The 72,089-nt window shown below is 38.8% G+C and overlaps 1 protein-coding gene and 1 pseudogene across 1 annotated transcript; one reads left to right on the forward strand and one right to left on the reverse strand.

Moving 5' to 3' along the window:
• Positions 1 to 2,842: 2,842 nt before the first annotated feature.
• On the forward strand, positions 2,843 to 5,863 carry LOC104226868 (uncharacterized). Its single transcript, XM_070156165.1, has 4 exons — positions 2,843 to 3,134; positions 3,942 to 4,039; positions 4,815 to 4,957; positions 5,602 to 5,863. The coding sequence occupies exons 1-3, from the start codon at positions 3,011 to 3,013 to the stop codon at positions 4,884 to 4,886; spliced, it is 294 nt and encodes a 97-aa protein (XP_070012266.1). The 5' UTR covers positions 2,843 to 3,010; the 3' UTR covers positions 4,887 to 4,957; positions 5,602 to 5,863.
• Positions 5,864 to 17,420: 11,557 nt separating this feature from the next.
• LOC104244942 (uncharacterized) lies at positions 17,421 to 25,860 on the reverse strand (annotated as a pseudogene).
• Between the last annotated feature and the right edge of the window lie 46,229 nt (positions 25,861 to 72,089).

Below are 72,089 nucleotides of genomic sequence, written 5' to 3' on the forward strand. Positions count from 1 at the left end.
GCAGAAATGCACCGCGGCCGCATGGCTTCCAGCGCGGACCGCACGGAAATGCACCGCGGCTGTGCTGAGGGGGGGAAGAAGTGGGCTCTCTGAACCCACCCAGCGCGGACCGCACTGATTTGGTGTGCGCCCGCGCTGGTCGACCTGGCTACCGACCCTCTGAACCCCCACCACGCAGATCACACAGAAATGCACTACGGCCCCGTGGCTGCCAGTGCGGACCGCGCGGAAGCAGCCGCGGCCGCGCTGGTCCTGCAACACCTGAACCTGCATTTTTTTAAGTCTAAGACCTCCCGGACCCCACTCAAAACTCACCCGAGCCCTCGGGGCTCCAAACCAAACATACATATGGTCTTAAAAACATCTTACGGTCTCATTTGTGCGATCAAATCGCCAAAATAACATCATATACATAGAATCAAGCCTCAAAACACATGATTTTCTTTCAACTTTCATAAAACTCCAATTCCCCATTTTAAGTCCGAAACACGTCATATGATGTCCGTTTTTAGCCAAACTTTACAGATAGTGCTTAAAACATATTTAAGACTCGTACCGGGCATCGGAACCCAAATACGAGCCTGATACCACAGTTTTCTGATCAACTTCCTTCTTCATTTTCCTTAATTAATTTCAGAAAACAATTTCACACAAAATTTTATTTCTCGGGCTTGGGACCTTGGAATTTAATTCCGGGCACACGCCCAAGTCCCATATCTTTCTACAGACCTTCCGGGACCGTCGAATCACAGGTCCGGGTCTGTTTACCCAAAATATTGACTGAAGTCAATATTATGCATGTTAATATCAAAATCCATCAAATTTTTCACATAATTCACATATTCTAACATAAAAACTTTCCGGCTACGCGCCCGAACTGCGCATGCAAATTGAGGCAATCTAAAAGCGAGGTTTTCAAGGCCTCGGAAGCGCGGAACAAGGAAGAACTACGGTGATGACCCTTTGGGTCGTCACATCAACTCTGAAAGCCCATCTTTGTGTGTCATGGTGTTAATCAAAATATACACCGCACATCAATAATAATAAGATGGAATTATTTGGTTTCTAACCCTGAACCACTTCTGAGGGGAGAAAATAATATACTTTCGTATATAACGTATATCAAACTGATATATACATATATATATATATAACTTTGTTCTTATAAGCAATTGTTTAGTTATTAAGTGGAGGCACTCAATAAATTATTTTGCTAAACCAACTTTGATGTAAACCAACTTATCAAGATGAACTATCTTGAATAAAAAATCTGAAAATTATGCTCTAAATCAAATTATTGAGAAAGTTACCTTGCAAGCACCGGCCAGGTTGCGGGTTAATAATAATCGCACATGTAACCATATCATAGATGCATCTTATGTGATATACATGGCAGGTGAACGGGCCCATATTCACCTTTGATATTTCCAGAATTCATGGGATTCAATCCCAACTTTAGTTGGTCAATTAATTAATGATAACAAGCAATATAAGAGAATTCGTAAAGAACTTTCTAGTTCTTTAATATTTACCCATGTGAATTCTCTATTATTTTTGCATATCATACTTAAATTGATATGGCTAACCCAACTGAATAAATTATCAATATTGATAAAGTTCAGATTTACACCATGACATGTGCAATTATCAATAAACTCCAAGTTTATTATGATATGAGTTTTTATATCAATAAATATCCACTTTAGTGTAGTGTTCTTTTATTTATGTAGTACAAACTGGAGAATAAAGCGGGTAGCTTTTCACATATATATTATCCCGCTACAAGTTGTAGTAATAGAAGATATTAAATCTTTCCTTGATTTATAGTCTCAATATAATCAACCGCTTTCGCGTGTACTTTGGAAACTGAATAAGTTTCTTTGAGACTTACTACAACACAATAAATTGACATGATAATCAATTGTACTCCACCAAAATAGTAATAATTGGCTCTTCCAGAGCTCTCAATTAATTTTGTATTACCACAGATTCATCAACATCCATGTGATGAATAATCTCTTTTAAAGAAAAAGTTATACCATTGTGGTCATGGTCAAAGTGCTCAAGATCAACAAGTCTCAAGTCTGGGACATATTCCAACACTCAGAGTCAAAGAAACAACAAAGGGAACAGAATTAGTTCCCTTGCTGACTGTACTAGTTAAGTCCCCACAACTGTAAAATCGCTGCAACTATTCCTCTGCACACACGCAATAGTGCAGCAGTCACTTTATGGGGAATGCCCTTGTACCAAACATGCTTGCATCACTCAAGTGATGTCACTTTTTTTATAAAAAAAGGAACTAAGGCAACTTTTAAGTGCAGGGAAAGAAAAAGGCTAATGAACTTCTTTCCAGGCGATACAATACAAAGGGCGAAGCTCGAGTAGGTTACTTTGAGTGACCTTCACGGTGGGTGTTCCGGTGTTAATCGGACTATCTCAGCATATGGGAATTCGCTAGAGGATGGATTTTACTCATAGAAGGCGAACGCTAATTTGATGTGATGACAAGAACTAACCAAAGAAATCAGGATTAATCCCACTTTTTGTCCCTTCCTTTCTTAGGTTTTCTAGATAGAAAGAAGGTGGTAGGTCCCAGAACGCTAAAAGGTGGGGGACTAGAGTTGTCACGATAGATAAATCAAAAAGATATGTCAGCCTTGAGATTAGTAAACACACACCACGAATAAAATTATAAACTCATCAAAGAGAAATCTTAATAATGAACATAGATATTAAAGTGTGCACCTAAAAAAAAAGATAGATATTACATGAAGCATTAATTATTTATTTATTTTTCAACCAAACATTAATTAAAGAAAGAAATATTTTCGTTTGCTAAATCGAATCTAAAAAGGACAGGGAAGGTACTATTTATATCTTTGATCTCTCTCCGGAATCAAATCACAATACAATTCCGAAAATCGTTTCCCCAACCCTTTGCCGGAAATCCCCAATTTAGCTACCGGAAATTCCCAAATTTAGCTACCGAAAAACCCTAATTGGCGCAATGGTAGACGTGCCTTCAACGTTTAGGAGCACCGAAATTGAGCGCAAAGCTGAGCCCGAGAAGAAAGTTGTACGTCGTGTGCTTCAAATCTGGAAAGAACCTACTCGTGCAGAGTGGCGACCAGGTAACCTTAATTTCCTAATAAATTATACTAGAGGGAGACAGACACGATAATGATTGTCTTGATGCTAGAGTGGGGAGCAAAGTAGGCCTAATATTTTGACATTCTGCACCCAGATTGTTTTGTGTCACAAATACATTTTAGGCAAGCAGTGGTAATTTTTGAACTCGTTGCTTGTGTATTCATCTAGGGATAAATAGCTTTGGCCCCTTATTGCTAGTATTAGTTTATTTTGTTAAAACTAGGTCTATTCAATTTGTGGAGCACAAGCACTAATAACATTGATTGTCTCTTTTTCCCATACTATCCTTAATGCAATTATCCTATCCCCACCTCGTTTTATCTATCTCATAGTACTATAATTTATAACCCGTGTTAGCTATCTCTCTTGTCTGCATAATAGATGCTTGAATAGAAAATAGATCTACTATAGGAATTTATGTTAGTTAAGATATGGGAAGTTTTATGCCTTCTCTTTCTAAATGCATTTAATTCTTTTAGTGCTTTGTCCAGAGTTGTTTAGAAATGTGCAGGAGACAAACTCTGCTAAGTAATCTATCAAATCTTACATGTTTGAGTAATATCCTTTTGGCTGCTAAGATGTTTAAGTATTATGCTTTATTGCCCCCTTTTCATGAATTATGGTTTACAGTGATTGTATCCACTGTTGGTTCTCTAGTCACTTCCTTCCGTGATGGCTTTTTGTACCTGTTTCCCGTGGTTATTCACTTATTTGTGCCTGTGCTGTTAGAATTGGTGCAAATCCTAGTCCAGTGGAATAACTAAGTTACTGTTTGGGTGGTGTCACAGATAATTATCGTCTATTATGTGGTAATCTTGGGAATGAGGTGAATGATGATGTCCTATCAAAAGCCTTTTCAAGGTTTCCAACCTTTAATATGGCTCAGGTATGTTCTCATTTTACTTTTCCAATAGTTTTACATTTTATGTTTTGATTGGCATATATGAGAATGGGTATTTCTGGTCATGAAGGGAGATATTTTTTGTCCCCTTGAAGTTTAATTCTTTTCTTACATCATATTTCTACATCCTGAACATTCATGAATCTTCAGAAAGCTAAAAATCCTTCTAAAGACATCTATTGATAGTCTGGGTACATCTATAGTGTACGCATGCATCTAGTTTTGAGAGAGACTTCTCCTGAATGATCAAAATTAAAGAGAACATATTAGTAGTGTCATCGTAGGATCAAAAATTGTATTCCTCAGGTTGTATGTTTGTATGCTTGCGCGCACGTGTGTGTGTGTTCTTTTCTTGTTTTTTGGGGTGGGGGTACACTGCAGACATGCATGTTGACTTAGTTCTGTATGTTACTGTTTATTTGCATAAACTGATGAAATAAGCCAATGAAAAGGGTGTGAGATATTGCCAATTTTTGGATGTCTAAAGCATTGAGCATCTAATTGAGAAGATTGTAATGGTGGTGATACCTTACCTCTTCATTGGAACATAGTCTACTGGTAATTTGTTTATTACCCGAAATTGCATAATGTGTTATGTAGAAGTGTAGCTTAGTTACCTGATAAACAAAGAAGTGTAGCTTAGTTATATTTCAAGATCCATCATGCTGATGTTATTAGACCTGAAAAGAAAGAATAGAAAAAAAGTATTTTATATTCACCTTGCTCTCTTCAAACTTTATTGTATAATTGTATGTTGTAGCTTACAAGTTTCAGTAACAAAGGGCTTCTACAATTCATGTTGATGGGTTGTGAGAAACAAGCGGACCGGTAAGACCATGGGATATGGATTTGTGAGTTTTTCCAACCCCTTAGACCAGGCTGCAGCACTTGAAGAAATGAATGGTAAGTTATCTGTTAATCAAGTATTATGAATGTTGAGTCTCTTATTGTGCTTAAGGTACTGCAGCATATTAAATGACAGAACTTGATCCTTCTCAAAGAAAAAAAAAATGACAGAACCTGATGTAGTGGGTCTGTCACAGTTACATGATCAGCTTTAACCTCCTTGAAGACCCATCACTCATAAATAATTGGGGGGGGGGGGGTAGCTTTCAGTTGGATCTAACAGTTCCCTTGATATTCTCTCTGGTTGATGCCACTTTGATGTCTTTATATCAAATGATTCGGGTTGATATAAAGAGTGCCCACTATTAGGCCACTTGGTTTTGTATTTGAACGTGTAATCCCTGTCCCCTCCCCCTCCCCTCTCCACGAAAAAGAAGGAATAGTGAAGGAAACAAGTAACAGAACTCTGTACTGAAAATAACATTTACGATTGCTTTTGAAGTCAGTAAGTATAGAAAAAATCAGTAAGAAAAGAACATCAACCAATCTTGTATGCGTGAATTTCATAAACCTGGTTTCTTGTGGGGTTCGCAAAGTGGGGGGAGTACATGAATGTCTGAAATGGAAGTAGTTTTAGTTATTGAATCGGTGTAATGTTATACCCAGATGCCTAATGATGTGGTGATTCTTGCTCTTTTCAGGGAAGCATGTTGGAAACCGGTCGATTATACTTCGCAAGAGTGAGTAGCAGAGCTTGGATTGGTGGATGGGAAGAAACTAGTTGTTGTTTTGGAAACATGGATTCTACAAGATATCTCAAGTTACATACTTTCATTAGTTGGTGGTCCCTTTGCTCTGTATAGTTTTGTTGTTTGCTAAATTTGAGTAAACTTGGAAAGATTGTAGGCTTGCCTTATTTTGTGCATTGGTTTGCGTTGAATGGAGCTAAACCTTTTCAAACGACCTTCTCTCATTCTCTTCCATGTGCACTACTTGCATTTTGTGTCTAATTTGATCATTTTTAAACTTCTATGGTTAGACTTCTATATTAAGATTCTTTCTATGAACATATTTTATAGTTCCTGATTTGTTGTTTCGGTCCACTTAGCTTAATGTGACGTACTCTTAATACGGAGTAAGTTGTAGTTTCCCGAATGCTCTCCAATAAGAGTCTTTGAAATTGAAATTAGGGGTTAAATTCCCTAAATATATTGATACAGTCAACGAAAAAACCTTTTTAAAACTTCATGAAGCACAATACATTAAGCTTAAAAATTCATTGAGAGAAACTTGAAACGCCAATATTCACCATATGAATATGTTCAAGTCATTCTAATATGAAAAGGTTTCTTCCCAATCTCAATTACTGCTAAGCACAGGTTCCAGGAAGTGCAAAGAGCCACACGAAAATGTCTAATACAAAAACAAATATTGTAGCACGTGAATTACAGCATAATATTTAAACATTGTATATCACTATTTTGATGGATTATTTCTATATTATAATGGTATAATATTATTAAAAAAATACTATTCAATATTTCTAGTCAAAATCATCAACAAGGATAACATACAACATCTTTTAGTTAGAGGGAGGCAAAAACAATGTGCAGATTTCTGACGAACAAAACCAACACACGAGTAAATTTGTTAATTTAGGAACTAGGAAGAAGCCGCTCAAGGAAATTGAGCTAATTATATTCAAACACGTAGTAACTGCTTAATTATAAAATAGAATAGTTGATGAAGGATTTTGTACAAAAAGGATGAAAAGAGATGGATTTTAGAGTAAATGATTCAAGAATGAGAAGATTGAAGGAAGCAGAAGAATCTGTCCACGAATTATAAACGTGGAGCCGGTTTTGAGGCTCAAAAATGAAGAATTTTGGTTAGTCATTGAAGCGTAGAAGTGTATTGGAAAAAAACTGAATTTGTATTAAAAATGATGTGGCATGACACGTGGATTAGTTGAATGGTCAAAGAACAACAATTGACTAAGAGGCACGGTGAAAACAGCCACGGGAAGAAGAATTTAAATAAGCACGAGACGACGTATAGATACGAGTCTCGTACCAATTTAAATTATTTACAGCCAACGGATTAGAAGGCATTGAAAGCAAGGATCAGATGACAGAAAGGAGTCCAAATTCATTATTAAATGTCTGATACGTTATAAAGTTGGTATTTAATAGGAATGATTGTATAACGGCCTATTTAATGTCATTTATTGCTCATGATTATATCATTAAAGCTGAGGCTTTATTCCTTTACCTAGAATGATATATAAAAGGAAGAAGTATCATCATTTGTAAGGACACGGAATACTATTGAGAATTCATTGAAATACTTATCTATTTACCTTCTACCATTGTTCTCAAAAGTATTTTATTTTTTGTCTCCTGATTATCAGTAACCCGAATTTCTCTTTTAGCTTTGACCAAGGACTCAGATTTTTGGTTAAACAAATTAGTTCCGTTACCGGGAATCTGATAATCTTTCCTTTTAAGCTATATCTTATCTATTATCGCCACCATGTCAAACAATAACGCCGACAACAACAGTAACAACACATTGGGAAACCATGAGAATCAAATACATCAAAATCAAGATATCGTGGTTTCCTCTCCTTTAAATTCACCACGTCAATCTCGTGAAGGCACTCCTGTTACTGAATCCCGTGATGATCAACAAGAGCAATCTGAACATTTTGAAGGAGTTACAATTGAAGCTTTGCAAAAGCTAATCGATGTACAAGTCGGCAAAGCTCTTCAGGCACTTGTTAGTCGATTGCCTGCTGCGCCACCTACACCGACTCCTAATAATAATACATTGGAGAACCCCCGTTCTGGTCTTGATAATTCTGGAAACGGAGCAACCCCCAGTGAACCACAAGAAGGGGGACCAGGTAATTTAAATAATTCATATTTGCAAAATTTAGTACTAACCTTGCAGAAACAGCTGAAGGAACAAAATGAGCGAATAGAACAAATCCCTGGAGTTCCACCTGTAATAAAAGGAGTAGACATGGACAAATACTCACAACAGCCATGGAAGCCTAGTGCTGCTCCCCTTCCAATTCCGAAAAAATTCAAAATGCCTGACATCCCGAAATATGATGGTACTACAGACCCACGTGACCACGTGACTGCATTTACAACAGGCGTAAAAGGCAACGACTTGACCAAACAAGAAATTGAATCAGTATTGGTCAAGAAATTTGGAGAAACACTCACCAAGGGTGCATTAACCTGGTATTCTCTTTTATCTGAAAATTCTATTAATTCTTTTGCTGAGCTTGCAGATTCTTTTATTAAAGCACATTCGGGAGCACAAAAAGTTGAGAAAAGGATGGAAGATATTTTCAAAATCAAACAAGGGGATTCGGAGTTGCTTAGAAACTTCGTTGATAGATTCCAACGTGAAAGAATGACTCTACCTCGTGTGCCAGACAATTGGGCTGCTATAGCTTTTGCAAGTAATTTAAATGACAAAAGTTCTGAAGCCACGAGATGACTCAAAGAAAGTCTTAGAGAATTTCCTGCAACTACATGGAATGATGTTTACAACAGGTATAGCACGAAGCTGCGAATCGAAGAAGATACTATACCTAAGCTCCATCATGAAGAAAGGGGCGGTACCCGAAGGTCAGATTCCGAAAAAAGATCAGGTAAAAATAGGTACGATCCATATATGGGACCCGCAGGAAAGGACCCACGGTCGAGGCAAGATAACCAGCAATACGATCAAAAGTCAAGGAACCGGGATTCTGGCTCTTCTTCAAAGTTCAGGAATGATCGGAATAGACAGGAATCACGTGATGATAACAGGAATTTAAAGGCACGATTTGGTGGATATAATTTTAACATCTCTACCTCCGAGCTCGTAGCTGTTTTAAGAAGCATGGGAGATAAGGTACGGTGGCCGAAAGAAATGCGGTCAAATCCAAGTAGACACAATCCGGATCATTGGTGCGAATTTCACAACGATCACGGGCACAAAACTTCAGAATGCAGATTCCTGCAAAGTGAAGTAGATCATTTATTGAAGCAAGGATACCTCACTGAGTTATTTAGTGAGAAAGGAAAACAAGCTTATATGAAAAACAGACAAGAACCACCACAACCTCCTTCACCCAAGAGGACAGTGAATGTCATAAGCGGGGGAGAAGATATTCATGGCATAACTTACACAGCTTCCAACAAGGTTTCTAAGGTAACGATTACACACGGGAAACGGGTGCGGCAGGTCCTTGACAATGAAAGCATTTCGTTCGATGACGCAGATAACGAAGGAGTGACAACTCCACATAATGATGCACTGGTAATATCTTTACTTGTATATGATACTAATGTAAAGCGAGTTTTGATTGATCCAGGAAGTTCTGTAAATATTATATTACTAAGGGTACTGCGGGAAATGCAAGCTGAAGACAAAATGTTACCCAAGGCGCACACCTTGTCAGGCTTCGACAATTCAAGCGTAGTAACAAAAGGTGAGGTAATACTAACAACTTTTGCTATGGGTGTTGTGAAAGAAACTAAATTTCAGGTAGTTGATATGGAAATGGCCTACAATATGATCATGGGAAGGCCATGGATACACGATATGGATGCTGTCCCATCAACCCTGCATCAGGTTATCAAATTTCCATCACCATGGGGAATTTGTCAAATTCGTGGGGATCAGCAGATGGCCAGAAATGTCAACGTTGTAACAAGTACGAGCGCCGTAAATAAAGCAAAATAGCAATTACAGGAAACAGTTGAAAGTAAAAAAGATCAAACTTCAACTGAACAAGAGAAAACAGATTTGGACTCAAGGCCTGACACAATTCAAGAACCTGAAGAGAATGAAAGCATCAAAACGACGATTGAAGAGCTTGATGCAGTGACGTTATTTGATCAACAGCCTGAACGGAAGGTTTATATCGGGGCTAATTTAGACACGAACATGCGAGGTATGATAATCGAATTTTTAAAAGCTAACTTAGATTGCTTTGCTTGGTCCCACGCTGATATGACAGGGATACCACCAAATGTGATGACTCACAAACTCAACGAGGACCCTTCTTTCACACCAATAAAGCAAAAGAAACGGAAACAAGGTGCTTTCAAGAACCAGGTGATTCAGGATGAAGTCCAAAAATTATTAAAAATCGGATCAATCCGTGAGGTAAAATATCCAACTTGGTTAGCTAATACGGTGGTTGTACCCAAGAAAAATGGTAAGTGGCGTGTTTGTGTAGATTATACTGATTTAAATAAAGCATGTCCAAAAGATTCCTTTCCCTTACCACATATAGATCAACTAATTGATGCGACCGCAGGTCATGAACTTTTAAGTTTTTTAGATGCATACTCAGGATATAATCAAATCAAAATGGATCCTGGTGATGAAGAAAAAACTTCTTTCATCACAGACAGGGGGACTTATTGTTATAAAGTAATGCCCTTTGGTCTCAAAAATGCTGGGGCAACCTATCAAAGGTTGGTCACCAAAATGTTCCAAGAACATTTAGGGAAAACAATGGAGGTATATATAGACGATATGCTCGTCAAAACCCAGCAATCTCATGATCATATTTCTCATCTATCTATTACTTTTGAAATTTTGCGAAAATTTAATATGAAACTCAACCCAGAAAAATGTGCATTTGGAGTTGCATCAGGTAAGTTTTTGGGTTTTCTTGTTTCTAACCGTGGTATTGAAGTGAATCCTTCTCAGATCAAAGCAATAGAAGAAATCCCGGATATCCTTACTAATAAAAAGGAAGTACAACGATTAACGGGAAGAATTGCAGCTTTGGGGAGATTTATTTCCAAATCCTCAGAAAGGTGTTTTAAGTTTTTCTCTGCACTTAAAAAGCAAGATCATTTTGAATGGAATGAAGATTGTCAGCAAGCCCTTAGAAATTTGAAAACTTATTTGTCAAAACCACCGTTGTTGGCAAAACCGAAGGTAGGGGAAAAACTTCTCATTTATCTGGCCGTATCTGAAGTCGCGGTAAGTGCTGTTTTAGTCTGCGAGGACCAAGGTAAACAATCTCCTATTTATTACGTAAGTAAGTCCTTATTGGAAGCTGAGACATGATACCCACAGTTAGAAAAATTAGCATTAGCTTTGGTCATGGCATCTAGAAAGTTAAGACCTTATTTTCAATGTCATCCCATTGTTGTAGTTACTGCTTTTCCGCTTCGAAATATTTTGCATAAACATGAACTTTCAGGAAGATTAGCAAAATGGGCTATAGAACTAAGTGAATATGAAGTTATTTATCAACCCAGGACCGCTATAAAGTCTCAAGTACTAGCTGATTTCGTGGCTGATTTTAGCCAGGGGATGCATTTAGAAGCAGAAAAAGAATTATTAGTTTTTAATGGTGCGAACCCGGGGACTTGGGTTTTATACACTGACGGTTCATCTAATGTAAAAGGGGCAGGCTTAGGAATAGTCCTCGTACCACCTGCGGGTGAGACCATTAGACAGGCTATAAAATGTCATTCTATAACTAACAATGAAGCAGAATATGAAGCTGTAATTGCAGGTTTAGAATTGGCACGAGAACTCGGCATAACACAGATTATAATCAAGAGTGATTCTCAACTCGTGGTTAATCAGATGCTGGGGACTTACACAGCCAGAGAGTCACGAATGCAAGAATACCTCGCAAAGGTACGGGAGTTAGTAAAGCAATTCCAAACTTGGAAAGTAGTGCAAGTCCCAAGAGATGAGAATGCAGAGGCAGATGCTTTAGCAAACCTTGCATCCGCAGCAGACGTGGCAAACAATACAGATGCTTCAGTCATACATCTATTTCATTCCGTTCTTGAACCTAACAAAAACGAGGTAAATTTTAATCATCTAACATGGGATTGGAGAAATGAAATTGTTGCCTTTTTACAGCACGAAACCGTGCCTAATGACAAAGGAAAGGCTTACGCGCTTCGCAAAAAAGCTGCACGATATTGTTTATATCAAGGTAATCTTTATCGAAAAATGTTCGGCGGACCACTAGCAAGGTGTCTCGGCCCTTCTCAAACCGAATATGTCATGAGAGAAGTACATGAAGGACATTGTGGGAATCACGCAGGAGGACGGTCACTGGTAAGAACGTTAATTCGCACAGGATATTATTGGCCTAAGATGGAAGAAGAGGCAACCAGTTTCGTGTCCAAATGTGATAAATGTCAAAGGTACGGCAATAATATGCACAGACCAGCTGAGTTACTACATACTGTTTTAGCCCCTTGGCCCTTTATGAAATGGGGAATGGATATCGTAGGTCCACTTCCACAAGCAAAAGGTCAGGTAAAATTTCTACTCGTACTTACAGATTATTTCACTAAATGGGTAGAAGCAGGGGCATTTAAACAGGTACGAGAAAAAGAAGTTAAAGACTTCATATGGCGAAATATAATATGCCGCTTTGGAGTACCAAAGGAGATCGTATGTGACAATGGACCACAATTCATTGGAGCACAAGTTACAGAATTTCTTCAAAGTTGGCAGATCAAAAGAATAACATCTACGCCATATCATCCAGTGGGGAATGGACAAGCGGAATCAACTAACAAAGTTATTATCAATAACTTGAAAAGGAGGTTACAAGATTCAAAAGGTAATTGGCCTGAGGTGTTACCCGGAGTACTATGGGCTTATCGTACAACGACCAAAACAGGCACTGGAGAAACACCATTTTCGATGGTTTATGGTACGGAAGCCTTAATACCAGTTGAAATAGGTGAGCCAAGCACACGGTACGATCAGGCAACGGAGGAATCCAATAATGAAGAGATGCGGGTTAGCCTAGATTTACTTGAAGGAAGAAGAGAAGCTGCTTTGATAAGGATGGCAGCACAAAAGCAAGTAATAGAACGATATTACAACAGGAAAGCACGCCTCAGATTTTTCAAAATTGGGGACTTTGTGCTTAAAAAGGTTTTCCAATCTACAAAAGCTGTTAACTCAGGAAAGCTAAGTCCAACATGGGAAGGACCATACAAAGTTCGTGGCATTGCGGGAAAAGGAGCATACCAGTTGGAAACAATGGATGGTAAAGTTTTACCCTCACATTGGAATGTTGTCCACTTAAAAAGATATTACTTTTAAGAAAGTACCTACGGTCAGGTATCATCATGTAAAAATTCTTCTCTTGGTTTATTAATATTTTACTAACGATTTTAGATGCTAGGCTAAATATCCTAACTCGTGCCAAATGATGAGTCACAACCTGCAAGGCAAAATGGAGTATGCTTAAATTCCTAGCCCAGGGTTACAATTAATCTGATGGAAATACACACGAGTTAGGCAGTCTTCATCTATAATCACACCGTCGAGTCCCGTATATCTTTCTGTTTCAGGAAAAGGGCCAAAGTAAAAGAAATAAACAAGTGCTCGAGGCTTCATACTTCACCGCTCAAACACTTGGGGGACTACATATTATACACAGATAGGTGCAAAGAAACAGATACGAGTATCGAATAAAAATCGGCCACAAAGAAGCAAGTGTTGAGAAGAAGTTACGAAGTCTTCAGCATTCATGAGAACAACAGAGTCATCTCTCAAACTCATAAACAAAGTCACCTCTCAAACCCTTCTTAACATATAAAGATAGGGTCATGACTATGTACTGAAACAGGTTATAAAAAAAACCTTGTTTAGTTTATGTTATTTACAAATCTGTTACAAGAAAAACAGTTACGAGAAAAGTTGTAGATGTATTGTAATACATGTAACAGTCAAACACTTGTTAAAAGTTTATGAATGAAAACTTGCCAAAGTTGTTTCATACAAAACGTGTGTTTTCCTATTACTTTCATCGTATTTTAACACCATTATGAAGTTGAGACGTCTTCTTCATTAAGTGTCGATAAAATAAAAGGGCCCTCTTTTATAAGCCTCATGTCAATAAGTCATGGGAAGAATCATAAAGCATTTTCAAAGGATAAAAATGCTAAACTATTCTATAAGTCCTAAATAAGTAAAGAAAAGGCAAGAGTAGAACACATTGAAGTACTAATAAAACTTCTTGATATAATTAAAAAGACTAAGTAGAAACTTAGTCAATAAAAGTTTATACAAGTGCCCCATTATGATAACTGGGGACTTTTACCAAAAAATCCTTTAAAAAAAACTAAGGGATAAAACTCCTTGAAGAAGAACCAGAGGAACCGCCTCGCGTAGATTCTAACCCTGTTCGAGGCCTACTTCCTCCGCCTCTTCTGTGTCTAATAGGGGCGTTGGGGAACTGATCTAGAATTGGAACTTTTTTACGGTTAGGGTTTGAAGAAGACATTGTCAAGAAGAAGGTATGTGTCGAAGATTAGTGAAGAAGACAAAGGAAGACAAAGTTATGTGTAAAATGGGAACCGTCAACTTTTTAAGTATAATGATGAAAAGCCTATAATAAAGGCAGCTATCACTTCGTAAATAGTGAGAATGAAGAAGTCTCGAAGAAGGGTATGAATAGCGGAATCAATTATAAAATGACACATGGACAGAACATTAAATGGAAAAGACTGCTGAGACGTTAGTACTGTCATGAGCATTAATTGTGGCAAAAGTTCTTTTTACATGAAGATCCACTTCCCAATTATTTAATTGATAAAAAAAATGGAAAGTGGGGGGACTATCTGTATTGGAAAAAAACTGAATTTGTATGAAAAATGATGTGGCATGACACGTGGATTAGTTGAATGGTCAAAGAACAGCAATTGACTAAGAGGCACGGTGAAAACAGCCACGGGAAGAAGAATTTAAATAAGCACGAGACGACGTATAGATACGAGTCTCGTACCAATTTAAATTATTTACAGCCAACGGATTAGAAGGCATTGAAAGCAAGGATCAGATGACAGAAAGGAGTCCAAATTCATTATTAAATGTCTGATACGTTATAAAGTTGGTATTTAATAGGAATGATTGTATAACGGCCTATTTAATGTCATTTATTGCTCATGATTATATCATTAAAGCTGAGGCTTTATTCCTTTACCTAGAATGATCTATAAAAGGAAGAAGTATCATCATTTGTAAAGACACGGAGTACTATTGAGAATTCATTGAAATACTTATCTATTTACCTTCTACCATTGTTCTCAAAAGTATTTTATTTTTTGTCTCCTGATTATCAGTAACCCGAATTTCTCTTTTAGCTTTGACCAAGGACTCAGATTTTTGGTTAAACAAGAAGACTGAACAAAAAACGTGGCGATGAAATATTTTCAGTTCCACGCTTTTGAACACCTGAAAGAGTTGAGAGTCTGCTTAAGTCCACAAATTATTTTCGGTCCCACGATTTCAGTCCACAGAAAATACCTGAAACAAAATTTTGACTGAAGCGGAGTAAAAACAACAACAACAACAACAACAACCCAGTATAATCCCATTTAGTGGGGTCTGGGGAGGGTAGTGTGTACGCAGACCTTACCCCTACCCTAGGGTAGAGAGACTGTTTCCAAATAGACCCCCGGCATCCTTCCCTCCAAGAACTTCCCACCTTGCTCTTGGGGAGACTCGAACTCACAACCTCTCGGTTGGAAGTGAGTAAAAACGCGGAGACGATTTCATTCGACCTTTTTCTTTCGATGACAGATTCGAGAACAAATTCACATTCTCGTGATTTGTATCCCCGCGATTTAGCACTGTAGGGGGCAATTTTTTCAAGAACTTTAGAAGACTATAAAGAGAAGTTTAGGTCATTTGGAGGGGCATCTTTCATTCTCTTGTACTCTATAGCAGCCTTGGAGCTATTTGGGGAAGGATTGAGAGATCAACAACACTTGTTTGAATTTTCTTACAACTTTAGTCTTTAATTATGCTTATGTTCTTACTTCATTTCTTGTTTTTCATTTCTAGTATGAGTATCCAATTTCTTAAGCTAGAATTGTGAACCCTAAGTGGGGTTATGCTTTTGGGATGTTAATATTAATTCAAAGTTTGATTAAATTACTCTATGCTTTACTGTTTGATTTTGTGGTTGCAAACACTAAATCCATGCCTATTTTACTTGTTCTAGCTTGGAAAAGTGGAATTTAGCTTAGGTACAAAGTAATTAGCAAAGAATTATGGGGTCGTTTGGTAGGGTATATAAGAACAATGCTGAATAGGAGTAATGCAGGGATTAGTAATGCATGGGTTAGTAATGCAAGCATTAGTTATCCAGAGATTATTTTTTATATACTGTATGGTGTGGTGTATTAAAAATTAAAATGCATTGCATAATTTTTTTTAAAATTAGTTATTTACAAAAATGTCCTCTATATTCTTTAGTTTTAAGAGACTTTAAGGATAATTTTGTCTTTAATCATGCTAATGCATGCATTAATAGCATTGGTATTACTAATACCATGATTTGTTATGCATTAGCTATACATAGAACAATACCAAATAGGATGTATAACTAATGCTTGTATTAGTTATACATAAGTTGAAAAAATGTACCGAACAAGGTATTACTAATACACAAAGCTAATGCATGCATTATTTTCTCTAATGCACTCTACAAAACGACAAGTGAGTTAATCACTTGATTAATGAAATCTAGCTATAGTGTGATTTCTACTTGGGCTAATCAACTGTTTATCATTGAGCTTTAGTTGACTTGGAAGAGCAACTTGGGTAATAACCTCTTAAATGTTGGAAGACATTAAGTTGGTAGAACATAAATTGAAACCATAACACATGCTTAATTAGCTAGAATTGAACATTTGTATACCCAAAAACATAGCCTACACGAAGGGGAAACAATCCTAGCGCCTTTCTCTTATTTTTTACAACTAAATCTTTACTCGCATTCTAAGTGTTCGATAAAATTCCTAGACTAGTATTCATAGTAATTTTAGAAGTAACTGAACAACCACTCTTTGTTTGAAGATTACATTAAGAATCACCGAGTTTACACACATTTGGACATTCTAACACACACTTGCTCCTTGTGGGATTCGACCCCAACCTTGTTGGGGTTATAATTGCTATTGACAGTGCTACGCTTCATTTAGAGGTGTAGGATTGGACGACATCACTTTGATTTGAGGAGTTCGAATTTGTTGAAGAATCAAGTGAAGAATGTTGTTTGAACTTTGAAGCTGAAAAACGTGGTTATCCATTGATTTATTGCTGGGAACGTGAACTGGAAGCAGAAAGTCCGCGGGCATCCATTGTTGAAACTAGAAATTTAAAGTTTGAAAATCTGGTTTCCGCATATAAGCTCTGGATGAATTTTTAAGCTTTAAGTATTTATTCATTATGAATTGTTAAGGTTTTCCGTTCATAGTATCAAATATATTTACAGGAATTCAACCCCAAATTATAATTTCAAAGACTATGTATTACGTTCCGTCTGTAACTTACGGAAACTGCAACTTACTCCGTATAACAAGTACATCACATTAAGCGGACCCAAACGTTAAATAGAAGTGAATTTGGAACCACAAGATATGTTCGAAAGAATTTGAGTTAGAAGTCTAACCATAGAAGATTACAAATGATCAAATGAATTTTAGTTAGAAGTCTAACCATAGAAGATTAAAAATGATCAAATTAGGTACAAATGCTAGTGGTGCACATGGAAGACAATGAGAGAAGGTCATTTGAAAATGTTTAGCTACGTTCAACGCAAACCAACGCACATAATGAGGAAAACCTACAATCATACGGACAAAAATTGTCTCAAATTGGCCTAAAACTTTTAAAGGCAAATTTAGCAAATATCAAAAGTATACGGAGCAAAGGGACCACCAACCAAGATTAAGACTTTAATCCTCGTCATTAAACCTAGACTAACCTAGTATGCTCTATATCCTATACTGATGGATACAGCATTGTGAATAACAACTTGCAGAGGTTGAAATATTACTAGCTGTATCCTGGGATTGTAGTCCATCCCTACTTTCGCAAACAGCAGCGATGGTGAAGAAGTTGATTAATACACATTTAAAATACACCTCAAGTATCTTGCTGCTTGAGCCATTATCATGATTGATGCTCACTTGTGAAATATACCCTTCTTTGCTGTCTTTGGCTTCTTATGTGATCGGTTCTGCCACAAGATCCAACATCCAAAAAATGTAGTCAGTTAATGTCATATCTTGATAAGTAGAAGTAGGTTACTGCCAACTAATAAGATGTAATATCATATAAGTAGGCCAATCACCATGCAAAATCCCTCACCTTCTGACTTTCCAGAGCTTCAGTGTCAGTCCTCTCTTGCCACTTGCTCTTGCGGAGTTTAATCGGCCGGTTTCCAACATACTTCCCTGAAAACAACATAGATTACTACCTCATTAGGCAACAACAACATACCCAGTATAATCCCACCAGGTGGGGTCTGGGAAGGGTAGAGTGTACGCAGACCTTACCCTACCTCATTAGGCATCTGGAAATAATATTACACTAATTCAACAACTAAAACTACTGCCACTTCTGACATTCATGTAATTCCCACTTTGCTAGCTCCACAAGACACCAGACTTACGAAATTCTCTCATACGAGTTTGGTTGATATTGTTCTTTTCCTTACTGATTTTTTCTTTACCAAAACTGAATTCAAAAGCAGTCCTAAAAGTTGTTTCCAGTACCGAGCTATGTTACTTATATCAGCTTTTTCATGGTAAAAGCTGATTACTCATTATGTTGTACCTTGAGCACAGTAAGCGACTACACATTCATATATTGATTAACAGATAACTTACCATTCATTTCTTTAAGTGCCGCAGCAAGGTCTAATGGGTTGGAAAAACTCACAAATCCATATCCCTTGGTCGTACAGTCCGCTTGTCTCTCACAACCTGGGAACATGCATTGCACAAACCCTTTGTTACTGAACCTTGTAAGCCATAACAAACAATTATACAATAAAGTTCGAAGAGAGCAAGGCGAATATAAAATACTAAATTTTTTTTCTATTCTTTTTCCCTGGTCAAGGCAGAAAGACTGAATTAGTAATAACAACAGCATGATGGATCTTGAAATATAACTAAGCTATACTTCTTTATAACAACATTATAATTACTGCACTTTTAAACAACAAATAAATTACAAGTTGACTATTTCCAAGGAAGAGAGATAAGGTATCACCGCGCACACAAACATACAACCCCGAAGAATACATTTTTTGACCCTATAATGATACTACTATTATGTTCTATTTACTTTTTTTATCATTAAAAGTTATTGAACTCCAATTTGAAAGCAGTAAAAAGTGAGAAGTCTCTCTAAAAACTAGATGCATGTATACCACTATCAATAGATGTCTATGCATTTAGAATGATTTCTAGCTTTATGAAGATTAAGCTTCAGAGGTGGTCTATCAATGCCTCCCAACTATACTATGTTGGGAACTATGGAAGTCAAGATGTTCTTATAAATATGAGGATATCAAAATCTCCATACAGATATTTTAAACCAGGTAACTTACAAGATGATAATCATATTGAACACTAACTTTCCTAACTTGTCTATTGCAGGAAATTGGAAGGACTTATGCATCAAAGTAGAGAAAGCAAATCAGAACTACATGATCAAGCAGATCAAATGGAAGAAACCTGAACTATTTGAGCTTAAGCTGAATACTGATGGTTGCTCAAGGGAACCCTCGTTTGGCTGGAGGAGGGGGAACAATCAGAAATACAAATGGAGAAATGATCATGACATTCTATGGATTCTATGGAAACCCATCCAACAACTATGCAGAAGCAAGGGCTATGCTGACAGGTATAGAGTGGTGCATTCAGAACCTTCACTTCAATGTACAGATGGAATCAGATTCAATGCTTATTGTTACAATGGTGAATGAAGGAACCAACATCCCCTGGAAACTTCAGGACACTATTGCAAGAACAAGACATCCGATTAGACAGGGCAACTTTGTAATTAATCACTGTTATAGAGAAGCTAACAAAGCATGAATTGGAAAATATGGGAGTAACATAGAATAGATGAATTGGAGGGAGAACTGGAGAACTTCCTTCTGTGTATCTTGGAATGCCTCTGGGGGAAAAGAGTAACTCAAAAGAAATTTGGAATGGTGTACTGGAGAAGTGTGAAAGAAACTAGTTAACTGGAAAATCCAATATCATTCCCTAGGGGGCAGACTAGTTTTAATCAATAGTGTACTGGATGCCTTGCCCACTTACATGATGTCTCTATTTCCTATCCCCGTAAATGTGGTCAAAAGAATAGATGCATTGAGGAGGAACTTTCTTTGGCAAGACAACAGTGACAAAGACAAAATTCACCTGGTCAAATGGGACTCAACAGTGACAAAGACATATTTCACCTGGTCAAATGGGACTCCCTTCTAACCAGCAAGAAGGAAGGGGGCTGGGCATTAGGAGCTTAAGAATTCAGAATCACAGCCTAATGATGAAATGGCTCTGGGGATTTGCTTCAAGTGACACTCACCATGGAAAGATGTCATTAGAGTGAAGTATGGAAAGGAAAGTAATTGGACAACCAACTCTTCGACCAGTCCTTATGGTGTCGGTCTATGGAGATCAATCAGGAACTTGTGGCCAAAGTTCAGAAACAAATCTAGATTCAAGGTGGCAATGGGATGAATACTTTTTTCTGGGACGATACCCTAGGCCAATGTCCTTTGAAACAGGACATATATAGCCTGAACCAGCAGCAAGGAGCAACTGTGAGACATGTATGGTCAAACCATACATGTGCCAAGGCAACAAATGTTACCTTCTAAAAACAAACAGAAGCAAAAATCAATCTCCACTACAGCAATTTCTGTGCCAAGGCAAGAAAGAGCTATAATGAAGGTGGACGACCTTAACAAGGCATCATTCAGAATCTGGCGAAGCATTAAATTATCTTCTGGATGATTAACATGACTGAGCTTATTTTTGTTAAGAAGGATACTCGAAATTCCCTTCTCTCATACCATTCATAGTCCCTTTTGTGCAGCTTAGGATTTTTAGTTTTCCTAACTTAACTATCATTTTTGTAAAGGGGCAGACATGTCATCCCTCTTATAGGAAGGAGAGGTCAGGCTTAATGTCCCCCTCTCCCATGTTTTTTTGCTGGATTTAATCCACAGGTAGGGGTCTAGCCAAATCCCCTTCCAAGGAGGATTTGGAAAAACAAAAAGCTTTCTGAAGATTCATGACTCATCAGGATGTAAAAATATGATGCAATAAAAGGGAAGAGAAGAATTAAAAGTATAGGGACAAAAATCTATCCCTTCATGGCCAGCAATACCAGTGCTCATGTATACCACTCAAATAATAAAAATGTAAAATTACTGGAAAATATAAATGATCTAACAGAACATACCTTAGCCATATTAAAGGTTGGAAACCTTGAAAAGGCTTTTGATAGGACATCATCATTCACCTCATTCCCAAGATCACCACAAAATAGACGAGAATCATCTGTGACACCACCCAAACGGTGACTTAGCTATTCTACTGTGGAAGGATTTGCAACAATTCTAACAGCAAGGCACAGATAAGTGAATAACCATGCGAAACGGGTGCAAACAGCCATCACAGAAGAAAGTGACCAGACATCCAACAGCAAAAGATAATTGGGTGAGAAAAATGGTCGTCAGTGAATACAATCACTTGTGACACCATAATCCATGAAAGTGGACCAATAAAGCATAATAGAACATCTTATCGGAAAAAAATAATACTCAAACATGTAAAATCTGATAGATTACTTTGCAATGTTCATCTCCTACACAATCTTTTTTCTACACACCTCCAGAAATAGCAGAAAAAGAAGTGCATTTGGAAAGACAAGACCCCATAACTTTTTTTTTGAGATGGTAACAAACTGTATTAAAATCAAAACAAAACAACAACAATGCAAAGTAATCTATCTATGTACTTTTATAGCAACTAAAGAGACTCTAGAAATTGTATGAGTGTCTCTGTGTCATCTATGTACTTTTCTATACACCATAAATGCAAAAGTCGAATACAATTAAGCTTTATCTTCTGGATAGGGTTGGTTTTGTTATCAAAACATCTTGAATTCCTTCCATCCAGATAGTCCCACCATATGCATCCTGGGATCATACTCCAATTTTTTCTTTGAGCTTTAGTCCCTCCACTTCTGTTCCAACTAGATATCATACCTAGTGTAGGAACTGGCATTGCCCAACTCAAATCAATATTAGCAAGAAATATGTTCCACAATGATTTCTTGTACAGCACAAACAATTTGAATTTCCACTCATACTCCCACATTTTGCTAGCACGTCAACGAAGAGCTGCTATTCTTGTTTATAAAGTATAGCCCTAAATCCTAATAGTAATACTTCTCCAATAGTCCTAGTTTTCATAAAAATAACTAATAACAATAAGCAGCTAAAGTTATTTATCCCTAGATGAATGCACAAGCAACTAAATCAACAATCACACTGCTTCTCTAAATTGTTTTTATAACGCAAAACACTGTGTACAGAATGAGGTCGCTTTACTCCCCATTCTATTCTAGCATCAAGACAATCATTAGCTACGATCATAGTGTTTGCCTCTAACAAAGGCATTCCTACAATACCATTTTTTTATGAAGTATAAGATTACCGTTTTAAAAAAAAAAAAGGTGTTCTTATTAACAAAAATGAAAGCCTACGATTGACTTTATCCTTTCTTTTTGAGTTTTGCAATAATCTTAAACACTTTACCCTAGGCTAATAGATCTGAAGTCTTTGAATTCTTCCAAAAATTCCAATATGTACGAGTATTCGGTCGCTACGCCCAAACCCTTCAACAGAAAACAGAATACTAGTACCCATTTCAGTCGATGCCTAAAACTATCAAAGTCTATAAGGAGAGAAAACTAGAGCAATCCCCACAAAAAACACCAGAAGAATAGATGCACAGATTTAACACCATGAGGCAAAGCCAGTCAAGAAGAGAGAAAAAGAAAAAGAGAAAAAGGAAATTAGGCTTACTCTCTGGCCACTCTGCAAGAGTAGCGTCTTCCCAACTATGTCCTGCTGCCTTACGAGGTATAGCTTTCTTCTTGGCCTCAGCTATGTGCTCAATTTCGCTGCTCGCAAGTGCAGCTTTCACATTTTCAAGTGCTTCAGGTGTGATTGTTTGCGCATCTCTTTGGAATAACTGCTGAGCCTGTCGACAATATTACCTACATTACAAACATGACAAAACATACCTTCTTTTTTCAGAACATGTCTCTCTACCGTCGTAAGGTAGGGGTAAGGTCTGTGTACACTCTACCCTCCCCAAACCCCACTTGTGGGATTTCACTGGGTTTGTTGTTATTGTTTTTTTTTTTTTAAAAAAGCACGCTTGCTAAACATGACAAAGCTGCATAGCACAAAAGCCTTGTGCAAATACTTCTATGGAGATTTTCTGGTCTCCTCATAAAAGGAAACTAACAAGCTTATAATTGGTGTCATGATTTTTTCTAACAAGTGGTGTCGAAGTTCAAAAGCTCGACTAGTTTCACGGGTATACCCAACCCACTTCATTGACCACTAGACACACCCTTGGGTGCACATCATGATATTTTATCATGAACATACACACAAATAGATGCAGATATACTCTCAACAAGCAAGCAAGAAACAACTTCACAGAAAAGTCTTACAAAAGTACATGTGAAAGTCCCCAAAAAAACATCAAAATCAACCACAGAAGCGAGCAATAACGAAGAAAATTACTTACATAGTTACATATAAGCTATTAATCAATTAAAACTTTCTATGGACATTAGCATGACTAACGCAATCAAAGCAGGGATTGAAAATCAAATTGCAATTTCGCCATTGTTAGAATACACACGAAGCAAGATTCAGATATAAAAGTTTATAATTTACATATCTTCCCTCTTCCTTTTTTTGCCATCAATTTTTGCTGATATTTAAAAATCTTCACCTTATCAAAAAAAATATTTGCTGATATTTAAAATTGATTACTCTTTTGATTTTGTTGCCTACATATATACACACATATAGAAACCGATATAATCTCAAGAAAGCAAGCTGGCCCTAACAAAAAAATATTATCTGAACAATTTCCCAAGAAATTTTACAACACTACCTGCCAAATTCTCAAAATTTTATCAGAACCAACCAGAAAAGCAAGCAAGGGAAAAAATTACTTGCATATAAGCAACTCTTTTAGATGAGAAAAAAGCTAACTTTACACATAAGTAAGCTTTCTATGGATGTTAGCCTGACTCTAAGGTAGAGTTTGGCCATAGATTTTGGATCAGATTTTGAAAATTTATCTTAAATATTTTCTAATTCCAAAAAACTGTTCTGGGAGAAATTTCACTTCCAGCCACAAAACTCAAAAAAATTCCAAGTAAATTGCATGCCCAAACACAACTTCGAAGTTCCGAAAATCACAACTTCAAAAACTCAAATTTTCAGGTGTCAAGTTTCAACTTCAAAATCTACGGCCAAACGGGAGCTAACGCAATCAATATGTGAGGATTGACAATCAATTGCAACTTTTCCCTTTGTTAGAATACACACAAAGCAAAATTCAGATATAAAAGCTTAAAAATTCCATATATCTTTTTCTTTTAACTTTTTTTGCCATCAATATTTGCTGATACTTAAAATTGCTTACTTGTTGAAACTGAGGCTAAACTGAGAATAAACTTCAAAACTCAAATTTTCAAATATCAACTTCAAGATCTTTGACCAAACAAGGGCTAACTCAAGCAACATGTAAGGATTGACAATCAATTGCAATTTTCCCGTCGTTAGAATACAAAGAGCAAAATTCAGATATAAAAGTTGATAATTTGTACAAAGGCCTGGTGCAAATACTTCAATAGAGATAGTCTTCTGTTCTCCTCCTAAACGAAACCTTTTTTTTATAGCCGCCTCCTAATACAAGCTTTCTTATCATGCCCATATACACACACATACAGAGGCAGATATAATCTCAACAAGCAAGCTGGCACGGACACGAATTTCACAGGAATTTTACAAAACTACCTGCCAAATTCTCAAAAATTTTATCAAAATCAACCAGAACAATAAGCAAGGGAAAAAATCACTTGCATAAATAGATACAAGAAACTTTTCAAGATGGAACATATAAGTAAACTTTCTATGGATGTTAGCCGGACTCTAACACAATCAAAATGTAGGGATTGAAAACCAATTGCAATTTCTCCCATTGTTAGAACTTAGAATACACACAAACCAATATTCAGATATAAAAGTTTATAATTTCTATATATTTGCTGATATTTAACACTTTGTTTGGATGGTTGTTACATATTGTTTCATAATATATCATATTGTATTGTGTTGTATTGTCTCGTATTTTATTGTTTAGATTAATACAACATTTGGATAGATTGTATCGTTTCCCATCATTACATAATCTCACACATCAGCAATTTGAAGGATAAACCTACAAGAAAAGTAGGGTACGGGATAGAGCTACCATAAAAAGGTAGGGTAAATGATAAAACAGAATTATTAGATAATAAAAATAAGAAGAAGAAAAAAAAGATACAAGTTAGCGACGCACAAAACCAAATTGGTCGTTACATAAAAAGCGATACGATAAATTAAAATTAAAGTAACAATCAAAAAAAATATGGTTTTTAAACTAACAACACAATACAATACAATAGCTAACAACTATCCAAACAAGCTGTAAAATTGCTTACTTGTTGAAATTGAGGCAAAGAGTAAACACCGGGATTAGGAGCCGGAGCAGGATAAACGGAAGGAGCAGGATGTTGCTGCACGGGCGGTGGAGGAACACCGCCTATGTAGGGTTGTTGTTGGAGATGAACGGCGTCGGAAAGTATGTGCCGTTAGAGTAAGTGTATTGCGACGACAACGATGACGAAGTAGATGACGACGACGTTGAAGGCACGTTGTTTGACATTGCAACACCGGCGAACTAGGGTTTTCCGACAGCCAAATTTAGGGATTTGGGAATTATTGTGATTTTGGTTGAGAAATTGGAGGATGAGGAAATAAATAGGTACCCAATAGATGTTCTCACTCTTTCCTTGTTTGTCAAGGTGTTTTCCTAACCCGAATTAATAGCGTTTGAAAAGTGCTTTTCTAAAAGCTAATTTTTTTAAAAAGTTCGTGTTTGGTTAATTAATTTGAAAAATATTTGGCCGAATACATATAGAGACATTTAAAGTTGGCACGATCTTTTATTTAGACACTTCATCTAAAGTTTGTTTCATTTGAATATTTTAACCATGTATTTACTGTGTCATTTAGACACAAAATTTTTAAGCATCCATACGTAATAGATGCGTGAAATTCACACGTCAGGGTAACCAATAAGATGGAGACACATGGATTTATTAACAATTAAAAAAAGACTTTAGAGAAATGAAAAAGAATAAAAGAAAAACAAGAATCCCAACCCACCCCTCCCCTCCGTCATCTTCCCAAACGACCCCAACCCCCTTCCTTTCCATCTTCATCTGCAAAACAAAGTACTCCCATAACCATGGCTTGGCTTAATTCTAGGCCACGTTGCTGGAAATGGAGTTTCAGGGTTCCAAATCGAACAGAACAAATGCAAAATTTTGCAAAATTCTTAGATTTCACCGGAAAAGTTCGTACTTGGGTTTTTTGAAAATATGAAAATTAGGGTTCGAAGTTGGCTAGGTGTTCGAGTTTTTGGTTGTAAATGCTGATACGAGGTGAGGTCTGAAGATTTGAGCTTTGATTTGAACTGCTTTTCTAGGGTTTTGGGTTCGAAACTTGAACTGATTGTTCGACGAAGAAGACGAACTTAGGTCTTTTGATTTTGCGGTTGTTTGTTCGAATTGATCACTGGGGCTTGGTATTGATATTGTTTAGAGTTTTCATTTCAAGTTTTAAATCATTTGGTGAAGAGAGTGAGATTGGTTCATTTTGGGTCTGCTGAAGCACAATGACATTTTTGGCTTTCACTTGAAAAGTTCAAGCTATTTCCATTCATTTTGCTTCCTCTTCTTCTTCTTCGTTTTAGTCTCAGTTCTCTGCTTCTTCTTCTTCATTTCAGTTCTGGCGGCTGGGTTAGGCTTCTTCTTCTTCACTTTATCCTTTTTGTTTTCTTCCAATCACAAATACTCACCTTTTCGTTTTCGGCTGAATTTGAATCTGGTATGGGATTCGAAAGAAGAAGAGGAAAATGAGTCGGAGAAGATAACGGAAAGTGGAGGAGTCGGAGAAGATGACGGAAAGTGGAGGAGACAATGGTGGAAATGGTGGTGGACATAAAGAAGAAGAAGGAAATAAAAAAACAAAAAAAAATCTGTTTTTTGGGCTTTTCACGTGCCCATATTGGGTGAAACTCACTCTATGTGCCAACTCAGCAAGAAGTGTTTAATTGGAACAAAGTTCATGTAACGTACGTGCTCAATAGGAACTCTCTTAAGTTCAGGTGTCTAAATGAAAGATCGTGTCAACTTTAAGTGTCTCTGTATGTATTCAGCCAAAATATTTTTGAATAATAATTAGTGTTTGGTCAAGTCTATTTTTCTCAAACTTGTTTCTCAGAAAAGTACTTTGCGATCGAAGTTATTTTTTTCTGTTTCTCAAAAATTATTTTTATTTCTCCTCAAAAGATTCTTTTTCCTTCCAAAAGCTTGGGTAAACATCTCAATTTTTAGCCAAAAAAATACTTTTGGCCCAAAAAAACTTGGCCAAACAGGCTATAAGTAAGTAATTTTTTCATATATTGAAATAAAATCAAACAACCAAATCGGTTTTTTATTTGTTAGTTTTTCGAGTTTTTTTCCTAATTATGAAACATACACTACCAAACACATCCGGCGTATATATTTTCAACATAACACTATCAAATCAATTGCTTATGAGAAATCTATCATTTCTCAAGATATATTGATGATAGTTGAATCAAATAGTGATGAATATTTAAAAGACTCGATTAAAAATTAATTATTTATAACATGAAATAATTTCTTGTACTTAAAAAAGAAAACTACCAATCAAACTAGAATGCAAATGCAAAGAGTACTAGATTGTTATAATAACAAAGAACAATATCACACACACACATATATATCAAAATCAAACGAAATTTGATTGGTTTTTAAAATTTAAAACTAAAACCAAACCAAAACAAACCAAAAAATATTGATTTTTTTCTGGTTTAGTTCAAATTTTTGGGTTTTTATGAACACCCTTAGTCACAACCTTATACTTGATGCTTTTGTATATCCCATTGCTCCAAGTTTAGAAGGGAATAACATAATTCAAATAATGTGTGTATACTGACAAATGAAAACAATTATATTGCTCATTTGGTCCCTCACTTATTAAGTAAATAAAAATATATCATCTCTTACTATTTAAATATTTATATAGCACGGTCAAAAAAAGGTCAAAATGCCATTAAATTATGTCAAATTTGTCACGCACCAAACTTAGGGAGGCATGGCCGGCACTCGGTGCCATACTCGGCCTGAGCGTATCACTCTGTTACTATGAGCTCTGGAGAAGTATCCCTCAACTTAGGCCGATGAGGCCTACTTACAAGCTGACAATACCAACCAAGGCCAATGAGGTCATATTCTGAATCATCTGAAAATAACATCTACAACCAACAATACCAAACCGAACATCTACATAGGGCTGTCAAGGCCACAATACTAATATACAAAATATACAGGACTTCTCTATAAGCCTCTAGAGATAGCAGAATTGTATCATGGTCGGGACAGGGCCTCGACTTACCCATCAGACCTGTATATATAAAATAGGCTCCAAGGTCTAGACCTGGTTACTATGGGAAAGTGGAGCTTACCAACCAAGTTGATGTTTGCTCTGTTTACTAGAAAGGTCTATCCAGCTGTCTATCAGGACTTGCATGCATGACATGCAGCGTCCCTAAAAAAAGAAACGTCGGTACAAAATAATGTACCGAGTATATAATACAACAGAATAACTGAAAGCTAATTGAACTGATAATATAATAATTGAAAGTAATTGGGAGTCAAAGATGATCTGAAGATATGCTTACCTGCTGATATTAACTCCACTCTCTTAATATGGTAAGTAAAATAGTTGTCCGGCCCTATAAGGCTCGGTACGTGTAGCTGCTTTGTCGTAGTAGGCTCGTTCATAGGCGCTCGACCATACTAGGCTCGGTAGCTCGGCCATTTTGGGCTCGCTCATAAGCGCTCGGCCACAGTAGGTTCAATATATAACTTACCATCTAATTGAAAGTTGCTCAATAGGGGCCTGCCACCGATTATAGCTGTAATACTACCCAATAGGGGCCTGCCCAACAATTATGGCTTGATGGAGGTTAAAATACTGTAATATATATATATCGCCGCATCGTTGTCGTCGCAATACACTTACTCTAACAGCACATGTGTTTGATAACGAGACATAAATAGAAGTCGTATTCTTGAATTTATGTACATTATCTTATTCTCATAAGTTACAGTATTCTTCCTTATCGATACTTTTTATTCAGATGAATATTATCTTCTTCTAGTCAAGAGAGTAGAGGGTGTTCACGGTTTGGTTAAACACTGATCCAAACCGAAAATTGAAGGGAACCGATTAAATAAATTGATTTTTATTTGGGTTGAATTTGGTTTGGTTTTAAATTTTTTAAAATCGATAATATTGGTTTGGTCTTGGTTTTACTAAAATCAAACTGAAGAAAACATTCAGTAATAGGCTGATGAACTTTATACCTTTAGCCCATTTTTAAAAATAAATTCATGAACTCAAATTCTTTTGTCCAAAGAAACAAGTATGAAATTTACCTATTTGTTTTTGTATTTCTTATAAACTTTATGCAGTCAATTAAAACTTATAAATCCTAAGACATTTTCTCCATAATCCAAGAATAATATAGCTACCACAATAAAAGGGTAATAGCGAATTATACATTAGAATATGATAGGAAGTTCTCTCTTAATTGTAGGAAAAACATGAAAGAGGGAAATAACGTAAGTTAGGTGTAGTTAAGTTAAGGACAGGATATCAGGATCTGGCTGGGGTTAGGGTAACCCAAATTGGTGAATGGATTGCTTGCGTTAGTTGACATTTCTGAAGGATATTGCGAATATGCTAATATATATCTTTGTGAGACACCTAGATGGTGCACTCTAAAATAGTATAGCTAGATATGAGTACTACAAAGATAGGCACTAGAAGCCTTGAAAGGATAAATATTACCTTAGTGTGACTCCCTTCTCTAGTAGAGAAAGAATATTAGTCAACCCGAAGAGCCAGTATATGGAGCAAGGGGAGCTAAAAGCAAAAGAATGTCTTGTTCGAGTTTTTAGAATAAAGTGATAGACATAAATGTTAGCGGGAAATAAGAAAAGAGTTAATGAAGCATTATGAGTAAGATGTGATACATGGATGACAACGGTAGATTAAAAAGATGACGGTATTACAGAGTCTGTAGTCAATGGAAGGAAAAGCCAAGAGGTGACAGGCCTTGAGACAACCCGCTATCTTCTTATCCCGTCGAAGGTACTTCGAGGGATACAGATTTTCTGCCGCCGTCTTCCTTTCCCGTCGAAGGTACTTCGAGGGAGGTTCGAGGCTAGGGGCCGCCTAAATCAAGCGGGGTCTCGAGCGATCATATCCCCATAGAGAGTGGTTCTACTGGGGCCGATGAGACCAAGCAGTAGATGTACGCTTGATTTTTGAGGAGGCTCAACGGCTCTATTCTGTGGTGAGCTTTGGTTGACTTTGTTGGTTTTTCAGCTTTGCATTTTCATTTTCTCACTGAGCTTCTTTTCTATAGGCCTTTGACAAGCTCAAGTCCGAGTTGCTCCGCCGTGAAGCCAGGTTGTGAAAAGCCTTGGACGGGGAGAAATCCTTTATTCTTCTTTGTGATAAAAGGGCAAATGAGTTGATACACCTTCGGTACTAGATGAGTTGAAGTCGGAACTACGAAGGCTACCTCGAGATACAAGTAACCTTTGTTTCGAGGGGATGCATATTTCTTCTTCTATCCTCGGAGATTAATATTTTGATATTTCAAATGTAGAGAAAGACGGAGGACTTGAAACTCCTTTGGAGGGAAGTTGGTTAGGCCAAGTATGAGTGAAATGAGCTAAAGGCTTAGATAGATGCCCAAGTTGCGGCCAAGAAGAATGCTTTGTCCAAAGCTTCGGCCCTCGAGGTGTAACTCCAGAATGCTCGTGAAAACAGTTTGGTTTTGACGAGCAGGATTGTAAGGATCGAGTCTGAACCTTTGGAGATGAAGGTCGAGGTCGTGGACTCCCGGGTTGAAGCTGAAGAGATTCGAGCTAAGGCTGATAAGAAAGTGGCTATCTATTTAAAAGACGTTGCCGACACTCAAGCTGATTTGAGAGGGGCTTACGATCGGGAGAGCAGAAGTAATGAATATGCCCGGTGCAGATCCCGGAGGGAAACCCTCGAGGAAATCCATGTTATGGGCTTCGATCTCTCAGAAGAGATAGCGCAGGTCAAGGCGGATGAATACGATGCCAAGTTCCTCGTATCTGATGCCGAAGATAATGAGGAAGAGGCAATGGAGCCGCACTCCCCGAGGGGAAAGTAGACTAGGATTTTCCTTTCAAATTCTGTGTACAATGCTCTTAGAGAACTTTGTAAATGAAGCCTTGCATTATTTCACATATACATATAAAAAGAAGCTTTTCGGTTTTCACTTTTCATGAATTTCCCTTTGCTTGTGTATATCTTTCTTTTGTTTTAAATTTTGACGTTTGTCAATGATTAGCTAGATGAGTAGGATTTCGAGGTAAAACCCTTTGGTTTACAAATTGGCCCTAAGGCTTGTTGGACTGGCCCGTAGGCTGTTACGCATTTGCCCTTAGACATTTTTTAGTTAACCATTTCGGGCTCAGTCTTTGAGTGAGGTTTTGACTCGAGATCATTGACCCTTAAGTTTTTGAATTTTAAGCTGGCTTCTAGGCTCTTACGCGTTGGGTTGGTACGACCTTTAATATAGGTTGGCACTTGGGCTCTTACACATTGGGTCGGTACTGTTACTTTGTGTGAGTCCACCAAACAGTAGAGTACCTGGTCCTCTACGAGATTCTACTGAGAATGCTAATAAAACTATACGTAAATAAGGCAGAGGGTTTTACATGGAAAAATCCCACACAAGGGGATAAAAAAATCACAACCTACACATGTAGGATTTCAACTTCACTAACTTGTAAAAACCTATTACAAGCCACTTTGTAATGACTCCATTACAAAGAATTTACTCAACTAACTTGTGGTGCTCTTACCACAAGCCACTTTGTGACTTCTTAGTTACAAAGACTTTTACTAACTTGTGATGCTCTCACCACAAGCCACTTTGTCACTCTACAGTTACAAAGGCTTTTGCTTCTGACTAAACCTAGTCACAACATAAACTTAATGAGTTTACGGATTTACAAGAGGATTCCTAATCAACGCTTCTAGATAAGCAATTTAGGAGATACAATAAGTACAATCACAAAGTTACAACTCAACTAGGACAATAACAAGCTAACTTTAGAAACTGGTCCGTAGTTGCGTTCAACTTTGTTCTTCAAGCTTGTGAAGATTGATTTCTCTGTTTTGGCAAGAAGCTTGAATGTGAAACTGAAACATTCAAGTGATGTTTTTGTATAAACTCATTGTTGGTACACCTTGATCATATCACTTGGAATGATGTGAGCACTTTAGTTGGTCAGAGAATGAGTTGGCTCTGGAAACAGTGCAGTGCGACAGAAACAATACAGGTAGTCACTTCGTTTCCAGCTGTGTCCAATTGACTTTGTACCGCTATGAGGAAACCACACGAGTATCATGTCCTTGTTAAGGTTCCTATCTCCTGAAGCTGTAGTAGTTCACCTTTAGCTGGAATTTGTTAAGCTTGCAGTATATTCCAAGTAGGTCAGGTTCCCTATTTGGTTCTTAACAGTAAGTTTGTTAGATCATCAAAATATAAGGCAAGAACATTTAAAACCTATCAATTTCCCCCTTTTTGATGATGACAAACTTAACATTTATAGAGTGGATTTAGATCAGTATGAACCAGATTAAGTAACAGGAAACACAGGTTCTCCCTGACTCTATGCCCTTTCATACACATGTGTTCCCCCTGAGTTGATGGTACATTATTATACTATATTATTTTCCCCCTTTTGGCATCATTAAAAAAACACAAACAGACTAACATCACAAAGAAGTCCGGCTAAGCTAACTCATGCCATATGTGCACACAAACATGATAGAGAATAGAAGCATAGAAGTAAAGCACTGATATAATAAAAAAGGATTGATATTAATAAAACTTTAATATGCCTTTGCTTTGAAAAAGCAAAAGGCAACAATGGATTTGTTAAAACGGGAGCAGTAGTATTTCATCCCAACTACATAAAAAAAGAAAACAAAAACATCTGCCAAAACAACAAAGAAAACTTAACAAACATTTCCAAAAACTGGTCACTGAAGGGATACTTAGGGGGCACTAAGAGTAAAAGGCTTGGAAGCTGCAGTAAATGTTTGGAGAACAAGGTCTATTCGGGCATTTCCCGACTTTTGCTCATTGAGCAGTTCTATTTTCAGGTTCTCTACTTGCGCCCTGAGATCAACATTTTCCTTGGTCAAATGAGCTACTTCATCATTTGACACCGGAATCCCTTGGTCCTGTTGACCTTCCAGGATAGCATTCTTGGCCTTCAACCGACGAATTTCCTCAGCTGCACTATTCTGAGCATTAATAAGCTGTGAGACGGTTGATGTACTTCCTAGCCCCCTATTCTTTTCTATGCACTCACATTCTTCCAAAGTGGTCTGTGAGAAAGTCTGCTTCTTAGTTCCCACCTTGTCTGTCCCTAGTGGTACTTCAAAGAATTTGAACACTCGAGTAAGCAGGAACCCATAGAGAAGGCCATGATTACCATCTTTGAAGGTGGCAACCTTTTGCAAGTGTTCAATCATAATAGCAGGCAGACTCATAGCAGTAAAATTATCTAGTTGCTCCATCAGGAACAGGTCAGACTTAGAAGTCACTGACCTCCTCTCAGCTCGAGGCAAAAGAACTTTGTTAACCAATTCGAACAGCAGCTGATAGATAGGCAGTAGTACTTTCTTATGGATCTGGTCCCCCTTATGGTTGGCATTGTCTTTTACCACGACATTCTGAAGTTAAGCTGACACACATCCTTTACACTGGACACATCAGCTGTAGGAACTTTAAGAATCTCTCCAAGCAACATGACAACGAACACGATGTCCACTCCATTGACCAAGGCACAAATGTGGTTAGTCTCAACGGGAAAGAGGCTTGCAAAGAAGCTTTGTACCTCATCTTCATATGCCTTAGGTGCATCCATTTTGAATAAATGTGCCCAACATTGAAACTCGACCATTTCCAGAATCTGGCACATACCAACCATTTCAGAGATTGCTGGGTCAAACGTATGACCCAGCAAAACCTTTTGATGCCTTAGGCGTTCAGAGCCAAGGGTGACTTCACTTCTCATTCTCTTCACAGAACCAGGTTCTTCAAATAGTTCAGACTTGCGTTTGCCGGACTTCTCACCACTGAATTTTCCTTTTCCCTTGGATTTGACTAACACATCCTCATCAGACATTGAGAACTCACTCACCACCTCCTTCATCTTGGACCTAGAGGCATGCTTCTTCTTTTTCGAAGACCATTTAACAAGTGAACCAAATTCATCTAGGGTTTCCTCTTCCACCTCTATGATAGGGATCACCTCATCACTTACAGGTACATTGTCTTTCACCAAATTTCTCCTTTTCTTCTTACTACTTTTCTTGCTCTTTTGAAGGGCAGAATCATAGGCCACCTTAGCTTGAAGCCTGGTAGTAGGTCGTTTGGTGTCAGACTCAGGGGTGGACACAATCCTCCGCTTACTTATGAATGCATTAAGAGCCACATTATCTAGGTCCTCCTCATAACTGGATCTCATTTCAAGTACTTGAATTTCCAAGGGCACAACAGCGAATGCAGGAACAGAACTATCCTAAGAATGAGAGCCCTAACTTGGGTCCTCCGGAGAGGGATCAGGTTCCTCATGTGATGCCCCATTAGTATCTGCTAGTGTATCCCCCTCAACAGTTATAATGGCCCCTTCATCCCCCACACCTTGTACCTCATTTTTCTGAGAAATGATCTCATGTAGTAAACCATCAGCAGACACCAAAAATACGGTTACAACATTTTTCTCTTCCTCAAATGGTACTACTGCCACCACGGAATTGGTAGCAATGACGACAGAACTATTTGTGACCTTAGGGTTTTGACCTTGTTCTCCACTTGGTCTTTGAATGGTGGGAGCCTCAGATGATGGGGACGACGGAGAAACAATTTTAGGGGTTTCTGAAACAGAGAGAGACGGGGAAACTAGGTGAGGTATGACTGTAGTGGTACGAGTAATAGTGGGTGAGGAAGGCTCAGTGGGAGCGGAAGGCTCCATAGGTTGATCAGTAGTAGTTACGACTGAGGTAGGGAGATCGGAGTTTGTCTCAGCCATTGAAAAAGTGATGTGATGATGCTTTTGGGAAATTATAATGTAGGACTTATGGTTAGGGAGAATAGAGAAAGGGGTTTTAAGAGGAGAGGATAATTATGAAGAGAGAGGAATAGGCACCAGTTCTGAAATGGCGGTTGGGCGTGGAGAAGTGCAATGTTTCAGAGGGAGATGGAACGATTTGAAGTGAAGAGATGTGAAAATAGGATCTGAAAAGTTGAATGACATGGCAGTTGTGTTTTGTACCCTTTTTAAAATGTGTATTAAAGGATGCACATAACTACTAACCTTTGGTACAAGAACTAGGATTTTGACCTTTTATTTGAATGCCTCACATCAATATGTTTTGTCCTTTTGTGTTGAACTGGATTCTTGGACATGTTGAGTGCACTGGTGTTGTCACATAGAAGGGGCACACTCTTAGTGAGTACCCCAAAGTCCTCTAGTTGCTGCTTGATCAGTAAAAGTTGAGCACAACAGGATGTTGCAGCTACATATTCAGCTTCAGGTGTTGAAAGAGCCACTGAATTTTGCTTCCTTGTGCCCCAAGAGATAAGACATGAACCTAAGAAGTGATCCATTCCAGAAGTGCTTTTCCTGTCTACAAGATAACCTGCATAATCTGCATCAGCTACCCAATCAGATTAAAACTGTCACCTGAGGGATACTACAGCACCAGGTCCTACATTCCTTTGAGGTATCTTAATATTCTTTTAGCAGCCTTCAAGTGATATTCCTTGGGATTTGATTGAAACCTTGCACACAGCCCCACACTAAAAACAATATCAGGTCTGATGCCAGTGAGATAGAGGAGAGACCCAATAATGCCTCTATACATGGTTTGATTCACAGGAGATCCAGTTTCATCCATGTCTAGTCGAGTGACAGTAGCAATGGGAGTGTCTATCACCTTTGATGCTTCCATGTCAAACCTCTTCAAGAGCTCCCTGATGTATTTTTGCTGACAAATGGATATACCCTTTGGGGACTATTTTACTTGAAGACCCAAGAAGAAGTTCAGTTCCCCCATCATGCTCATTTCAAATTTACTTCCCATGAGTTTTGCAAATTCTTCGCTTAGAGAATCAGCTGTTTCTCCAAAAATGATATCATATACATAGACCTGAATAATGAGCATGTTCCTTCCTCATTTTTTTAAGAAAAGAGTGTTATCAATTTTCCCTCTTTTAAAGCCATTTTCCAAGAGGAACTTTGAAAGTCGTTCATACCAAGCTCGAGGAGCCTGCTTCAGTCCGTATAAGGCTTTGTCTAATTTAAAAACATATTCAGGGTGCTCATGATATTCAAACCCTAGAGGTTGTTTCACATAGACTTCTTCCTTAATAAGTCCATTCAAAATTGCACTCTTGACATCCATTTGGAACAAGGTGAATTCCATATGAGATGCAAAAGCGATTAGGATTCTAATAGCTTCCATGCGAGCCACTGGAGCAAACGTTTCATCATAGTCAATTCATTCCTCCTGATTGTAGCCTTGAACCACTAGCCTGGCCTTGTTCCTTGTGGTAAGTCCATGTTCATCGAGCTTGTTTCTGAATACCCACCTGGTTCCTATAATGGTTCGATCTGAGGGTCTAGGTACCAGGTGTCACACATTGTTTCTCTCAAACTGATGTAGCTCATCTTGCATAGTTGTAATCCAATCCGCATCTTTCAAGGCTTCCTTGATATTCTTGGGTTCTATCTGGGAGAGAAAAGCTGAGAAGGCAAGTTAGACGTCACTTGGGCTCTTACACGACCTTTAATATAGGTTGGCACTTGGGCTCTTACACGTTGGGTCGGTACTGTTACTTTGTGTGAGTCCACCAAATAATAGAGTACCTGGTCCTCTACGAGATTCTGCTGAGAATGATAATAAAATTGGACGTAAATAAGGCAGAGGATTTTTACGTGGAAAAATCCCATACAAGGGGATAAAAAACCACGACCTATACCTATAGGCTTTCAACTTCACTAACTTGTAAAAACCTATTACAAGCCACTTTGTAATGACTCCATTACAATGAATTTACTCAACTAACTTGTGGTACTCTTACCACAAGCCACTTTGTGACTTCCTAGTTACAAAAACTTTTACTAACTTGTGATGCTCTCACCACAAGTCACTTTGTCACTCTACAACTACAAAGGCTTTTGCTTATGACTAAACCTAGTCACAACATAAACTCAAGGAGTTTACGGATTTACAAGAGGATTCCTAATCAACACTTCTAGCTAAGCAAGTTAGGAGATACAATAAGTACAATCACAAAGTTACAACTCAACTAGGACAACAACAAGCTAACTTTAGGAACTGGTCTGTAGTTGCATTCAACTTTGTTCTTCAAGCTTGTTAGGATTGCTTTCTCTATTTTGGCAAGAAGTTTGAATGTGAAACTGAAACATTCAAGTGATGTTTTTGTATAAACTCATTGTTGGTATACCTTGATCACATCACTTGAAATGATGTGAGCACTTTAGATGGTTAGAGAATGAGTGGGCGCTGGAAATAGTACAGTGCGGCAGAAACAGTGCAGGCAGTCACTTTGTTTCCAGCTGTGTCCAATTGACTTTGTACTGCTATGAGGAAACCACAAGAGTATCAGGTCCTTGTTTGGGTTCCTAGCTCCTGAAGCTGTAGTAGTTCACCTTTAGCTGGAATCCGTTAAGCTATCAGTATAGTCCAAGTAGGTCAGATTCCCTATCTGGTTCTTAATAGTAAGTTTGTTAGATCATTAAAATATTAGGTAAGAACATTTAAAACCTATTATGTACGACCTCTAATATAGGCTGGTGCTTGGGTTGTTACGCATTAGGTCGGTATGACCTCTAATATAGGTTGGCGCTTGGGCTCTTACGCGTTGGGTCAGTACGACCTTTAATATAGGCTGGCTCTTGGGCTCCTACGTGTTGGATCGGTTCGGCCTCTATTATAGGCTTTATTTTTCCCTCGTTAAAGACTTTTTGAAGTTTTTGTATTCACCCGACTCTTCGACGGTTTGATAAGAACCTCGATTGTGAGCTGTTATGTAACGATAAATGAGCACCTTGGGAGGTTTCGCTCAATGGTTGTTTGGAGCTGACATAATCGAAGCTCTTTTGCTTATGCCGAGTGTATCCTGATTAATCGGTTCTTTTCGAAGTATTTTCGAAGTAATTGAAGGCCTATGATTTTATGGCGACGGTCGGGCTTCCCGAATCGTGTTAATTTGGTCGTAGCCTTATGACCGTAGTCATTGTATTTGGCCGTAGCCTTTTAAACCCCGAGTGAAGTAGCCTCGGTGTTTATATTGAGGGTATGCCTTTTTAGAGGTCTTACAAGTTTAAATATATAGCCTTGACTTTAAGATCGGGATTATGCCCTTTGTAAGGTCTTATAAATTTTAACATGTCGTACTTAAGGTCTTATAGATTGTTTGGTTACTTGGCACAAGTATAACTCATGCCTTGCTTGAGGTCTTAAAAATTTGGTATTGCCTTATGGAGGTCTTATGATCACGGGGTTGCCCGCTAGGGGTCTTATGGCCTCGAGTTTTTGATAGCTCGATGGGGTGACAGTCGGCGACAGTCCCCGAGACATTGAAAGTTTTTTGGCTCTAGAGCCATTTTTTTGTCAACTTTATGTTGCCTCATTTAGGGCTTATGAGCTCAAAGTTTCTAACCCGGAGTTCTTATGGCTTTGAGGTTTTTGATGTTAGTTCTCGAGTGTTCGGGAAATTTCTATCTCTAGGACTATTGTTTTTGTAAAAATTGCAAACTTCTTTGAAGTGCGAAGCGTTTTGATGGTAAAAAATACTTCTTTGATTACTTGGTACAAGTATATATGTTTTCGTCGTCAAGGGTTCGATTATTCTATGCGAACACGGTTCATTTGACCGTTTGGCCCGATACATCATTTTCCTATCGATACCCTCTTTGGCTCATCTTGACTTCTCCGGTGAGGTGACCTCCCGGGGGGATGCCCCCCAGTATTCGAGGTTGATTGAAAAGAAGCCTTGAATACTTGTTAAGTTCTCCTTAGGTAGCATATAGATGTTGCCTCATTAAAACACTTGCCGGTAAAACCCTTCTTGGGATAAAATCGATTGAAGGAAAAGAGTGCAACGCATGCTTTAAAACCTAAGGTCTTCAAGCTGGAAAGTGCTTCGCTTGTTCTAACCAGACACCTGCACACAGGTTAGTGTAATATGTAAATAAAAAGGGAGACGGTTATACCTTAGTAGTGATGGCGCTTCGAGCCTCGATATGCTTCGACCGCTCGCTCCGAGGACACGGTACGGTACTTTGCTCATTTACTCGGGTGCAGCCGAGAATGTAGCTTGTGATTGCTATTTCACTGTTTGCTTATACTTTGACTCCTTTGATTTTGAAGGTGTTGATGTCGGTGCCAGATCGTGCACCCTGAACATCTCTCTTGCTGCATGTTGCTCCCCGTATAGATTTTTTATCCCGTCCTTCATCTGAAACTTCATCATTTGATGAAGGGTTGATGGTACTGCTCTCATGCAGTGTATCCATGGCCTTCCTAGCAAGGCATTGTACATCATGTCTCCTTCGATGACATGAAACTTGACATCTTGGGTTGTGCCGACCACGTTGACCGGGATGGTGATTTCCCCTTTCGTTTTCTCGCTCGCCATGTTGAATCCGTTAAGGACTTGAGAGGCGGGCACGACTTGGTCGAGTAGTCCGAGCTGCTCCACCACCCTCGACCTGATAATGCTGGTCGAGCTACCTGGATCCACAAGCACACGCTTAATTTGAAATGTATTCACAAGAAAAGAAATTACCAATGCGTCATTATGAGGCTGATACAGGGCCTCGATGTCTTCATCGCTGAATGTGAGAGTGTCCTAAGGTATGTAACCTCGAGTTCGCTTTTCCCTGGTAATGGATATTTTTGTTCGTTTGATAATGGGTTCCTGTGGGATGTCGATTCCTCCAACGATCATGTGGATGACATGTTGTGGCTCTTCTGTTTCATTTCCTGTTCGTCTCTCTTTCCCAAAATTGATTTTTGGCTCGGTCGCTGAGGAACTCTCGGAGGTTCCCTTTGTTGATTAGTCGGGTTACTTCTTCTCGGAGCTGTCTGCAATCTTCGGTCCTATGACCGTGTGTGACGTGAAATTTGCACACTAGGTTAGGGTTCCTTTGCAACGGATCTGATAGTATGGGTTTTGGCCATCTGGTGTCTTTGATTTTACCTATGGCTGATACGACGTCCGAAACATCAATGCTGAAGTTGTACTCAGATAGTCGCGGTACCTCCATCGGCCCTGCGTGTCTATCAAATCCGGCTCTGCTCACGATTCCCTAAGGATTCTTACCTCGATCTGCCCTTCGGTCGTTTCAGGGTATGTTCCGCCTTGGGGCGTTTCTTCGATATTTAGTATACGGTTGGTAACTTTCCTTATTTGGCCTTGGTTCCTTTGCCAAGAGCCTGCTAGGATATACTGAGCCTGAGGGGGCTCCTAGTTGGTCGTCCTCGACCCTAATCATTTATTGATACCAGTTGTGGATATCCGACCAAGTCACGTTGGGATATTTAACCAAGTTTTGCTTTAGCTGCTTTACAGCTACCGAGCTTCGTTCATTCAACCTTAGGTGAAGGCCTGCACTGCCCAATCATCGGAGACTGGTGGTAATTCCATTCGATCTATTTAAAAGTGAGATACAAACTCCCAGAGCATCTTGTTTTCTCTTTCTTTGATTTTGAAGACGTCAGATTTCCTTGTAGGAACCTTGATGGCACCGACGTGTGCCTTTATGAAAGAATCTGCCAGCATGGTAAATGAGTCTATCGAATTTGGGGCTAGGTTGTGATACCACATTATGCCCCCTTTTGAAAGTTTTTCTCCGAACGTTTTTAGCAGGATGGATTCAATCTCGTCATCCTTCAGGTCATTTCCCTTTACAGCACAAGTGTAAGGAGTGATGTGCTCGTTGGGGTCCGAGGTTCCGTTGTACCTTGTGAGACGAACATTCTAAATTTCTTGGGGATGGGCTTTGGAACATCATTTGATGGGAATGGTTTTTGTAGGAATTTTTTTGAATCCACACCCTTCAGAATCGGGGGTTAGCCCGGAATCTGATCGACCATTGAAATGTAGGTATCCACCTTTTTGTCATTGGATTCTATCTTCTTTTCGCCCGATTCAATCCTCTTTGTGAGGTCCTTGAGCATATTTATGATAGCGGGGTCGGCTGCTGACCGGGTGTTTCTTGATCTTTCCGGTACCTGTTCGGCTCAAGGAGCCGTTTCCGGTGCTGTTGTGCTTGGAGGTTTTTGGTGGCTTTGCAGTTGAGCAATCACCAGCTGTTGTGCCTGCAACATCTCAAAATGACGTGAAGGCTAACCTTTCTTTCCTCCATATCTAGGTTTTTGAGCTTTTTATTGGTTTTCTTGGCGTATACTCCTGTTAGTGTAGGAGCTTATATCGATGTGTTGGGCATTGCATGAGACCACATCCATGGGAATTGGTTCTGGTGCATCCTCAGGGTTTCGTAGTGGTGCACCGATGCTTGGAACAACTATACCATTCTCTCTATGGTCCTCAGGACTGTTGTTTTCATGTGCATTCACTAAGTTATACATTTTGACCTGAAATCAAAGATTCTTGGACAAGAAAAAGTGAGAGGAATAACTTGTGTTTTCAATAAACCAGCACAAAAACATTCACTATTATTTTTACCCCCACGGTGGGCGCCAAACTGTTTACCTTAAAAATAGTAATTATAATTAGATTTGATTTTGTGGTTCTAAAAATATGTGATTTATTTTAATGCTAGTTTTTGGGCCGTAGATGCTAAGTGTGGGTCAGAAAAATGAGATAAGTGCTTGAGGATAGTATGTTATGCAAACTGAATGGTCGTGAATCAGGGTCTCGAGCTAGCCAATACTGGGCCTCGAGGTCGAGCTAAAGCGTCAGACATGGGATGGTTGATGAAGGGCTAACAGTTCTAAGATCTTTGATGATGGCTCTTTATGATCAATGATGAGTAATAAATGAAGAACAATCAATAAAACACAATATATATAAGCAATAAAATCAAAGGAATGACAGTAGAATATTTTTAAGTTAAAGAGTAGAGAATGTTCTTGTATTGAATATCCTGTGTGTTACAAAATAATAAGGATCCCCTTTATATAGGTGGGGGAATCCCAACATAGTATAGGTGCATTTATTACAAAGATATGTGGCTGGTACAACCATTTAATACCATGGTACAAACTTGTACTAGTCTAGTAAACCTGGTCACCTCTAACCACGTGCCTTGGGAGCTTCCCGTTTGTCCATCATAGCCACCGATTTGTATTTCCCCGAGGTCGAACATAGTAAGACCTCGGGGTCGAACTTCGAGTTGTGCCTCGATCCTTCTGGAGATAGGATACAGTGTGTCGTAATGATCATAAAATCATTATCCCCGATTTTAGCCATATACAGTATCAATTAGAGCATTTTCCAGGGATATAAGCTTCTTTTGAGAGTAAGACTTCAAATTTCTTTGAACGTCCAAAAAGTTTACCTCATTGTTATCATCATCATCATCATCAGATTTTGCCATCGGGGCAAAGATATAGTCATACTCAGCTGCTTCGCTTTCTACTGCCATCATGGAGTTGTCACCTAGCTCATCATCTTCTCTAGATTCGCTGGAAGAGTCTTCCCATGCAGCAAGATCTTGTTTCAGAACATTGTCAGCGGCATCTTTTCTCCTGAATCTTTTGTCAGGAGTCAGGTTTCTCTTGGCTACTTTATCTCTGTTATGCTTATATTGGTCTTGTTGATACCCAATTTTTTCCTATATATTTTTAATATGCAAAATACTTTCAAAATAGCATGTATATGCATATATAAGTATGTCCCAATGTTTAATTATTTTTTCCTTAATTTTTAAAGATTTTTAAATCAATTTATTGCCCTATTCTATCCAGAAAAAAACAATAATTATTCCCAAAATTATTATTTTGGTGATTCATTTAGTGGATTCTCATATTTATACTAAAATATATCTAACATATTTTTTGCATATTTTTACACATTTATTTAGTATTTTTAAAGCTAAATTGCATATAATTGCAATATTAGCCTCTTTTAAGATTTAATTGTGTTTATATTTACAAAATTAACTTCAGTATTTTTAATTTGATAATCATGTACTATTAATCATTTTAGTACCTTTAATTTATTTTCAGAAACTACTGTACTATTTTTTATAAATCAAAAAAGGAAAAAGTGGCTATTTAATTTCAGCCCCGTTTATTTCAATTTTAGCCCAATTTGAACCTCCAATTACCCAGCCCAAATCCTAATCATACCCGACCCACGACTCAATTAAAACAACTCGCCCGAATCTCATTTAATCCCAGCCATTGATCGCTTAGATCAACGACTCACATTAACCCTTTCCTTTTTTAATCTCGACATACCCCCAAACCTGTCACGACCCGGATTTCCCACCATCGGGTGTCGTGATGGCGCCTACTATCGGAGCTAGGCAAGCCAAATATTTAAAACACCTTTCCTGCTTTCTTTCAAACAATATAATAAACGAGACAAAATCTAAGCGGAAGACTTTAAATCTAAAGCAACTGAAAACCAAAAGTGCGGAAGTTTGAACCAAAATGCTACCCAGAGTCTGGTGTCACTAGCTCACGGACTACTACAGAATACTACAATCAATGTCTGAAGGGAAAATACATCATGTTTGTCTGATACAAGATAAACAAACAAAAAAAAACATGGAAAGGGACTGCGGCCTGCGAACGCTAGCTAGGCTACCTCGAGAGTCCCTGGACTGAAGATAGCTCCCAGAAGTCCTACTGCTGCGGTCCGTAAGCTGCTCCCTGATCTGTGCACCAAAAATGCATAGAGTGTAGCATCAGCACAACCGACCCCATGTGCTGGTAAGTGCCTAGCCTAACCCCGACGAAGTAGTGACGAGGCTAGACAGTACCTACCACAATTAACCTGTACAGATATATATACAACAAGTGCAAGAAAACAATAACAAGATAATACAAAGTAAAACTGGGAGGGGACATGCTATCGGGGAGTAACAGATAAAAATGAAATATCGGAAATAAATAGAAGAAACTCCGGTTTCCATGATATATATATATATATATATATATATATATATATATATATAGTGGACGGCGTGCCACACGATCCCATAATATCATATATAAGTGGACGGCGTGCCACACGATCCCATAATATCATATATAAGTGGACGGCGTGCCACACGATCCCATAATATCATATATAAGTGGACGTCGTGCCACACGATCCCATAATATCATATATAAGTGGACGGAGTGCCACACGATCCCATATTATAGTTCATAATATCTGACTTCATATAGCAGAACCCTTCAGGGGAGAATAACAACTCAATACCTTTAACCCGGCAAAGGTACAACTAACAGCCCAAAATATCCCGACAAGGGAGAGTATATATATCAGTCTACACATCCCGGCAAGGGAGTATTCACAACACATTCTCCTTTTTAAATCCATTCTTCCTCAATTAAAACATTCATGTTCAAGCTAACGCTCCAAAAGTACACCAATCACAATTTTACCTCAACCGTTCACATTATATGAAACTCATCAAATAAACAAGGAGTTTGTGTCACATTATTCGAATTAAAAGCAATCAAGACTCACGGTCATGCTAGACTCCGGTGCATAGATAACCGTCACCATGCCTATACACCGTACTCCACATTAGCAAGTAGCAAATATCATCCTAATCCTATTCCCTCAAGCCAAAGTTAGAACAAACACTTACCTCGAATGCTCCAAACTCAACTCACGCTTCTAGTATAGCTTTACCTCTTGATTCCACCACCAATCCGCTCGAATCTAGTCATAAGTTACTTAATCACATTAATAATTACTAAATGAATCATCCCCAATGCATGAAAATAGATTTTTCAAGGTTTTTCCCAAAAAGGTCAAAAATACCCCCGGACCCACGTGGTCGAAACTCGAGGTTCGGACCAAAACCCGGTTACCCATTCCCCCATGAATCCCAATAGATGATTTGTTTTTAAATCGGACCCCAAATTGAGGTCCAACTTCTCAATTTGTAGAAAACCTAGGTTCTACCCAAAACACCCAATTTTTCCCATGAAAATCTTTGATTTGAAGTTGAAATTATGTTAAAAGATGTTAAGGAATAAAGAAATTAAGTTAGAAATCGCGCCGAGTGGGAGAAAAGTGGGGCTTCTCTGAACCCTTCCAGCACGGACCGCACTGTTTTGGTGCGCGGCCGCGCTGGCTAACCTGAAACCCTAGCCCTCAGACTCAGCCACGCGGACCACACAAAAATGCATCGCGGCCGCGCGGCTCCAGCGCGGACCGCGCGGAAATGACCGCGGCCGCGCTGGTGTCTGCAACACCTGAACCTGCATTTTCTTAAGTCCAAGACCTCCCGGGCCCCATTCAAAACTCACCCGAGCCCTCGGGGCTCCAAACCAAACATGCACACAACCTTAAAAACATCTTACGGACTTACTCGTGCGATCAAATCGCCAAAATAACATCATATACATAGGATCAAGCCTCAAACACATGATTTTCTTTCTTCAACTTTCATAACTCAAACTCTCCATTTTTAGTCCGAAACACGTCATATGACGTCCGTTTTTAGCCAAACTTTACAGATAGTGCTTAACACATATTTAAGACTTGTACCGGGCGTCGGAACCAAAATACGAGCCCGATACCTATATTTTCTAACTCCTTTTCATTTCAAATTTTCATATCAAATTTCAGAAAAACAATTTCTTTCAAAAATTCATTTATCGGGCTTGGGACCTCAGAATTTGATTCCGGGCACACGCCCAAGTCACATATTTTTCTACAAACCCTCCGAGACCGTCGAATCACAGGTCCGAGTCCGTTTACCCAAAATGTTGATCGAAATCAACATTATGCATATTAATACCAAAATTCATCAAATGTTTCACATAATTCACATATTCGAACATAAAAACTTTCCGGCTACGCGCCCGAACTGCACACGCCAATCGAGGCAACTAAAAGCGAGGTTTTCAAGGCCTCGGTGCATAGAACAAGGAAGAATTACGGTGATGACCCCTTGGGTCGTCACATTCTCCACCTCTAAAACAACCGTTCGTCCTCGAACGGACAAAAGAAAGAAGTACCTGAGTCGGGAAATAAATGAGGATAACGGCTCCGCATATCGGACTCGGACTCCCAGGTCGATGCCTCAGGAGGCTGACCTCTCCACTGAACACGCACCGAAGGAAAACTCTTCGACCTCAACTGTCGAACCTGTCGGTCTAGAATAGCCACCGGCTCCTCCTCATATGACAGATCCTTGTCCAATTGGACAGTGCTGAAATCCAACACGTGCGATGGATCTCCGCGATACTTCCGGAGCATAGATACATGAAACATGGGATGCACAGCTGACAAGCTTGGTGGCAAGGCAAGTCTATAAGCCACCTCTCCCACACGATCAAGAATCTCAAATGGACCGATGAACCTAGGGCTGAGCTTGCCCTTCTTCCCAAATCTCATCACGCCCTTCATAGGCGATACACGGAGCAATACCCGCTCACCGACCATGAAAGCAACATCTCTGACCTTGCGGTCTGCATAACTCTTCTGTCTAGACTGAGCTGTACGAAGTCTATCCTGAATAATCTTGACCTTGTCCAAGGCCTCCTGAACCAGACCCGTACCCAATAATCGAGCCTCTCCCGGCTCAAACCATCCAACTGGAGACCGACATTGCCTACCATACAACGCCTCATACGAAGCCATCTGAATGCTGGACTGGTAGCTGTTGTTGTAGGCGAACTTTGCTAAAGGCAAAAACTGGTCCCACGAGCCTCCAAAATCAATAACACAGGCTCGGAGCATGTCCTCAAGAATCTGAATAGTCCTCTCGGACTGACCGTCCGTCTGGGGATGAAATGTTGTACTCAACTCAACCTGGGTGCCCAACTCTCGCTGAACTGCTCTCCAGAAATGCGAGGTAAACTGCGTACCCCGATCCGAAATGATAGATAGCGGCACCCCATGAAGGCGAACAATCTCCCTGATATAAATCTCGACTAACCTTTCGGACGAATAAGTGGCTGCAACAGGAACAAAATGCGCTGACTTGGTCAGCCTATCAACAATGACCCAAACTGCATCACACTTTTTCCGAGTCATCGGGAGTCCAGTAACGAAATCCATCGTAATCCTCTCCCACTTCCACTCGGGAAGTGCAATCCTCTGAAATAGACCACCGGGTCTTTGATGCTCGTACTTAACCTACTGACAATTCAAACACCGAGCCACGTGCGCAACGATGTCTTTCTTCATCTTACGCCACCAATAGTGCTGCCTCAGATCCTGATACATCTTCGCAACACCCGGGTGAATAGAATACCGAGAACTGTGGGCCTCCGCTAAGATCAACTCTCGGATCCCATCAACATTGGGCACACAAACTCGCCCCTGCAATCTCAATACACCATTATCATCTAAGGTTACTTTCTTGGCACCTCCACGCTGCACCGTGTCTCTCAAGACACACAAATGGGGATCCTCAAACTGCCGCTCGCGGATACGCTCTAATAGTGAGGAACGAGCAATCGCGCAAGCTAACACTCTGCTAGGCTCAGAAATATCCAACCTCACAAGACGATTGACCAAGGCATGAACATCCAAAGCAAGCGATCTCTGGCTGACTGGAATATAAGCAAGACTACCCATACTGGCGGACTTCCTGCTCAATGCATCGGCCACCACATTGGCCTTCCCCGGGTGGTATAAGATAGTAACATCATAATCCTTTAGCAACTCTAACCACCTCCTCTGCCTCAAATTCAACTCTTTCTGCTTGAACAGATACTGAAGACTCTTGTGATCAGTGTAAACCTCACACGTCACGCCATATAAGTAATGCCTCCAGATCTTCAGGGCATGAACAATGGCTGCCAACTCGAGATCATGAACCGGATAATTCTTCTCGTGGATCTTCAACTGCCTCGAAGCATAAGCAATGACCTTGCCTTCCTGCATCAACACTGCACCAAGCCCAATACGAGACGCATCACAATAGACCGTATATGGCCCTGAACCTGCGGGCAGAACCAATACCGGTGCCGTAGTCAGAGCCGTCTTGAGCTTCTGGAAGCTCGTCTCACACTCGTCCGACCACCTGAACTGGACACCCTTCTGGGTCAATCTAGTCATAGGGGCTGCAATGGATGAAAACCCCTCCACGAACAGACGGTAGTAACCTGCTAACCCCAGGAAACTCCGAATATTCGTAGCTGAAGCTGGTCGAGGCCAGTTCTTAACTGCCTCTATCTTCTTCGGGTCTACCTGAATACCTGTTGCTGATACGACATGACCCAGGAATGCGACCGAACTCAACGAAAACTCGCACTTTGAGAACTTAGCATACAACTGACTATCCTTTAGGGTCTGAAGGACCACTCTGAGGTGCTGCTCATGCTCCTCCTGACTGCGGGAGTATATAAGAATATCGTCAATGAAGACTATCACGAACAAGTCCAAATAAGGTCTGAACACTCGGTTCATCAACTCCATGAACGCTGCTGGGGCATTAGTCAATCCAAATGACATGACCAAAAACTCATAGTGCCCATACCGAGTGCGAAATGCTGTCTTAGGGACATCAGACGCCCTAATCCTCAGCTGGTGGTAGCCAGATCTCAAATCTATCTTTGAAAACACCCTCGCACCCTGAAGCTGGTCGAATAAATCGTCGATCCTCGGCAGTGGATACTTATTCTTAATTGTAACCTTGTTCAATTGCCGGTAATCGATGCACATTCTCATCGAACCATCCTTTTTCTTAACAAACAACACCGGCGCACCCCAAGGCGAAACACTGGGTCTAATGAAACCTTTCTAAAGCAAATCCTGCAGCTGTTCCTTTAACTCTTTCAACTCCGGCGGGGCCATACGATATGACGGGATAGAAATGGGCTGAATGCCTGGGGCCAAATCAATACAAAAGTCGATATCCCTGTCGGGCAGCATACCCGGCAAGTCTGAAGGGAAAACCTCAGGAAACTCCCGAACAACGGGCACAGAATCAATAGAAGGGGCCTCCGCGCTAGAATCGCGAACATACGCCAAGTAGGCCAAACATCCCTTCTCGACCATACGCCGAGCTTTCACATACGAGATAACACTGCGGGTACAATGACCAGAAGTCCCTCTCCACTCTAAACGGGGTAAATCCGGTAAGGCTAAGGTCACGGTCTTGGCATGGCAATCCAAGATAGCATGGTACGGGGATAACCAATCCATCCCCAATATAACATCAAAGGCGACCATGTCCAAAAGCAACAAATCAACACGGGTCTCAAGACCCCCAAACACTACGATACAAGAACGATGAACTTGGTCGACCATAATAGAGTCACCCACCGGTGTTGACACATAAACAGGAATACTCAACGAGTCACTAGGAATAACCAAATAGGGTGCAAAATAGGATGACACATATGAATACATAGATCCGGGATCAAATAGCACAGAAGCATCCCTATCACAGACCAGAATAGTACCTGTAATCACAACATCTGATGACTCAGCCTTTGACCTGGCTGGCAAAGCATAACAACGGGGCTGGGGCCCACCTCCCTGAATCATATCCCTGGGACAATCTGCTGCTGGTTGACCCCTACCTCTAGCGGTCTGAGCTCCACCTCTAAAACCTCTACCTCCACCTCTATGTCCTCTACCCCCGCCCCTAGCTGGCTGGGTAGGCTGTGGGGCAACTGGTGCCTGGTTCATCGGGCGAGAACCCTGCTGCTGGAAACTCGAGGGCAATATCTGGCAATGTGACTCACATCGCCGCAAGTATAACAAGCCCTCGGCTGCTGAGAATAACGAAGTGGTGGTGTACTGATAGGTGCTAATTGTGAACTGAAGAGCTGCTGGTCAGAATACTATGGCTGAGAATCACGACCACCTGGTGTACCATGAGAAGCCTGGAGAGCTGACTGAAAGGGCCTCGAAGGATGGCCTCTACCATAAGAATACCTACCTCCAGACGAGGTACCACTGAATCTACTAGAATGACGGGGCCTCTTATCAGACCCATGACCACCTCCCTGAGCAAGTGCCATCTCTATCCGGCGGGCACCATCTGCCACCTCCTGAAATGAAATCTCACTACCAGCACTCATGGCCATCTGAACACGGATCGGCTGGGCCAACACATCAATAAACCTCTACACCCTCTCTCTATCGGTGGGGAGTATCACAATGGCATGACGAGCAAGATCAATGAACCGAATCTCATACTGGGTGACCGTCATAGGACCCTGCTGGAGACGCTCAAACTGCTTGCGAAGAGCATCTCGCTGAGTAACTGGAAGAAACTTCCCCAGAAATAAATCTGAAAACTGATCCCAGGTCAATGATGGCGACCCTGCTGGCTTGGCTAAACAGAAATCCCTCCACCAAGTCTTGGCGGATCCTGCCAGGCGAAAAGTGGCGAAGTCGACCCCATTGGTCTCTACAATGCCCATAGTTCGTAGAACCTCATGACAGCTGAATATGAAATCCTGAGCATCTTCTGAGGGAGTGCCACTATATGTAGTAGTAAAGAGCTTGGTGAAACGATCAAGCCTCCACAAAGCATCCGCGGACATAGCCGCACCATCACTGGACTGAGCCGCAATACCTAGCTGGGCTGCCACAACTGGCTGAACTGCTGGAACTTGAGCCTGAGGAGCTACCGGCTCTGGAGTACGAGTATCGGGAGTCTGAACTCCTCCCCCAGCCTGAGATGTGGCTGGAGCTACGGGAAGCAAACCGGCTCTAAAAATGCCCTCCATAAAGCCTACCAGTCGGACCAAAGCATCCTGAAGCACTGAAATGGCTATAAAACCCTCTGGGACCTGAGCTGGGCCCAGTAGAACAGCTGGGGCCGGAACCTCCTCCTCAAAATCGACCTGAGGCTCCGTCGCTGGAAATGCTGCTCGGGGATGAGCCCTGCCCCGGCCTCGGCCTCTGGCATGGCCTCGGCCTCTGTCCTAAATAGGGGCTGCTGCTGGGGGCTCAAGCTGTTGCGCGGTAGAAGAGGAAGCACGTGTCCTCGCCATCTGCAAAAGAACAGAGTGGAAAGACAATCAGTACTTGAGAAACAGAATCGCATGACAAGAATGAACAAGGTGAAGTTTTCCTAACTCGATAGCCTCTGCGGGATAAATACAGACGTCTCCATACCGATCCCTCAGACTCTACTGAGCTTGTCTGTGAGTTGTGAGACCTAAGTAACCTAGGGCTCTGATACCAACTTGTCACGACCCGGATTTCCCACCATCGGGTGTCGTGATGGCGCCTACTATCGGAGCTAGGCAAGCCAAATATTTAAAACACCTTTCCTGCTTTCTTTCAAACAATATAATAAACGAGACAAAATCTAAGCGGAAGACTTTAAATCTAAAGCAACTGAAAACCAAAAGTGCGGAAGTTTGAACCAAAATGCTACCCAGAGTCTGGTGTCACTAGCTCACGGACTACTACAGAATACTACAATCAATGTCTGAAGGGAAAATACATCATGTTTGTCTGATACAAGATAAACAAACAAAAAAAAACATGGAAAGGGACTTCGGCCTGCGAACGCCAGCTAGGCTACCTCGAGAGTCCCTGGACTGAAGATAGCTCCCAGAAGTCCTACTGCTGCGGTCCGTAGCTGCTCCTTGATCTGTGCACCAAAAATGCACAGAGTGTAGCATCAGCACAACCGACCCCATGTGCTGGTAAGTGCCTGGCCTAACCCCGGCGAAGTAGTGACGAGGCTAGACAGTACCTACCACAATTAACCTGTACAGATATATATACAACAAGTGCAAGAAAACAATAACAAGATAATACAAAGTAAAACTGGGAGGGGACATGCTATCGGGGAGTAACAGATAAAAATGAAATATCGGAAATAAAAAGAAGAAACTCCGGTTTCCATGATATATATATATATATAAGTGGACGGCGTGCCACACGATCCCATAATATCATATATAAGTGGACGGCGTGCCACACGATCCCATAATATCATATATAAGTGGACGGCGTGCCACACGATCCCATAATATCATATATAAGTGGACGGCGTGCCACACGATCCCATAATATCATATATAAGTGGACGGCGTGCCACACGATCCCATAATATCATATATAAGTGGACGGCGTGCCACACGATCCCATAATATCATATATAAGTGGACGGCGTGCCACACGATCCCATAATATCATATATAAGTGGACGGCGTGCCACACGATCCCATAATATAGATCGTAATATCTGACTTCATATAGTAGACCCCTTCAGGGGAGAATAACAACTCAATACCTTTAACCCGGCAAGGGTACAACTAACAACCCAAAATATCCCGACAAGGGAGAGTATATATATCAGTCTACACATCCCGGCAAGGGAGTATTCACAACACATTCTCCTTTTTAAATCCATTCTTCCTCAACTAAAACATTCATGTTTAAGCTAACGCTTGTAAGCACGTGATTTTTGCCCTATATGAGAATTACTCCCAAAAAATTCAAAAATAAAATAATTTTTCTTGGTGTGCAATTTTTGTGATATTTTGTGATATTTTGTGTAACTATTTGTATGTTTGTCTATGCATGTTTATTTGTTAAATTATTAAAAATACAAAAATATGTCGCATTTCGCATGTAGGATTTAATTATACAATTGTTAGTAACTAAGTTTGTTTTACAAAAAAATAAAAAATTACAAAAATAGGCATCATTTGCATTTTTAGCATTTAATGTCCAAATATACAATTTTATGCTTAATTATTACTTAATTGTGCGTTAATTGTTATTTGGAGTAAATTTGCGCTTTTATAACTTAATTATGTTATTAATAATAAGTTAAGTATTTTTATAATTTAGTTTTAGAAAAAAATAAAAGAAGAAAAAAGAGCAAAAATATAAAGAAAGTCGGAATTGGGCCTCTTCTTCGATTTCAAGCCACAGGCCCAAAAAATGGCCCAATCTTCCCAAACGACCCAGTCCACTTCAAACCGGGTCGACCCGGTCCGCCCCACTAACCCATTTACCCAACACCCTTCTTCATTTTTTCCTAACACAAAACAAAGAAAAAAGAAAAACAAGACAAAAACCCTAACACTAACTCACCCGCCTCCATCCCCTCTCTTCTTCTTCACTTCTCCTCCAAAGCTCCAAGCACACAACCATGGCTGCCTTTACCATATTCTTCGTCTACTCAGAACAACCAACGTCACCACCATCCACGTCGACCTCCTCGTCTGCTTCGCCGTTGCTTCGCCGGAAAACCCTCGGCCAAAATGGAAGGAAAACCCATCGCCATGGATGCCATGTTTTGTGTGTTGCTACTGCTTCATCTTCTTCAGCCTGCTCCAGCAGCGTCACTGCTGTTGCTCTGTCGTCTCTGAGCTTTTCCATCGTCGTCCATGGCGGCACTGCCTTCCCGCCATTGACGCTGCTTCAAGCTCGAGTTTTCTGCTTGCTGCGTCGACCACCTTCCTCCTCCTCGCGTCTAGCCGTTGCTGCTGCTGTTCAGGCAGCTATTGCGGTAGTTGTTTCTTCTGCTTTCAGCTTCAAGCGGACCTTACCACCCCGTCGATGCTACTGTCTCGTTTTGCTACTGTTTTATCGTCCAAACGAACCCAGCCGCGCTGTTTCTTCTTGCTTTCAGCTTCTTCACGTAAATCGCACCCCAGCTTCTTCAGTCAACTTCTTAAATTCGAGGTTTGGTCGAGGTTTGTCGAGTTAGTCCATACATTCTTCGTTTCAGTCCGTTTAGTAGTTTTTGAGTTTTATTTTTGTCCGTATTTCGTTTTGATATTTCTCGAATCTAAAATCGGTAGATATTTGATTCACGGTTTTGTTCATGTTCATATGTTTTGTTAAATTAATTTTCAGATTTCAAATGGAAGTTTAATTAGTTGTTTTTCATGTTTATTTCATGTTTGTATTATTGTTTAGGTAAATATTTGTTAGTTTAATGTTTGTTAGATTCAAATTGAAATTTAATTAATTATTTCTTCAATTTGTTTCATGTGTTATATATTTTCCAGAAATTATTAATGTTGTTTGAGTCATTTAATCCGTCATGTTTGTTGTTTTAAAAAATGGATTCATTCGTGTTCATACTTTGTTTGGTTGATCTTGAATCCGAAATTTGTATAGTTTGATTTCTTGTTTATCATTTATGATTATTTCTTGAATTTGTCTCATAATCTTGTTTAAGTTTAATATAGGAATTGTTGGTTGTAATGTTGTTAGAGTTGATTTTAAGTTCAATATTATTGAATTTAGAAATCTAAATATACTTGTTTGTTGTTATTATTGTTGAATCTGAAAATAGGTTGTTTGTTGCTAAAAATATTGTTCAATCAAATTTTAGTTGTTCTTTGTTGTTCAATCATGTTCATGTGATTTGTTGTTGAAATGTTGAAGAAATCATGTTCATGAGATTTGTTGTTTGAATTTATGTAGAAATTGGTCATATTGACTATATTTTGGTTGAGTTTGATTAATTGATTTGTTATAGCTGATGGGGTAGTTTGGTAATTTGCAGTACGTTCCGGGTTAGTTTGGTAATTTCATTAAGGTCGAAAGGGTAGTTTAGGAATTGTACATTTTGTATTTTTTTTATGTGAAACATGGGGGACAAAATGTAATGGGGTGGGTTTTGATATTATTGTTTAATTGAATGGGGCACAAGACAAATTTTAGAATTGGGGAATCTTGTATTTGTTTCTGTTAGGCACGGGGGACAAAATATAATGGGGTGGGGATGATATATTTATTTAGTGTAATGGGGATGAGTGAGAAGATAATGGGTTTGGTAGAGAAAGTGATTGATTTTAATTGAGTTTGGGAATGTATTATATATAAAGAGGTCTTGAATCAAAATAGAAGGGAAGAACATACAGATAGAGAAAAATAGAAGAGAAAAAGAACACACAGATAAGAGAAACGAATCTGAAAAGAACAGAACAGAAAAGAGAGAATACAGAAATAGAGAGAAAAAAGGGCCGAACATTTAAGAGAAAGAAAAATTCCGAAAAAATATTTAAGCTTTAAAAATAAAAAATAAAAACTAAAAAAAAAATCTTCTGCTTTCTTTCTTTGTTTGAAATCAGTATTAATTGTTGTTGTTTCATTCAAAGCTTGAAGCTTTTGTTTTTGGGATTACTGCTCTACTGGTTTGCAAACTCTTTTCCTGGGTTGTTACTGTTGCTGGGTTGTTGTTGCTGTGCTGTACTGTTATTACTGCTGCTGATTCTCATCTTCATTTTCTTTTGCTTCCAATATCAGGTATATATTTTAGACTCATGTTGTGGAAAGCTTCAACATTGCCAAATAAATGAAGTTCGGAATTATAATTATGTCTTTTACTCGTTTAAATCTATTAGTTTAAATTTCAGTTTTGTTTCAGCTGGTTAATATAGTAGCTTACATTTGATGTGAGAACTGTTAGTTAATCATCCTTTTGAAATTCGCATAAGCTTTGTAATAATGTTATTTATTTCAGAATTTCATTAAGTATAGCTATATTCAAATTATAAGATAGGGAACATGGCAGAAAGCTAGCCATTAATTAAATCTTATGATATTGTTGGCTAAGTATGGAATAGTATGGAAGTATCAAGAAACTACATTACTAGCATATTTTGTCACAAAAATCCGATTTTATTTAAAGCTAGATTGATGTAAGTTGTATGTTGTTCGTACATGGCGTGATAACAGTTACATGTATAACCATAAGTGAAAGGTGAGTTGATATAATTCGTTACGAGGTTAGAATATTAGGAATGGTTCAGACGTACAACTATATTGCATGTGATGCAATTTTATTGAATCAATTTGTATAATAGTTCTCTTTCTTATCAACTTGATTCTTATCTACCATTGTAAATAAATTAACCAAACAATTATAACTTTGGACTAAAAACAAGTATATGAGAAGGATATGAGATTTATAAGCACGAATTGCAACATTTTATGTCAAGGATATGTAGAAATAGAGTTCGCATTAAATATAACAATGAAAATTCTTCAGAAACTATTAATTTGTTTATCAAATTAATTCTTTTCCAGTTTTATATGCGATTCGATTTTTGGATATATTAATGTTGTATCCACGATAAAAATGGTAGTTTTTTTTAGTTACATGTTGTTTGTTTCTTTTTCATATCATTAATTCTTTAAAATTTGAATAGTTTTGAGGTATATAATTCATACGCGTAAAATAGGACTTGCGGTCAACACATAATAACTTTTGAATTCTTTTCAAGAAAATTTGGAGACGTCTAAATCAGTGTTTCTCTATGGCTTTCATATAAAAATAAGTGGATGCAATAAATAATTTGTAGAGAATTTTATCAAGAATATTTTGTGAAATTAGGGATACGTTCGCGTGGCCTAAAGTACATTTTTTTAAGGCAGTTCGGATTATGCGTTCGCGCAACTTTGAGCCAAAAATTTAATAAAAAGAGATTCGTCGGAGGATATTAAATTAATTTCATAAAACCCGAGATGTGCGGTTCACTATTTAAGAAAGACGAATGTTCTTAATTTTATTTTAAGCACAATTTCGAATATCAAATAATTTTTTATAATAAAAATATAAAAATATTATCAACCTTTTTGTGTACACGTATGCGTGGCACGACTCTCTACAATTATAAAAGGTATATAATACGAATATACGTACGCGTGATTCGTTTATATAATTGTAAACAAGCTAAACAAAAGCGGTAATAAAATCGGGCAACAAGAAAAAAAAAGGTATTTAGTAAATCAAGATAATTAAGCCAAATATAAAAATAGTTAAGCGACCGTGCTAGAACCACGGAATTCGGGAATGCCTAACACCTTCTCCCGAATTAACAGAATTCCTTACTCAGGATTTCTGGTTCGCAGAATAACAAACAGAGTCATATTCTCCTCGATTCAGGGATTAAAATCGGTGACTTGGGACGCCTTAAAATTCCCAGGTGGTGAATCTGAAACAAACAAACAAATCCCGTTTCGACTGTCCTTTAATTGGAGAAAACTCCCTCCACCTCCCGCGGGTGCGGAAAAAGGAGGTGTGACAGCTCTGGCGACTCTGCTGGGGATGCTAACCCAGAACCACTGGTTCAGGGTTCAAGAATTCGAGCTTAAAATAACTGTTATAGTTGGCTTTATTTATTATCTGATTTTTACATGATATATGCTTAATGTGTTAAATGATGCTTTTACCGCTTTAATATTATTTGAATTGTGTATATAAAACTGCTACGAAACCCTTCTTCTTTCTGAGTCTTCTGAATTTATGGTGTACACGTGCGCGTGGCCCACCTTTCTGTTAGAAGTCATACCAAATAAAACGAAGTTGGGACAAGTAACTAGGCCGGGTAGACTTTCGTGCTCCCGGTACGTTGCCCCCACTTCGGCTAAATCTGTCCACTTGGGTAAGCCAGGGCTAGAACAATATGCCTCAGGTTTTCACTTAGAATAACTCAGCGTCATGCCGGATCCCTAGTAGGAACGTTTGTTTGCATCGCGTGCATTTGACTTTGGAGGCTAAACACAGGGGTTGGGTCTGTCTAGGATAGGTGTACCAAAAAATGAAAATGATAATCCTGATGCATCTTACTTGCTGCTACTTGCGCATTTATTTGATTCGGACTGGTGTGTTGACTGACTTTTGAATATCAGGAATAATATTTTGAAATTGAAAAAAATAGCGGTTAGGGAATTGATTGTTTATTTTTGAAAAAAAACCAACGCCCGAATACCGTCAAAACTATGCCGAAATTTTGAAAAAAATTATCTTATTAGTTTGTTTTATTAAAAGCAAAGGAAAAATAAAAAAAAATCGTTGTTCTGTCTTATTTTTCAAAAAAAAAATTAAAAAATAATAATAAAAAAGGAAAATAGTGTGTCTTCCCCTGAAAAATGACAATGAAAAAGAGTCTTACTTTTAAAATAGTTTTTATTTGTTTCTAAAAATGCCAAAATGAAAATGAAAAGAGTCGTGCTTTGAAAGTGTTTTTGTTATTTGCTGCTGAAAAGGAAAAAAAATCCTGTTTTAAAATAGTTCAGTTAATTGCCCAAACTACGCGGGTTTGATTCTCACCGGATGTGAGATACGTAGGCAACCCTCATCAGGTCCAACCACCTTTTGCTAAAATAGCCAAAAACAAATAAATAAATAAACATGTCAAAGTCGGGTGACACTGTTTTGTCAAAACATAGCCGAATGTTCCCGAAAGGGATGCCGGAAGGCTGACTTTGCAAAAACAGCCACCTTTTGGGTCATGTTTAGGATTTTGGTCCAGTTGACCCACACAGCCTTAAAAATCTTCGTCCCCGAGGCGCTGAAGGGCCGTGTTTGCAACACCACGTTTTCATTGTAATTTGAAAAAGAAAAAAAAAGAGTCAGCGGTTAGGTGAATACCATTTGAATTTTTTAGTCAAAAATAAGTCGAGTCAGCTTCGGCCGCGTCTTAAACCGTTCTTGCCGAAATAGCCTTAGAATATCTTTCAGTTGTCGAAAGGCTATTTTCGTAAAAAAACGGACAAGTTTGTAAAGTGTTATAAAATAATCCTCTCCGGCCTCAAAATTTGGAAGGGGCCACATTTGCAAAAATAATCGTTTGGTTGTATTTGCTAAACGGAGAAAGGAAGATGGCCATTTGTTTTGGAGTTTGTAAATCTATTGATTAGAATAAGTGGGTTGTTTGATTTTCGAGTTCGTAGGTCATCTTCAAACCTTTGAAACCCAGTTTATTTTAATATGAAAATTGAAAAAAAATGATTAGTATTGTTTATCTTTTATTGGTCCGAACTACGCAAGGTCTGATTCATGCGGGGTCATGATACGTCGACAATCTCCATAAGAAAAAAAAGGGAAGAAAGAAAAATAAAGGAAAGCGCAAGTGCATCGCATCTCTGATAGAACGGTTTAACTGCTTAGGTGCATTGCATCTCTAATATATGATTATCTGTCAAATGCCCTGACACTAACGTGATGGCTTCCCTTTGCTGTGTTCATATATAGAAAAGTGGTTGGTTGTGGTAACTCCTCCCTGCAAAGCAAATGACACAGAACCTCAGAACAGGGTGGGTCGGTACTGATGACCGACAACAATTGGTCGAACAGAACAACGGGTTGGTAGAAGAAGTGAAAATGCTGAGACAACATGTGGCAGACATGTATCAGGCATGGATAACTGGGAAAGCACCACCCCCACCACCGCCAAGCTTTTCAAACTCTGGCATTACCCATCCCCCATACTCTCCATCCCAACCCACTTATGACAGCTTTCCTAGCTACCCGAGTAGCTCCATCACTCGTCCACGCTACTCCCCTCCCCAATGCTACTTCTCTCCACGAGATTCCCAAAGACGGGCTTCACTTTCCAAATACCCAGCTCCACAGAAGGCCTATCCACCCTCACAAGCCTACCGGAAGCCCCCTGGATCAGGTTTCCGGCCCAATCAAGCATTTAGGAACGAAAGGTTGCTGAAACGAGGAAAGGCTCTCACCCCTATCGGAGTATCTTATGCAAGTCTGTTTGAAAGGCTAAAGCATGCTGGCTTGATTGAGCCGCTCCCCGCATATACTCCAGATCCACATGCAAGAAACTTTGATCCGGCAGCGCAATGCGCGTACCACTCCAATGTCATAGGGCACAACATTGAGAGTTGTCGTAATTTGAAAAGGGAAGTAGAGAAAATGATCCAAGAAGGGCGGATTGTGATCGATAACAGTAACATGGAGCACTCGAACCCTATCGAGAACTTGTTGACGGAGGTTGCTGATGTTGAAGCTGATAATGGTCTTGGTAATACTAATGCAAAGCTTAGTGGCTAAGATGCCAATTTTGATAAAATGGGAGGACGCTCCGTTCCTTGGTTAGCAAGAGAGAAGCTATTGGTGGTTTATTTTGTTGTCATTTCTATTGTCCGGATTATTCTTAGGGTTGTAATCTGAATATTGTCTTGTGTCAAACCTTCTTATCTTTCCGATTTGTCATATCAGTTTGTTTAAGTTTTGTCAAGGCTGTGTTAGGATTTTATTCTGGTTGTTTTGTTTGTTTTATTATTCAAACCATCTCGCCGGTAGTCTAAAGCAAATCCGGTCCTTTATTGTATCCAGTCATCTTTTTGTTTAGTCCTTTTATCATTTTGTTCAGCGCCGATTCTCGTGACATGACTTGCGCACATATTGGGACTAATCTTAAAAGTTAATCATAAAACCCTAGGAAGGTGATAAAAGCATTTAAGGGAAATAAAAACAGTTTGAGATTATTTGAAGCCCGAGTCATGTGGAACTGGGGAAAGTAAAACTTAAAGAAAACCATTAAATGCAAGATTCGCCAAATTGGCATGACGGTCGTTCATGAGAGTGAGAGTGTCGCCCAGCAGTGCTTTAGAAATGACAAATGAAAAGGCAAGTGTTTAACATAATTGTCAAGTCCAACACCATCGGAAGAGACTATAAATCTATGTTCAATTGTGTTGTTTGCACTTGGCATGTTTTAAAGACTGGAATGACGAAGGCATTTTGTTCTGCTACCTAAACACTTTATCCTTCGTTACCCCTTTTGAGCCTTATTTATTTTCTTTCATACCCCTCTTTCGGAATCAATAGCAACGACTAGGAAATAAGAGCCTGGAAGGTAAAGAAAAAGAATAAAAAAAAAGAACGAAAAAAGGAAAAGAAAAGAAAGATTATAAAAAAAAACAAAAGAAAGTCAAATGACAAAGAGGAGTTGGGAACTACGTTTGACCTGATTCCTCAAAGAGGATACGTAGGCGCTTCACGGCTCGGTCATAGGGTGCACAGTGTGCATAGTGTGCATGGTGTGCATGGTGTAATAAAAAGTAATAATTAATTAATTAATTAATTAATTATAAATAAATAATCCCCAAGCAAGAAACTGGGGCAAGGGTTGCGCTTGTGGGAAGCAAAAAATTGGTTCCGAATGTTGTAATTTTTAACCCCAAATTTATTTTGTTTTTGAGCCTTTAATACCCTTTCTTTCTAGCCTATCCAAAAACCCACATTACGGTCCAAAGAAAGACCTTCTGACCAGTCTGCAAAAGATGCCAAGTCAGACAAATGAGAGTCTTACCGGTGAACATAACACTCTGTTCCACAACAGAAAGGACTCTAATCTTCAGCAGAGAGAGTCATACCGGCAACACTCCAAATCCTCAGCGGGAAAGTGATACAAATGAGAGAGTCTTATCGGTGAAAATCTTCACAGACACCATAAGGCGATGAAAGCTGAGAGAAAAACCAAAATGAGAGAGGCTTGATAGTGAAAACCCTTCGGGCACTACAAGTCAAATAAGATTGGGAATCAGATGGGGAATTCCCAATTGAAGGTCTTGAAAGACGATTGACGGCAGAGGATAGGCCACATGTGCATGTCATGACCATTAGAGTCGGTATTTGCGTTTGATAGGTTTTTATTTATAGTTTCTTTTGTTAAAGAGTCATCTTTTTCCGTTGTCTTTTATTCTGTTCCCTTTTATCTTTTCCTTTCATAGAAATTTCCCCAGTAGAGTCTGTTTGGTCAGAACCAGTGGGAAATGACTTCAAAATAGGCCATTAGCTTTCCAAGATAAGATCTGACTAATACATCCAATTGGTATATTCAGCAAGGAACAAGCGCGAGGCCAGTGTCAAGAAAGATATCTCCAGCAAAAGGGAATTGACAAAAGGATCAACGAGTGTCAAGAGGGATATCCTTGCCAAAATCAAAGGTTATTAAACCTCAAGGCCAAGGCCCGTGGACAAACAAGGAGAGCAATGAGCATGATTTGGGAAATTCATGCGAGACTAAAAGGTCGGGGAAATGCCAGTTTCCGAGCTATGCCACAAAAGAGGAGGGATATCCCCAGCAGAAAGGGATTATCCCCAGCAAATAAAATCATCCCCAACAAGTTTTGGAACGCAGAGCAAGGAAGGAGAAAGGGAAAGCCATCCCCGGTAGGAGTATCACAGCCAACCACCGCATTTTAAACTAACAAATTTTGTTTAATTTGAAACAGGTAAAAAAAATGCATGCCATAAGGGAAACTGTCAAACTGGGCCAGAAAATTTTCTTTTCAGTTAGAAAATTTTCTGGAAATCAGGTACCCATTTGGGGAAGAATAAAGATAGCACCAAGGAAATGGTCTTTGAACCAGGGTTGCCCCCAACATAATAAGTTTCCAATGAAGGAAGTTGATCCCCAACAGACAGAACAAAGGGATGATATTTGTGCTCAGAAAAAAAGAAGCCATTATCATCCCCAGCAGCTTCCATAAGAATGAAGCATCGATTTGAAGGGATAAAATTCCCCAGCAGCGTTATCCTCAACAACGTTATCCCAAGAAGGTAACACTTTTATCTAGCAGTGTTGAGAGAAAAAAAAAGAAGAGAAAAACAAAATTTGAAATTTGAAGGAGGGGAAGAAAGAAGACTCCCACAGTGGTATTATCCCCAGCAAGCAAGAACAAAGCAGCGCAAAGGAAAAAGAAAAGAAAAGAAGAAATTGCAAAGGTAAGTTTCTCAAATCATTGATCTTTACATTTTCCTCTTAGGATAAAAAGTCCTAATCTGATGAATTTCCCTCCCGATACAATCTTGGTCCGATGAAATTTTTCTCCCAAGATAAGATATCAAATCTTAGTCCGATGAAATTTTCTCCTAAGATACCAAATCTTAGTCCGATGAATTTTTCTCCTAAGAAAGAAATCTTAGTCCGATGAAATTTTCTCCTAAGATATCAAATCTTAGTCCGATGAATCTTTCTCCTAAGATCACAACAAAATGGACCTAGTTTGACGATTTATCTCCTAGAGTCAAAATCTTGGTCCGATGAAATTTTTCTCCCAAGATAAGATATCAAATCTTAGTCCGATGAATTTTTCTCCTAAGATATCAAATCTTAGTCCGATGAATCTTTCTCCTAAGATAGAAATCTTAGTCCGATGAAATTTTCTCCTAAGATATCAAATCTTAGTCCGATGAATCTTTCTCCTAAGATCACAACAAAATGGACCTAGTTTGACGATTTATCTCCTAGAGTCAAAATCTTGGTCCGATGAAATTTTTCTCCCAAGATAAGATATCAAATCTTGGTCCGATGAAATTTTTTTCCCAAGATAAGATATCAAATCTTAGTCCGATGAATTTTTCTCCTAAGATATCAAATCTTAGTCCGATGAATCTTTCTCCTAATATAGAAATCTTAGTCTGATGAATTTTCTCCTAAGATAACAAATCTTAGTCCGATGAATCTTTCTCCTAAGATCACAACAAAATGGGCCTAGTTTGATGATTTATCTCCTAGAGTCAAAATCTTGGTCCGATGAAATTTTTCTCCCAAGATAGTATAATAAAATCTTAGTCGGATGAATCTTCTCTTAGGATCAAAATCTAGTCTGATGAATTTTCTCCTAGGATAATTTGAAAAAAAGAAGAAGTTTGAATTTGAAAAAAAAAGTTTGGTTGAAGTCAAGAGCCCCCCCTGAAGAATAGAATGGCGATTTATTGGTTAAAGTCAGGAGCCCCCTGAAGAACAGAATGGCGATTTATTGGTTAAAGTCAGGAGCCCCCCTGAAGAACAGAATGACGATTGATTGGTTGAAGTCAGGAGCCCCCAGAAGAATAGAATGGCGATTTATTGGTTGAAGTCAGGAGCCCGCCTGAAGAGAGGAATGGCGTTTATTTTCAAAATTGTTGTTGAAGTCAGGAGCCCCCTGAAGAATAGAACGGAGATTTGTTGGTTGAGGTCAGGAGCCCCCCTGAAGAATAGAATGGCGATTATTGGTTGAAGTCAGGAGCCCGTCTGAAGAAAGGAAAGGCGTTTTTTTTTAAAAAAGGGTTGTTGAAATCTCGCCATCCAAAGAAAGGAATGGCATTTTTTGAAAAGTTGTTGAAGTCAGGAGCTCCCCTGAAGAACAGAATGGCGATTTATCGGTTGAAGTCAGGAGCCCCCCTGAAGAACAAAATGGCGATTGATTGGTTGAAGTCAGGAGCCCCCTTGAAGAATAGAATGGCGATTTATTGGTTGAAGTCAGGAGCCCCCCTGAAGAATAGAATGGCGATGTATTGGTTGAAGTCAGGAGCCCCCTGAAGAATAGAATGGCGATTTATTGGTTGAAGTCAGGAGCCCCCCTAAAGAATAGAATGGCGATTATTGGTTGAAGTCAAGAGCCCGCCTGAAGAAAGGAAAGGCGTTTTTTTAAAAAAAAGGGGTTGTTGAAATCTCGCCATCCAAAGAAAGGAATGACATTTTTTGAAAAGTTGTTGAAGTCAGGAGCCCCCTGAAGAACAGAATGGCGATTTATCGGTTGAAGTCAGGAGCCCCCTTGAAGAACAGAATGGCGATTTATTGGTTGAAGTCAGGAGCCCCCTGAAGAATAGAATGGCGATTTATTGGTTGAAGTCAGGATCCCCCCTGAAGAATAGAATGGCGATTATTGGTTGAAGTCAGGAGCCCGCCTAAAGAAAGGAAAGGCGTTTTTAAAAAAAGGATTGTTGAAATCTCGCCATCCAAAGAAAGGAATGACATTTTTTGAAAAGTTGTTGAAGTCAGGAGCCCCCTGAAGAATAGAATGGCGATTTATTGGTTGAAGTCAGGAGCCCTCCTGAAGAGAGGAAAGACATTTTATTTTAGAAGTTGTTGTTGAAGTCAGGAGCCCGCCTGAAGAGAGGAATGACGTTTATTTTTAAAGTTGTTGTTGAAGTTGGGAGCCCGCCCATAGAACAGAGGCATACATTTCAGTCTTTACATTTCAAGCATTGAAGTTGGGAGCCCGCCCATAGAACAGAGGCATACATTTCCGTCTTTACATTTCAAGCATTGAAGTTGGGAGCCCGCCCAGATAACAGAGACATACATTTCAGTCTTTACATTTCAAGCATTGAAGTTGGGAGCCCGCCCAGATAACAGAGACATACATTTCAGTCTTTATATTTCAAGCGTTGAAGTTGGGAGCCCGCCCAGATAACAGAGGCATACATTTCAAGATCAAGTCAGAGGACAATAAAACAGAGGGTTACAATAGGAATCCCCAGCAGGAAACAATAAAAATCCCCAGCACCGGGAAGCAGAAGGTTGCAACAAGAGGTCTCAGTACAAACTCAAGTGCATGTGTCACAAAAAGAAGAAAGGCACCGGAAGAAATGCAAGCAGACAAGAAAGCAAGGCAACAAGAACAAATTGCAGTCTAGCCTAGCTTCTTGTTTTCTTTTAAGCACGGTGTAACAAGGAGATCGGTAAGCAGTGGTAATAGCATGCAACAACAGTAACATTGCAGTCCCACGGTAGTCCCAGCTACCAAAACTTCCCGAACTACATTGACCTGATTCCTGTTTAGCCCAGGATATGTAGGAAACCTTTGAAGCAAAGGTTCGGTCAAATCTTTTTCAAAAAATGCTTCACACGGAGTACTCGGATGGGCAAAAATCGCTCGCTTTATCTTTGCACGAAAACCCTTCGTGTCTTCGGGCAAAGAGGGGCAGCTGTAAGCACGTGATTTTTGCCCTATATGAGAATTACTCCCAAAAAATTCAAAAATAAAATAATTTTTCTTGGTGTGCAATTTTTGTGATATTTTGTGTAACTATTTGTATGTTTGTCTATGCATGTTTATTTGTTAAATTATAAAAAATACAAAAATATGTCGCATTTCGCATGTAGGATTTAATTATACAATTGTTAGTAACTAAGTTTGTTTTACAAAAAAATAAAAAATTACAAAAATAGGCATCGTTTGCATTTTTAGCATTTAATGTCCAAATATATAATTTTATGCTTAATTATTACTTAATTGTGCGTTAATTGTTATTTGGAGTTAATTTGCGATTTTATAACTTAATTTAGTTCTTAATAATAAGTTAAGTATTTTTATAATTTAGTTTTAGAAAAAAATAAAAGAAGAAAAAAGAGCAAAAATATAAAGAAAGTCGGAATTGGGCCTCTTCTTCGATTTCAAGCCACAGGCCCAAAAATGGCCCAGTCTTCCCAAACAACCCAGTCCACTTCAAACCGGGTCGACCCGTTCCGCCCCACTAACCCATTTACCCAACACCCTTCTTCATTTTTTCCTAACACAAAACAAAGTAAAAAGAAAAACAAGACAAAAACCCTAACACTAACTCACCCGCCCCCATCCCCTCTTTTCTTCTTCACTTCTCCTCCAAAGCTCCAAGCACACAACCATGGCTGCCCTTACCTTCTTCTTCGTCTACTCAGAACAACCAACGTCACCACCATCCACGTCGACCTCCCCGTCTGCTTCGCCGCTGCTTCGCCGGAAAACCCTCGGCCAAAATGGAAGGAAAACCCATCGCCATGGATGCCATGTTTTGTGTGTTGCTACTGCTTCATCTTCTTCAGCCTGCTCCAGCAGCGTCACTGCTATTGCTCCGTCGTCTCTGAGCTTTGCCATCGTCGTCCATGGCGGCACTGCCTTCCCGCCATTGACGCTGCTTCAAGCTCGAGCTTTCTGCTTGCTGCGTCGACCACCTTCCTCCTCCTCGCGTCTAGTCGTTGCTGCTGATGTTCAGGCAGCTATTGCCGTAGTTGTTTCTTCTGCTTTCAGCTTCAAACGGACCTTACCACCCCGTCGACGCTACTATCTCGTTTTGCTACTGTTTTATCGTCCAAACGAACCCAGCCGCGCTGTTTCTTCTTGCTTTCAGCTTCTTCACGTAAATCGCACCCCAGCTTCTTCAGTCAACTTCTTAAATTCGAGGTTTGGTCGAGGTTTGTCGAGTCAGTCCATACATTCTTCGTTTCAGTCCGGTTAGTAGTTTTTGAGTTTTATTTTTGTCCGTATTTCGTTTTGATATTTCTCGAATCTAAAATCGGTAGATATTTGATTCACGGTTTTGTTCATGTTCATATGTTTTGTTAAATTAATTTTCAGATTTCAAATGGAAGTTTAATTAGTTATTTTTCATGTTTATTTCATATTTGTATTATTGTTTAGGTAAATATTTGTTAGTTTAATGTTTGTTAGATTCAAATTGAAATTTAATTAATTATTTCTTCAATTTGTTTCATGTGTTATATATTTTCCAGAAATTATTAATGTTGTTTGAGTCATTTAATCCGTCATGTTTGTTGTTTTAAAAAATGGATTCATTCGTGTTCATACTTTGTTTGGTTGATCTTGAATCCGAAATTTGTATAGTTTGATTTCTTGTTTATCATTTATGATTATTTCTTGAATTTGTCTCATAATCTTGTTTAAGTTTAATATAGGAATTGTTGGTTGTAATGTTGTTAGAGTTGATTTTAAGTTCAATATTATTGAATTTAGAAATCTAAATATACTTGTTTGTTGTTATTATTGTTGAATCTGAAAATAGGTTGTTTGTTGCTAAAAATATTGTTCAATCAAATTTTAGTTGTTCTTTGTTGTTCAATCATGTTCATGTGATTTGTTGTTGAAATGTTGAAGAAATCATGTTCATGAGATTTGTTGTTTGAATTTATGTAGAAATTGGTCATATTGACTATATTTTGGTTGAGTTTGATTGATTGATTTGTTATAGCTGATGGGGTAGTTTGGTAATTTGCAGTACGTTCAGGGTTAGTTTGGTAATTTCATTAAGGTCGGAGGGGTAGTTTAGGAATTGTACATTTTGTAATTTTTTATGTGAAGCATGGGGGACAAAATGTAATGGGGTGGATTTGATATTATTGTTTAATTGGATGGGGGACAAGACAAATTTTAGTGTGGGGGAATCTTGTATTTGTTTATGTTAGGCATGGGGGACAAAATATAATGGGGTGAGGATGATATATTTATTTAGTGTAATGGGGATGAGTGAGAAGATAATGAGTTTGGTAGAGAAAGTGATTGATTTTAATTGAGTTTGGGAATGTGTTATATATAAAGAGGTCTTGAATCAAAATAGAAGGGAAGAACATACAGATAGAGAAAAATAGAAGAGAAAAAGAACACACAGATAAGAGAAACGAATCTGAAAAGAACAGAACAGAAAAGAGAGAATACAGAAATAGAGAGAAAAAAGGGCCGAACATTTAAGAGAAAGAAAAATTCCGAAAAAATATTTAAGCTTTCAAAATAAAAAATAAAAACTAAAAAAAAAATCTTCTTCTTTCTTTCTTTGTTTGAAATCAGTATTAATTGTTGTTGTTTCATTCAAAGCTTGAAGCTTTTGTTTTTGGGACTACTGCTCTACTGGTTTGCAAACTCTTTTCCTGGGTTGTTACTGTTGCTGGGCTGTTGTTGCTGGGTTGTACTGTTATTACTGCTGCTGATTCTCATCTTCATTTTCTTTTGCTTCCAATATCAGGTATATATTTTAGACTCATGTTGTGGAAAGCTTCAACATTGCCAAATAAATGAAGTTCGGAATTATAATTATGTCTTTTACTCGTTTAAATCTATTAGTTTAAATTTCAGTTTTGTTTCAGCTGGTTAATATAGTAGCTTACATTTGATGTGAGAACTGTTAGTTAATCATCCTTTGAAATTCGCATAAGCTTTGTAATAATGTTATTTATTTCAGAATTTCATTAAGTATAGCTATATTCAAATTATAAGATAGGGAACATGGCAGAAAGCTAGCCATTAATTAAATCTTATGATATTGTTGGCTAAGTATGGAATAGTATGGAAGTATCAAGAAACTACATTACTAGCATATTTTGTCACAAAAGTCCGATTTTATTTAAAGCTAGATTGATGTAAGTTGTATGTTGTTCGTACATGGCGTGATAACAGTTACATGTATAACCATAAGTGAAAGGTGAGTTGATATAATTCGTTACGAGGTTAGAATATTAGGAATGGTTCAGACGTACAACTATATTGCATGTGATGCAATTTTATTGAATCAATTTGTATAATAGTTCTCTTTCTTATCAACTTGATTCTTATCTACCATTGTAAATAAATTAACCAAACAATTATAACTTTGGACTATAAACAAGTATATGAGAAGGATATGAGATTTATAAGCACGAATTGCAACATTTTATGTCAAAGATATGTAGAAATAGAGTTCGTATTAAATATAACAATGAAAATTATTCAAAAACTATTAATTTGTTTATCAAATTAATTCTTTTCCAGTTTTATATGCGATTCGATTTTTGGATATATTAATGTTGTATCCACGATAAAAATGGTAGTTTTTTTAGTTACATGTTGTTTGTTTCTTGTTTATATCATTAATTCTTTAAAATTTGAATAGTTTTGAGGTATATAATTCATACGCGTAAAATAAGACTTGCGGTCAACACCTAATACCTTTTGAATTCTTTTCAAGAAAATTTGGAGACGTCTAAATCAGTGTTTCTCTATGGCTTTCATATAAAAATAAGTGGATGCAATAAATAATTTGTAGAGAATTTTATCAAGAATATTTTGTGAAATTAGGGATACATTCGCGTGGCCTAAAGTACATTTTTTTAAGGCAGTTCGGATTATGCGTTCACGCAACTTTGAGCCAAAATTTTAATAAAAAGAGATTCGTCGGAGGATATTAAATTAATTTCATAAAACCCGAGATGTGCGGTTCACTATTTAAGAAAGGCGAATGTTCTTTATTTTATTTTAAGCACAATTTCGAATATCAAATAAATTTGTATAATAAAAATATAAAAATATTATCAACCTTTTTGTGTACACGTATGCGTGGCACGACTCTCTACAATTATAAAAGGTATATAATACGAATATACGTACGCGTGATTCGTTTATATAATTGTAAACAATCTAAACAAAAGCGGTAATAAAATCGGGCAACAAGAAAAAAAAAGGTATTTAGTAAATCAAGATAATTAAGCCAAATATAAAAATAGTTAAGCGACCGTGCTAGAACCACAGAATTCGGGAATGCCTAACACCTTCTCCCGAATTAACAGAATTCCTTACTCAGGATTTCTGGTTCGCAGAATAACAAACAGAGTCATATTCTCCTCGATTCAGGGATTAAAACCGGTGACTTGGGACGCCTTAAAATTCCCAGGTGGCGACTCTGAAACAAACAAACAAATCCCGTTTCGACTATCCTTTAATTGGAGAAAACTCCCTCCACCCCCCGCGGGTGCGGAAAAAGGAGGTGTGACAACGCTCCAAAAGTACATCAATCACAATTTTACCTCAACCGTTCACATTATATGAAACTCATCAAATAAACAAGGAGCTTGTGTCACATTATTCGAATTAAAAGCAATCAAGACTCACGGTCATGCTAGACTCCGGTGCATAGATAACCGTCACCATGCCTATACACCGTACTCCACATTAGCAAGTAGCAAATATCATCCTAATCCTATTCCCTCAAGCCAAAGTTAGAACAAACACTTACCTCGAATGCTCCAAACTCAACTCACGCTTCTAGTATAGCTTTACCTCTTGATTCCACCACCAATCCGCTCGAATCTAGTCATAAGTTACTTAATCACATTAATAATTACTAAATGAATCATCCCCAATGCATGAAAATAGATTTTTCAAGGTTTTTCCCAAAAAGGTCAAAAATATCCCCGGACCCACGTGGTCGAAACTCGAGGTTCGGACCAAAACCCGGTTACCCATTCCCCTATGAATCCCAATAGATGATTTGTTTTTAAATCGGACCCCAAATTGAGGTCCAACTTCTCAATTTGTAAAAAACCTAGGTTCTACCCAAAACACCCAATTTTCCCCATGAAAATCTTTGATTTGAAGTTGAAATTATGTTAAAAGATGTTAAGGAATAAAAAAATTAAGTTAGAAATCACTTACCAATCGTTTTGGAGAAAAAAAAGTTGTTTGGAAAATTGCCTCTTAGGTTTTGGGTTTTTGAAAAGTGAAAAATGACTGAGATTTTCCGAACTTGTATACCTTTCTGAGGACCTGGCGCGGACCGCACAAAAATGTGTTGCGGCCGCACCGAGTGGGAGAAAAGTGGGGCTTCTCTGAACCCTTCCAGCGCGGACCGCACTGTTTTGGTGCGCGGCCGCGCTGGCTAATCTGAAACCCTAGCTCTCAGACTCAGCCACGCGGACCGCACAAAAATGCATCGCGGCCGCGCGGTTCCAGCGCGGACCACGCGGAAATGACCGCGGCCACGCTGGTGTCTGCAACACCTGAACCTGCATTTTCTTAAGTCCAAGACCTCTCGGGCCCCATTCAAAACTCACCCGAGCCCTCGGGGCTCCAAACCAAACATGCACACAACCTTAAAAACATCTTACGGACTTACTCGTGCGATCAAATCGCCAAAATAATATCATATACATAGGATCAAGCCTCAAACACATGATTTTCTTTCTTCAACTTTCATAACTCAAACTCTCCATTTTTTGTCCGAAATACGTCATATGACGTCCGTTTTTAGCCAAACTTTATAGATAGTGCTTAACACATATTTAAGACTTGTACCGGGTGTCGGAACCAAAATACGAGCCCGATACCTATATTTTCTAACTCCTTTTCATTTCAAATTTTCATATCAAATTTCAGAAAAATAATTTCTTTCAAAAATTCATTTCTCGGGCTTGGGACCTCAGAATTTGATTCCAGGCACACGCCCAAGTCCCATATTTTTCTACGAACCCTCCGAGACCGTCGAATCACAGGTCCCGGTCCGTTTACCCAAAATGTTGACCGAAGTCAACATTATGCATATTAATACCAAAATTCATCAAATGTTTCACATAATTCACATATTCTAACATAAAAACTTTCCGGCT

Source organism: Nicotiana sylvestris, chromosome 9, assembly GCF_000393655.2.
Source record: "Nicotiana sylvestris chromosome 9, ASM39365v2, whole genome shotgun sequence".
Lineage (NCBI taxonomy): Eukaryota > Viridiplantae > Streptophyta > Magnoliopsida > Solanales > Solanaceae > Nicotiana > Nicotiana sylvestris.

Bases quoted from the DNA above. Each gene is read 5' to 3' on its own strand.
- LOC104226868 (XM_070156165.1), top strand. From the start codon at position 3,011: ATGGTAGACGTGCCTTCAACGTTTAGGAGCACCGAAATTGAGCGCAAA. The intron at 3,135-3,941 runs GTAACCTTAATT...GTGGTGTCACAG, and splicing joins TCGTGCAGAGTGGCGACCAG to ATAATTATCGTCTATTATGT. The intron at 4,040-4,814 runs GTATGTTCTCAT...TGTATGTTGTAG, and splicing joins CAACCTTTAATATGGCTCAG to CTTACAAGTTTCAGTAACAA.